We start from the raw sequence: 72,089 nt of genomic DNA on the forward strand, positions 1-72,089 counted from the left end.
TGGCTCTGGAGACCCAGTCAAGTTCTTTCTATTCATTTGCCATTCAGACCTGAAGATCTATTGCTTTGGCATCGCCTGTGTAGACAGCTGAGGCCAGAGGGGAGCTCGGGGGGTTACTGAAGGAGGGAACCAGTTCCACCTTGCAGCAGCCCACGGCTCAGGATAGGACAGAGGGGGAAGAGCCAGAAGTAGCCAGAGGAGGAGCCAGAGAGGGGAGAGAAGAACCAGCGAGTCACGGGAGCTGGGATTGCAGAGTTTCAAGAATAAAGGAGAATCTGCCCTGGCCGGTTTGGCTCAGCAGTTAGAGCATCGGACTGCGGTCCTGAGAGACTCGGGTTCGGTTCCCGCTAAGGGCATGTACCTTGGTTGCAGTCTGTCCCCGGCTCTGGTCAGTCATGCGGGTGGCAGCCACTCAATGTGTCCCTTTCACATCGATGTTTCTCTCTCTCTCTCTCTCTGTTCCTCTCTCTCCCTCCCACTCTACCTGAACAAAAAAAAAAATGGAAAAATGTCCTCGGGTGAGGATAAAAAAATAATAATAATAAAGAATAAAAGAGAATCTGAAGTGTGCTCTGTGCAGCCGAAAGGCTAAGGGAACGAAGACTGGGAGACACTCATTTCAGGTGACCGATTAGCGACCAGACTGAGGGAGGAGGTGTGTGGAGAGGGACGGATCAAGGATACGGAGCCGAGCAATGGGTGCTTTATAAAGACTCAGCAGTAGGGGTTGGGAGGGTACAGAATTCGTGGGCCTGAGTGGAAAGGTAGGCGGGCCTTAGAGAGGAGAGACACTTGTTCCCCGCAGACCAGAAAGAGGGAAAGAGCAAAGATGAAGAGATAGAGGGTGAAAGCAAGGCCAGACAGGCAACCCCACATTTGAATCCCAACTCTGCCGCTTACTTCCTGTATCATATTTGCCAAGTCACTCAAGCTCTCTGACCTTAGTTTCATCCCTTATAAGAGGGACATAATAACACCTTTCTCATATGGTGGTTATGAGAACCCACTGAGCAAACATATGTGCCCCCAGTGCCCCCTTGCCTGGCCAGTCTGAAGAACAGATGGGGTCATATAGATAAATTCCATTGGCCCTTGGCCCTATCTGCTCATACAGGATGATGGCCCTCTGCAAAGTACCCTTGAAAAAGTGCTCATAAGTGAGCCCACCTCCCTGAGCTCCAGTGGGTCAGACAGGCCTCTTCCGTCCCCAGGCTGCTACAGAAGAGTTTGCTGAGTTACAGAGTTCTGTTGAAGCAGCCTTTTCCACTTTAACTTCAAACCTTTCCCTGAACACCCTCCCTCCATCAGTCTCAGGCAGGGCCTGAATGGAAACCCAGGTGACAACACTGTGCTACACCTAGCATTAGCCTCCCCTGTCTCAGCCAGCTTGGAGTCAGGCTCTGGGTCTGCCTGTCCTTCGGATGAAGACATTTTGGTACACTCACCCCACTAATTTGCTAGACACCTCCTGATATGTATTGGTCCCAAACTGCAAGAGACCCTGGCACACAGCAGGGGCTCCATGAAAGTTACTTCCCTCTCTCCCTTCATCAAGCACCGTGGTTTAATTCACACTTCTGATTGGGGATGTCCCTTCTCTCATCCTCAGTCACATCTGGATTTGACCGAGATACACCAAGATTTGGTTATACTGTATGATGGTGATCTGGTTAAGTGTTCGGCAACCAGCTATCTAGGAAATAAAAGCCTGACTTTGCAGCGTTCGCCAATTCCCATGGTGTAAACACTCCCACCACGGCTGAATTTTAATCTACCAAACACGACTTCAACCACCTCATAAAATTCCTGAACATGTAACAATCAGTTCTCCCAAGCTGGTATAACCTGTTTCTGGCAACCATTCACAGGTTACCTAGAAGTCGTGGCCAGTAGAGTAACGACGCAGCTCTGAAGGGTATGCCCTTTTAATAAAACCCCATGCTCTCTGCCTCTGCTTTGTAGAGACAATACCCCCTCCCCCCAGCTGCACCGCCATGGGAATTGCGAAGGCATCAAGACTCAATTAGGGATCTTTACCATGTTCACGTGGTTTGGGAAAAGATTGTATGTAAATGGCGTTTTGGCATTTTGAGGGAAACAGACACACCCCGACTGGTGAAATCTCAGGGATGATCAGGGAACCGAAATACTGTCACCAAGTAAGTAAACAGTGACAAGTTTATAAGATGCTGTTGGCAGTAGCTGGGTGTCTCAGCGCTGAACGCTTGAGCTGGGCATGGTGGGAGCGGCTGGCTGGCCATTTGTCAGGCAAAGTCAAAACAGCCCTCTAGCTACAGCACAGGCGGCAGACTGCAGCTTGTCAGCATTTTATTTATGACTCTTAATTAGCAAGCAAAAAAAAAGGAGGGAAGACGGTCCCAGCTTGGGATATACATACTTATACATAGATATTTTGCCCAGAAATTATCTTTGTCAAAATAATTTAAATCCTCACAATCTCGAGGTGTAGATATTATCATTTATATTTCATAGACAGAAAACTCCATCCTGGAAGGTATGTATAATTATCCTAATTTTACCAGTGAAGTTTCAGAGGGGCCAAGTGGTTTTTCCAAGGTAATTCAGCTAGAATGTGGCAGAGCTGAGACTGACCATCTTCAGATGCTAATGCAAAGACTCTTTCTTTTTGTGGTTATTAACTCTCACCCAAGGATAATTTTTCCATTGATTTTTTTTTTTAGAGAGAGTGGAAGGGAGGGAGGGAGAGGAAAAGAGAGAGAGCGAGAGAAACATTCATATGAGAGAGACACATCAATTGGTTGCCTCCTGCATGCTCCCAGACCAGGGCCGGGGATCGAACCTGCAACCCAGGTATGTGCCCTTGACCGGGAATCAAATCAGTGACCGTTCAGTGCCTGGGCTGACTCTCTAACCACTGAACCACCCCTGGCAGGCTGCAAAGGCTCTTTCAATCACCCTATGGTCAGTTCTTGTCTGGCATGTCAGAGTAATCTTCCCTGACTTGGTTGAAAAGAGAGCTGCTACTGACTATTGAACTTACTACATTTGTGAACACATTTTTTGTTCTTATGGCTAGAATTGACTCTGGAGGAGGAGAGTTTCTGAGTGGGGAACACACAATGACTGACTGAGTGAGTGACAACCAATGCCCTGTGGGCTTTTGAAGACCCTGGGGTCTTACAATTAACAAAATGTACTCAGGCAGAGGGCAGGGAACAAAGAGTGACCCCATGGCCCGTGAGTCCCAAGTGACTCTGCTCCATGCAGGACTCTGAACTGCTGGGCCCTCGGAGTGACCGTGAGCTACCGGAAGCTTCGGAAGCATGAGCAGGCCTGGAACAAACACGTGGGGTTGCTCATATCAACCATCTGTTTGCAGGTGGCTCATACAAAGGGTTGCACTGATTACTTCTGATTACTAATTTGACCACAAAAGGAAAAAAACACACCAGATATTTACTTAATATAGGGGGAAAAAAACTTTTATGACATAAATCATCTTTATTACAGGCTATTTTGTTTCCCAATTCCCACAAAACACAAAGGACAAAGTGTGTCTATTTATTCTCAAGGGTTCCATGCTTCACTAAAGAATGAATAGGAGGGCAGCGACTTCCAAGCTCTCCGAGAGGGTGCGGTCCGCAGGGCAGAGGGCACCAGGATGTCTGCTCTCTTCTCCCACAGGGATGGGGGGGACTTCTCCGTCCACTCCAAGTTAAGCATGGCCATGCGACTTGCTTTGGCCAATGAAGTACAATCAGATGTATGTGTGCCCTTCTGCGTGGAGGCGCTGGTTAGAGTTAGTGCCAGGTTTTCCGTGCCCCTTCCCTGCACAGTGATCCCGGTTGTGCAGGCTGAGCTGACAGGCTGCCTGCCAGTTGGTCCCAGAGTCACTTGGTCAGGCAGAATCGCCAACGAGTTTTGGAAGCTGTTGTTACCACAGCGTGACTTCACCTATCCTACTAGGAGGGGAGGTGCATGAGGACATTAACTAAGAGGAAAAGTAGAGAGTAAAAAGTCAAAGGTTGAAGACTTTGGGCATTTGAATCCCGTTGGAAACCTGGGACTCTAAGTGCCAGAAAACTCAATGTCTAGGGGGCTACACTCTTCCTGAAGTGAGCAAGAGAAGGTGGACGTTGGAAAGTTGGTCAAGATGAATCTGTACCCTCAGATGTCCAAACAGATGACTAGAAAGACCTAGACCCCTTAACCCCAATAGGAAGTCCGAGCTGAACATGGCATTGGGATCGAGTCAGGTCAACGTCAACACCCACCGAGTGCCTGCTCCTTGCGTGACAGCGCTCAACGTCGCAGGAGGTGCGCAGGGGTGAGAAGACCTTTCTTTCAAGGAACTTGCGGTCTAATTAATGAGCACAAACTTAACACCAGGAAACGTCAAATAATAAATTTTTTTAAAAACTTCAGATATCAATGATAACTGTGATGCCACAAAGCCGTGCGATTAGTGACCAAATTCACCTCATGAGAGTTTCAGAGATCCCTGTAGATGTGCTGAAGGGGCTCAGTCACCAACTACGCTTCCTGTCAGCGCCTTGGGGCTGAGGCTGGCCACGTGGAAGAATGAAGGGGATGTGCAGGCTCTCAAGGACATAGGGTAAGAGAGAGCTCCTCAGGGCCTGGCTGCTCTACTGGAAGTAACCACGAGCAAATAAGCTGCCTCGTGGGGCCTTGCTTGGCCGCATGCGCCCCGTGTGACGGGGAAAGGACTAGAGGAAGCCAAGGCCAAGGCCCTGCAGCAGCTATCTGGCCATCACAGCCCACGTGCCCCTCCCCCTGCTCCAGATGGCTTGGCTCTGACACCCAGGGATGCTGCCAACTTACTGGGCAACAGGTAAGTTGCTGCATATGTTATGACACCTAGAGGTGGCACTTGAGACTGTCTTTGGATTCCAATAAGTCAGATCTTATAAAGGAAAACCTGATTATAACAAAGAGACTGGTTACCTAATCCAGCCTCTCCCCTCCCCGGCCTGGCCCAAACAAACCTGTGCTGTACAAAACTGTATGACATCATGGTTCAAGTAAAGGTTCTGTTCCCTTACCTCTAAGTCTCTGGAGTCATGGAAGGTTGAGTGTAAATTGCCACCTGTACGTGTGTTCTCCAAGCAGCATGACTGAACTCTTGCAAGGAAGAAAAAAGAGGAAGAGTTCGCCTCTCACTAGAGTCGGAGCAACCGACCTAAGCAGCAGTACCTTTACACCAGGACATGAAGCATCATCAAGCCTTTCCTTTGTACGAAGAAAGGGGGAATGTCAGTCAGCGCCTTCCAGATCCCCTGGCCTGCTGAAGGAAACAGCTGTGCCTAGGTCCCGGCTGGGCAGCAGACTGGACAGGCCTTTAGTAAAGGTGGCTCGGGACTGCCTGTCGTAGTCTGCTTCGTCTGCCGGGAGGTGGTGTAGCCTCCGAAGCGCGGTCGAGACATGGACTGTATGATTATGTGATTAACTACGCCCTCGAGAGTCTCTCTCTCTCTCCTTCTCCTTCTGGAAATGGAATGGGAAACTCGGAGAGGACAGTCACTGAGTTGTCCGTGGGGTCAGAAGCTGAGGAGTGCACAGAAAGCTCATGCCGTGTAGGACAGTGCCAGACGGCCGAGTCAGAACTAAGCAGGAGAAATGAGCTGACGAAAAGGTGCAGAGAGCTGAGAGTGGACCGAGCTGGTGGCAGCAGCTGTGGTGGGCACAGCCCAAGGCCCTGTGGCCCTGGTGGTGGCAGGAACTCCCGCGGCTGAGCTGCACTAGACACCCACCAGTTCCAGCTTCTTTGTTGGTCTCCTAAAGACTAGTTTCCCACAAGAGTCTTGCCTCCGTAGCCTGCCAATCAGCAAAGTTGCCTCGGTCCCAGCTCTTGCCCTCCAACTGGCGAACGCACATGCAGAGGGCCAGGTTCTACAGATTCCTGGACTGTGGCCGGCCTAGACCAGCCCTGATGCTCCCTCCGTCATCACCACCAGACGCTTTTCCCCCAGGGCATTCGATACTCCGCCTGTCAGGCAATATTGTACTTATTTGTGCAGGTTGGGATGCTGCTGTCTCCACAGCTATTTGTTCTGTGCAGTATTTCTAGCATGTGATGGTGGGGGAGGGGGGCTGAGGGCTGGGGGCTGGGGAATGACTGGGGAAGGAGATAATTGTTCTAGATGGGGATGGTGCCACATTCTTGGTGTGTTAAGTGCCTTGCACACATATATGCTCCAAAAAAAATGATTGCTGATGATACTGTCATAATCCACCTTCCTGTGTTTATAAAGACAAGTACAGGCAATTGAAAACGGGGTCTCAGGGGATCCCTGGCAATTGAAACTTCCTTCCTCAGAAAGCAAACCAGGCAGCATGTAAGTATACCCATGTGGTCTTCATCGAAAGAGACCACATAGGGCAGAAGATTTCAGGATTGAGAGAGAAACCTTTTCAAATACATTCAAAAGGCAAAAGATTTATTGGCTCCGAAGAGAAACCAGTGTTTAAACAATCCCTGCAGCTGTTTCCTGAACTCTCCAGAAGAACTGAGATGCAAAATGCCGAACCTCCCCCTCCTCCACTCCCACCCCCGCCCGGCAAACTGGCCTTCAGGTGACGCAATGATGAGACCTCTGCGGTGAGCCGTCTGGAAGGATGCAGCCAGCCAACAGAGCGTGGGGTGCTGCCACCTCTTGGATGTTCGTAGCCAAAGCAAGTCTCTGTCCCAGAAAGGAGGCATTTCAGTGATATCATAAAATGTTAACGGGCAATCTGTTCTGAAATAATTTCTTGGTGTGTTGGCCTCCTTTTCCGTTTTAGAATTTCAAAAGCTTTACAGGCCAAAAGTAATGCCAACCTATTAGTGGTACCTAGGCTGATTAAATCTAGCCCATCACAACCACAACTACACAAAAACGCTTTTTCACAATTAAAAAAAAATGCAATTAATGGTATCGCTGAAGAACTCCTGCCACTTTGATGTAGAGCTATTTAGAGTTTCACTTTAGAGTTGTGTGCAAATTCTGGGATGTGTATTTTTTTTCAGCTGAGATGATAAACAACACCTAATTTCTGGGATACGCCCAAATTTCTACAGGGAAAAGAGAATGTTGACCAGAAACATATGCAATTGCAATCATGTCAGCTTCCTGTTCTTTTCTTACCTACACACACACATACACACACACATGCAACCCAGTTCAGTTCCAATCATTCAGCGCCCACACTGTCTCCCTAGCCTGATCCCTCCGTGCTGGAAATATCTAGGGTACTCTGAAGTACGATACAAATTCTAAGGCCTTTATTGCGTGATGGTCCTTTTGAAATATTTATATTGATCGGCCCAGTTCCTGAGAGGAAATAGGTTGCTCCTCTTATTCTCCCAGGTATAGGTCATTTGAGCAGTTGGGTTGTCATTTTTTTAATCTACGTATCTCCCTAAGGATAGTGAGAGGATGATTTAAACGGCAACATTAGCTGCTTTAGGCTAGATTTTCAAAGCTACACCAGGGGAGTTAAAAGCGCAAATCCTGTTATTGTTACAGGATTAATGCACAGAAGTCCCAGAATGCCACTTTGGAAATGTAGCCCAGGAATATTATTTTAATGGACTGTAAGTTATTTTGAGACCCAGCTATAGCCCAATTATCAGCTGGTGCATCAAAAATGAGACGAGACAGATAGCTGTCTTTAATCCAAAATTCTAATGAGGTGTTTGGTATTTGTGTTTTCTCAGCACTTAGAAATCTGGATATTTGGAGGAAAACAGTAAAAGACAGAGACTACAGCAGCTACCTTCTACCTGCTCTGTTGATAGAGGTTGCTACTTAGAGTACTGGTTCTATAGAATATTTTAGCATCATTTATTTTTTTCCTAGGAGAGGCAGGTAGTACGAAAAAGAGGTATTGAATCATGGAGACCTCTTGACCACACCGTAAAAAGCTGCAAATCAACCATAGCATACTAATGATTTCAAGGCAGCAAGTCAGGCTTCCTGCCATCACTCATTTCTGTTTCTGTTTTTACACGTCTTAGATTGTTGTTCAAAACTAACTATCTGTAAAAGGCCTTCCAGTTGGCGTAACTTTGCTTCCAAGTTGCCTGTGGGCATCAACGGACGTTTATTGATTCTCTAGATCCCTGCTGCTGGGTTTTATTAAACTGGCCTTGTCTTTCCTTTTGGCTCTGAGTAATTGCGGAGATCAGAGATGACCACATCACTGTCTCTAGGCTACATCTAGTCTGATGGATGATGGCCCCTAGAAGAGCTCCTACCTTTCCATTAGTTCCTCTCACTAACTTTCAAATCCCAAAGTATCTCCTGTTATTTCAAATGGTATTGTATCTTTCTAAAAAGGACAAATATGCTTGCGTAGATCTGTTTCCATGAGGATCACAGGGGTTGGGCTAACCCTACTTCAGTAAACTCCGGGATTCCACTCGGTCAGTAAGAAGAGCTTCATTGGAACTCGCCCTCTCTTTGGCCACCGAGGACTCACAGACCCCAGAGCCAGCTCAGCAAATAGAACTGGGCCCCTTTGGCGCCACCAGTGACCACCAGCTCTGAGCTTGCTTTTCAGAGCAGCTGTGAGGAAGGTTAGTGAGTAACATTCTAAGAAAGCACCTAGCACAGTGCGTGGCACATGGCAGGCTCTCTGAGTTAAGGAAGCAGCAGCACCAATGTTTTCTAAATTCATCTCTTATATTTACATGCATTTTTCAATTTAAAAAATTATTTTTGTGTATTGTCACAGCAGCACTACAGTGATTGGGCTTGTTAATGCCTGTGGTGGGTGTTCGATGTGGGTTTAATGTGGACCTAACTCAAATTACATGACGGCTTTTCCCGTGTAGTTGGTGCATAGAGGTTGGGCTATAAATAGGACTGGAATGAAAGTCTCCATTTCAGTTTCTGGGGCATTGTTCATATCATAACCACTATTCATCTGTCTTCCTTCGTATCTGAAATGCAAGTAACTGGATCCTAGACACTCAAAAACCAGAAAAGTGTTCCCAGTTGTATATTTGAAATTTTTAAAAATAGATTAATTAATCATACTAGAAATATTTACTCTTGATATAACAATACATTAGGCACTACTTGAGCCATAGTTTCTCCTCTCAAGGAACACTCATTGAAGAACTACTAGGATTCTCATACACACATATTTTACCAAGAATAAAAACTTATCAGCACCTAACAGTAGCGCACCTAATATCTTATAATTCCACATGTTCACGGAATAAATATGTAAACAAATGAACACTATGAATCACTGAAGATGAATTCCAGTGTTGGTAGGTGTGAGCAGAAGAGTCTAGGAGCCCACTGCCCCGTCTGTGAAATGGGAGCAGTAGCACTGCACTGGAGAATTACTATGGGATAAAGTGAGATGATGTGTATGAAGGATGGTAGTGGGCAGCCTTCCAAAATAGCTCCCAATGATCCTTACCTCCTGGTTTTTATGTCCTGTGTCACCCCCTGCCCTTAAGTACAAACTGGTGATATGCTTCTAACTGACAGAATATGGCAGAGGTGATGGGACGTCACTTCTGTGAAGAGTCACAAAAGACTGTGACTTCCACTTTGCAGTACTCACTCTCCGGCCCTCTCGCCTGTGAGATACACGGCAAGGGACTGGGTAGACCTCTGACAAACAGCTCATGAGGAACGGGGGCCTTAGTCCAGGGGCCACAGGGAACCGAATCCTGCTCAGACCACATGGGTAAACGTCTCCGCAGAAGCCTCGAGCTGACCATAGCCCTGGGTAGCACCTTGATGGTGGCCTTGTGAGAGGTCTTGAAGCTGAGGGCCCAGCCAAGCCACACCACGACCCCCGACCCACAGAAACTGGGAGATGATATATGTTGTTTTAAAGCGATTTTGGCTTGGGGGTAATTTGTTCTACTGCAGCAATAGGTAACTAATGCAAGGACTGTCCCACCATGGCCATTTTAAAGCGTCCATTATACAGGGTAGACACAAAGTAGGTTTACAGTTATTCGTATGGGAAAAAAAACACAATAATCAATCAGGAACGATATAAGAATGAACTTTGTGTTTCATGTACTCACAACTGTAAACCCACTTTTGTCCCACCCTGTATAGAAGGCACTGTATTTTATAGTGGGGTTGCAAATTACAGTGGGCTTATCTACAAGACTAGGGTTTTTAAAGCTAGCAAAGAGAATGATAGGGTTGCCCTTACTACAGAGAAGAGTTAACGAGTCAGTCGGTGGAAGGGAATGAATGAGAGCCATTCTGCTGGTAATCTCCTCAGCAAATAGCAGGGGCTAATCCTTATGACAACTAGCATCAAACAGCAGCGATGAAGAAATGCCTTCCATTACACAAGTGGCGGGCAACGACGCAGCGAAGTCCATCACTGCTGAGCAGGGCCCGAAATGGCAGTGGTCTCCTGGAACACTTCCCTGGAACACGGGGGAACACGGGGGAACACGGGGGAACACGGGGAAACGGCACTCAGTGTGAACGCTGGTCCTTGCAGAGTTCAGCGATCCCCTCAGCAGTCCTATTTTGAGCTGTTCTTACCGCCTGCTGTAGACAGTTGGCTCTTAATCCATTTTATAGAAGCACTTTCTGTTCCTTGGATAAAAGGAAGTACATAAATTTCAAGTGCATATTATCATACATGCATGGTTCTGTTTGGGCACAAGCACGCTGTTCTTGTCATAAATTCTGACTCAGAATGGGAGCTGGGGATTTACCATCTCACTCTTTATAGTTACAAGATCGACTAAACTGATTACAAGAAGAAATATGTAAGCTTCGAAACTGTTCACACCAGCGATGTGGTTCAGTAGCTTATAAAAGTGGCGAATAACAGCAAGCCAAAAGAAGGGGATTTCAGGAAAGACAGCTCTAAACAACACAAGGTTGGTCATGTTCAAAACCCAGGAGCGGTTGTTTCTTTTTGGAGCCTGGGATACTCTCTCCACTGCCTATTGTTGGGCCGTGGTCCTTAGAAACACAGTTTACCACCCTGAAGTCCACCCTCTATGGCTCCAGAGCTTCTAGAACCCCACTCTGAAGGGAGGTATCCCCTCTCGAAAGGGCAGGTGCGCTAGGTATTAGAATTTTCTCAAATCCTTTTGAGCCATAGATATTGCGTGTGCGTGCGTGTGGTTTGGTTGTTTTAGCCAGTCAAGGGGGGTCTTGAATCCCACTGCAGGCTTCTCTCTGCCCTTACCCAGGATGTGAGGCAGGCCAGTTCAGTTACGAAAATGAAGGGCTGTGTACACAGACCACGGGGTACGAACCCCAGCCTCACTGTTTACTGACACGAGGCCTTGAACAGATTATTTACGTCCTCTAAGCCTCAGTTTCCTCACCCAAAAAATAGAAACGATATTCACCAAGTTGAGGTGAAGATGAAATGTGATCATCCATATAAAGCATTTAACATGACGTCGGACACATAGTAAGTACAATGTACATGTTTATAGTATTATTGTTTTTTATGTTGTTAATCCTTTTTTTCCTGTCAAACTGCAAGCTCCTTGAGGATAAAGAATGTTAGGATTTTAGACGTCGGTTTTTAGATACATGGCTATTTTGGAGTAATTTTCCAGTGAGTTTACCTAGGCTGAAAAATATCTCGGCCTAGCCATCCTGAGAAGGTCCTCTTTTCTGTTTAATCTACATTCTTTTCTTTGGTGATCTCACCGCCTTGTAATTTCTAAGTACCATCTGCTTGATGGCAACTCCCAGATTTATATTTCCAGCCCAGATCGCTCCTGGAATTCCAGATTCTGGTGTCTAGCTGCCTACATGACATCTTCCTGAGGGTGGCTAGGAAGTGTATTTCAAACTGGAATATCCAAAGTGGAACGCCCACTCTTCCCCCCAAATCCTGCTCCACCACAGTCTGTGTATCACTTGGTGGTAATTTTATTCATTTAGGTCCGGGTGGGGAACATCCGGTCCGTGGGCCGTAGAAGGCCCGAGAAATCAACACCAGCTCACATCTCACGCCTCGCCCAGGAGAAGCAGTGCCAGCCACCACATTAGGGGTGAGTGAATTAAACGTCTGACCAAACAGAGCAGGCGAATTTTTAAGCTGATACTTTTGTAAGGCCGCAAATGATATTATAAATATCCAAATGGCCCTTGGAAGAAAACAGGTTCCCCGCACCTGACGTAGGTGCTCGAACCAAAAACCCTGGAGTCATTCCTGCATTTTTTTTTTCTTTTTTCATAACCTAGGTCAAATTCATTAGAAAATCCTACTGGTTCTACCTTCAAAATATATCTAGATTCTGACCATTTCTCACCACCACTGTCACCTCCCTGCTCTGGGTCATCATCATCTCTCACCTCCAATAGCCTTTGTTCAGAAAGAAAACTATTTTGGAATTATTTTAATTATATCTTCTGAACCTTTCGAGAGTAAATCCTATCATCCTGAAGGGCTCTCTAATGTGTATTTCCTCAAAAAAAGAACATTCTCTTACACAACCACAAACAACTCTTCGAATTAGGAATTCAACATTGATGTAACACCATCATCCAATCTCATGTAAATGTTTCTGATTGTCCTAAGGATGTCTCTTTCTCCTCTGTGGTCCAGGATACTCTCAAGAACACATGTAGTGTTTAGCTATTGTGACTCCTGAGAGACCTTCAATCCAGAACAATTCATCAGTAGTTCCCATCTTACATTCTGTAGGATAACCTCTGTCTTAGTCTATTCAGGCTGCTATAACAAAACCCCAGGGGTTGGGTAACTTAAAACCACAAACACTCATTGCTCACCCTTCTGGAGGATGGGAAGTCCAAGATCAAGGTGCCAGTTGGTTCTCTTCCTGCCAGGGCCCTCCTTCTGGCTCATAGCTGCGGCCTTCTCACCGAGTCCTCACACAGAGGAAGCGGGTAGGGATCTCTCCAGAGCCCCTTTGATAAGGCACTAAGCCCATCACGAGGGCTTCACCCTCATGACTTAAACACCTTCCACAGGGCCCACCTTCTAACACCTGCATATTGGGTGTTAGGACCCCAGAGTTATTCCAGATGTCAAAATACCCGGTTCATGAAATCTTCACCCATCAACCTCGACTGAAAACTTCAACCAAAGTCAACCACCCCTGTGAAGTTTGCCAAATGTCAATTCTCTATTTCCATTATTCTTTATACATTTATTAGTTGGCATTCTAAGGTAAGATTTCCCTTTTCATTTGTTTATATCACTATGGACTGATGAATTCCTGTTGTACTTAATGGGCTGTAGTCCTTTATTATCATTTTGTGTGCTAAGAATGTCCCTGATTTGGCTAGTGGGAAGGCCTACGTCCTGTCGAAATGTCCGCATCATTCGCTGAGCATTTCCCTATTTTCCAGCACATGATGGTCCAAGTTCATCTTATATTTTCCAAGCCCCCTACTCTGGAGTCTGCCATTGGCCGTTTCTTCAAGGACCCCTGGCTTCTTTTAGTGCAGTCGGTATTAAGAAAGCGATATCTGGGTGCTCACTGTACTCATTGTTACTAGGGTGCCATTGCTCCCAAGCGCTCTCAGTGCACACGGCTAGGGTGTACGTATATGGATACGTGCACAGTTTCTGGGGCATTTTTCATATCACAACCACTATTCATCTGTTGGCTTGTTTTTGATTTTTCACTGAAATGGAAGTGATTAGATCCTAGACACTCAAAAACTGAATGAGTGACCCCAGTTAGACAACAAAAATTTTTTAAAATAGATTAATTAAATAATTCTTATGGATAGTTACTATTGATATAATATAATAAATTAGGCATTATGACATATATGTATACATACATACACTTTATGAATAGTTCCCCCCCTCAAGGAACACTCATTTAAGAACTACTAGGTTACCCGTGTAAACCTGCATTTTAAAAATAAAGTATAGATGAAATATAAATATTAAATAGAGAAATATAAGAATAAAAATTTACCAGCACCTAGCACAATAGCACGCCTAAAACCTTGTACAACCACACATCCATGGAAGAAATGAATGAATACGATGATTCACGAAAGATGAATTTCTGTGTCAGTAGGTCCAAGTAGAAGAGTCTGAGAAATTGTTGCCACTGAGATTTGATCGATCATCTACCCGAGACGAGATAGTAAAGGGCAATATGTTTACAAAACAAAATGAATTCCATTTCCTAAACCTTAAGAGTTATTGCAAATTATATCCGAATAGAATATAAGAGAAAATCAAATATAAAGAATTATCCAGCCAAAGATCAAAATTCAGCGGTATCTAAGCAAAAGCAGCAGAATCTGAAGTGTCTGCAACTCCCTTAGTTGAGAACTAGACAAGCTGGTGTCCTTGTGGCTCTAACAGCAGTTTGGAGGAATCCCCTCAACACCGAACTCTCGGTTTAGGCCCCGACTGCCTGAGAATTTTTATTTAAATGTCCCAGACAGAGCAGTAATTTTCCCTAAACCATGGCTGCTGCTATATAGTAAGAGCTCTGCAGTTATAAGCTCTAAAACCTCCTCACAATCACCCTGCAGAAACCCTAGCTGCCCCACCTCTCTTCCAATCCCCATCATAAATCATAAGGGGGGGAGGCTGGATAAAAAGAAAGAAATTAAAATATCAAGTAGTAAGGACTATAAAATGATAGAATGAGCAGCAGGCTGTTCATGGTCTGTGTGAGTGCTCCTGCCCAGCCCAGTCACTGGAAACCGAAGATAAAAACGGACCATCCGATGGAACCTGCTGGATGAGCCCGTGGCACCTGACACTCCAGTTCTGGGACTCATCCTTTGGCAGAGGACTGGTGTACAAGGAACATGATAGAAAGAACACTCCGACTGCAACAGAATGCAAAGAGGAAGAAAAGCTGAGGCTGGGAAGGAAGAGGAATACGAGCAGGGTGATCCCAGCTTGCCAAGGAACGTCCCGGTGTTCACACTGGAAGTTCCACATCCCAGAAACCCCAGCATCATGGGCAAACCAGAATGGCTGGTCACCCTCCTACTAGGATCTGACAAAGATTAGCTTCTTTGGGTTTCCATGCAAATTAGAAGTGTTAATTAACTAAACCTCATGAACCCTTTGACAAGGAGATAACTAATCACCTTACTTTCAACTAATGATGATGTCTGCCCCTTCCACCCAGCCCCCTTTAAGCACCGTCGATCACCCACTCCAGGGCCAGACTACGCAGGCCCTTCCCACCGGAGAGCAGAAGCAGCTCTGTGTGGTTAAATCCTGGGTCCTGCTGGAAATGTCTGAGAAAAAGGCTGATTCTTCCCTTTACTAAATATAAATGTCAAGTCCTCCAGGAGAAAGAGGCCCCTCTTTGGTGGGTTCTCTGACTATATAAAAACTATATTCCTGAAATCCTAAAAAAAAATCAGAAACCCAGACGGCTCCGTTTCTGATTAGTAGTACTCCCTTCACGGAGCACGATCAATAGCCCAAATTATTTAATAATCAATCCTATTATTTACTTGCTTCTTTTTTAAAGGCAATAAAGGGTGTCCAAACATATCACAACACTTTCCTCTTTGCCCAGATTTCTCTCATCTACTTCCTTCTGCTATCAGCCTCCACCACACTCTGTGGTCCTAGAAATGCTCCTACTCCGTCCCCAGCCTGTGTGGTTCTTTCCTTCTCCCTCGCCTCTCTGCGTAGCAGCCTATCTCCCAGAAAGACAGAGTGTCTTCTTTAGGAGGAGGGAGCAAAGGAAAAATTGGGTCAGTAATTACAGAACTTTCTTTGGCAGGCTGGAAAGACGGGAAGTTTGAAAACATTCTCAAATTTTAGTTCCAAGGCACCTTAATGTCGGTAAGTGCCTGGCACAGATACCAATGCGCTGTGGTGCTGAAAAGGACCAGAGGATCCAGGAGCCCCATCCTCTGACTTCAACAAATGAGAAAACAAATGAGACATTAAACAATGTGTCCAAGGTCCCCCAGTATCCTTTCCACTCATTGCTCTATGTTATTTGTGCTCGAAACCTGTGACTCATGGTTATCAAAAGGATTGATCATTGTCAATGCCCTCCAGCCAGAGACCACCAGAACCCCCATGTGGCTGCATAACTGGGACTATTACATGTGCAGCAAGGCAGAGCATGGGGAGTAAGGAACCGCAGTGTCTCGTAAGAAAATGTTAAAAAGGACTTTTTATAGATTGTGGGTTTCATTAGATCATTTGGGGGAGGATTTAGGAAGTGGGCTTTGCTCTAGATTGGATGCTACCAGGAGTATTTCTATGCCTGAGCATCTTGATAAATCTTACCCAGAAAGAGGGAAGACTAGAGCCAGGCTAAAGCTATAATCAATAAAGAATCAGCAGTCATGCCCTTGTCTGTTTGGCTCAGCAGTTAGAGCATCGACCCGTGGACCAGAGAGTCCCGGGTTCAATTCCCGCTAAAGCAGTGATTCTCAACCTTCCTAATGCTGCCACCCTTTATGTTGTGGTGACCCCCCCAACCATAAAATTATTTTTGTTGCTACTTCATAATTGTAATTTTGCTACTGTTATGTCTTAGGTGACCCCTGTGAATGGGTCATTCGACCCTCAAAGGGGTCACGACCCACAGGTTGAGAACCGCTGTGCTAAGGGCACCTACCTTGGTTGCAGTTTGTTTCCGGCCCTGGTTGAAGTCATGTGGGTGGCAACACTAGATGTGTCTCTCTCGCATTGATGTTTCTCTCTCTCTCTTCTCCCCTCTCTCCCTCCTGCTCTATCTGAAGATAAATGCAAAAATGTCCTCGGGTGAGGATAAAAAAAAAAAAAAAAAAGAATCAGCAGTCACTTACATTAGCCAGAATTAAAAAAATGTTTGTAAAAGAGAAACTAAGAAAACAATCACATTTACCATCACCGCAAAACAATTAAGATACCTAGGAATAAACTTAACCGAAGAAGTAAGGAACTACTTGCAGAAAACTACAGGACATTAAAAAAAGAAATAGAGGAAGATATAAAAAAGTAGAAGCACATTCCTTGTTCATGGATTGGAAGAATTAATATCATTAAAATGTCCATATTACCCAAAGCAATGTATAGATTCAATGCAATCCCCATCAAAATACCAATGACATATCTCACAGAACTAGAACAAATACTTCAAAAGTTTATATGAAACCAAAAAAGACCCCAAATAGCCACAGCAATCTTGAAAAAGAAGGACAAAGTAGGTGGGATCACAGTACCGAATATCAGATTATACTACAAAGCTACTGTAATCAAAACAGCCTGGTACTAGCATAAGAACAGGCATATAGATCAGTGGAACAGAAGAGAGAACCCAGAAATGAACCCAAGACATTATGCTCAATTAATATTTGACAAAGGAGGCAAGAGCATACAATGAAGTAAAGACAGCCTCTTTAATAAATGGTGTTGGGAAAATTGGACAGCTACATGCAAAAACATGAAACTAGACCATCAACTTACACCAGATACAAGAATAAACTCAAAATGGATAAAAGACTTAAATGTGACCTGTGAATCCATAAAAATCCTAGAAGAAAATGTAGGCAACAAAATTTCAGACATCATATGCAGCAGAATTTTTACTGATACATCACCTAAGGCAACAAAAACACAGGAGAAAAATGAACACATAGGTCTACATCAAACTCAAAAGCTTCTGCACAGCAAAAGAAACAACCACCAAAATGAAAAGGCAACCCACTGTATGGGAGAACATCACTGCCAATGATACATCAGATAAGGGGTTAATTTCCAAAATATATAGAGTACTCATACAAGTCAACAAAGGGAAGACAAAGAACCCAATTAAAAAATGGGCAGAGGAGCTAAATAGACACCTCTCCAAACAAGACATACAAATGGCCAAGAGACGTATGAAGAAATGCTCAACATCACTAATCATCAGAGAGATGCAAATTAAAACAACAATATCACACCTGTCAGAACGGCTGCCATCAACAAATCATCAAACAAGTGTTTGCGAGGGTATAGAGAAAAGGGAACTCTAGTACACTGCTGGTGGGAATGCAGACTGCTGCAGCCACTATGTTACCTCAAAAAATTAAAACTTGAACTTCCATTTGACCCAGTGATCCCACTTCTAGGAATATACACCAAGAAGCCTGAAACACCAATCAGAAAGAAAATATGTACCCCCGTGTTCATAGCAGCACTATTTACAATAGCTAAGATCTGGAAACAGCCCAAGTGTCCATCAGTAGACGAATGAATAAAAAAGCAGTGGTACATATACACAATGGAGTACTATGCAGCTGTAAAGAAGAAAGATCTCTTATCCTTTTAGATGACATGGAGGGACCTGGAGAGTATTATCCTAAGCGAAACAAGCCATGCAGAGAAAGACAAATATAACACAATCTCACTTATTTGTGGAATATAATGAACATAACAGTCTGAGGAATTGGGTAGACCCAGAAATGTGGAAGTAGGGTAAAGACTGACAACCCTCAGATGAGGGGGTGGTGGGGGGAGGGAAGAGATAAACTACAGAACTTATATGCATATTCATAACCGATGGACACGGACAACAAAGCCGGGTATAGGGTAGGGGGGATGGGGAGGAGGATGTCAATGGGGAAAAAAAGGAGAAACATTCTGTAACAAAAATAAATTAATAAAAAATTATAAAAATAAATAAATAAATGAATGTTTGTAGATGGGAAAATGTCCATATTTTGCATGTGTTCAAACATGGTACACAGTGGTCTTTTATTTTCTTCCTTCATCCTCCATGGTCACCGAGTAGTCTTGTCTGATGTTGATGTTTTATGCAAATGTTTGTTTAGTAGGAAAGCACCAAGACCTCTCTGTCAGCCCCCAGATGTTGCGGACTGTTGTTCTCTTTGTCATCATAATAGAACTACCATCTCCCAAGTTTGAACCTTTACCACCAACCCAGGAGGTAGGTACGACTGTAATTCTAACTTTCATTGGAAGAAACAAAGGCTCAGTGAGGCCTGCCTCAGTCACAGAGCTAGTAAGTGGCGGACTGGGCCGCAGACCCAGGCGGTGTTTTAGGGGGGGGGCCTGCACACTACACTCTGCGGTGCTGCAGGTGCAAACTGGGGAGGAGGTGGCCACTAACTGTGGAGGTGCGGGACATATTTGCGGTACATACAATGGGGAAAATAACGTGTCAGGAATTCAGGCTGCACTGAATGATTGGCTCATGAGACAGTCAGGATGGCAGAAAAGAAAATGTGGAAAAAAATAGCTGCGACATTTTGACCATAAAGCCTTCTTTGGGAATAGTCTAATAAAAGGAAGGCTGACTTATTGTTCCTTAACTGAAGAATGACTTTTATGATGTGGAATATTATTTTAAACTTTACTATCTGTTTTCAGTACGAATTTAAATCTACTGGCAGGAGAAGGAAAAATCAGCAGCAACACCTCTGACATAGTCAGTCAGCATGTTAGTGTAGTCAAATGGTAAAGCAAAATTGTTCCAGGCTGTGTGATGAAGCTGCAGGCACCTGGCAGTACCAACGACTTAATCATAACGATTAGGGGAGAAACATGGTTATTAATAGCCTTATAGATACATTCATCCTTCAGAATCACGTACGGAGTGAAATGACAGAAATGAAACTCTTATTAACAGACAAAGGCCCCCATTCCACTGTTCCCACACCCCCCCAGCCCCTCCTGACTTCAGTGGGTGTTCTGGGCACAGAGAAAGAACAGGAGCAGGACACTGATCTATTTCTAGTACTCGAAAGAAGTCTTCTCTCTGTAAACTTCAAGGCAGCCGGGATACTATCACTCCAGCAGCACCGCATTCTGTGCTCACCTTGGTAGATCCAAGTAATGGCACCGAGAGACCGTACACGCTCCCTTCCCAGAGCTCTTTCGGGGTGAGGCGGGGGTGCTGGGGAGGTGGTTTGATAAAAAGCAAGAAAAACAGGGATGGAAAAGGCTGCCCCCCAGCCATGGCAGCCTTTCACTACTCTGCTCTTATTACACGTGCACTTGTTCAGGTATCGCTCAGCAACCTGTGCGCCTCTGCTGTGTGACAAGCACTGTGCCAGGTTTTAAGAATGAAAAGTCAATTAAGACCCGGCCCCTGACCTCAAAACTTCTACGTACATTGTGTCTCTCATGTTTCTTTGCACTACTCCTTGCATAGTGCTTGCAAGATGCTTCCGGCTGGTGACAATTACATTGATGATATTGATGGTGATGACAATGAAAAGCATATCTGTCCACAAGTTTAAGTGGCAACTATGAACAGAGCCCTCCCAAAGAAACCTTTGTCCATCCCAAAAGCATTTATTTATTGAGCAACTATTTGGTGGCGATGGCATGGGCCTGGGCTCGGGGAGAGGTGCACAAAAGGTTTCCACTCCCATGAGGCCCCGGGGCTCCTGTAAGGACTGGAATGGGTAGAGATGCTCACCCAGGTCAGCCTTCAGTTTCTCCAGACCTCGGAATGATTGATGGACAGTTGAGTCTTGGTCTTGTCTCCTCAGTGTCCATCATACTTCTAAGGTGGGTTGAAAACTGGCCCAAGGAAGTAACATACGGGACAAATAACAACTAAGTTAGGTAAAGTCGACTCATTCTGACATTCAGCTCATTCTCTAGGCGACGGTACCAGGGGAAGCACTGTACACCCCACACCTTCAAGCCTCTACCTTCGAGGCAATGCTATTCCTGTGCCCACAGCAGGACAGCAGCAGGTAAAAGCACGTGAGTTCACGCCTACAACCTTTCTCCTCCAGCACGAGGCCTTAAGAAAGATGTGTCTGTATGGGAAGTCACTGGTTTATGCCATTAATCGAAACAACCAGTTTCATTTCGGAGTGTCAGTGAGCATTGTGTGGGCACAGAGCTGCAAGGATAAGTGACAAGAACGTGGATCATTTCCCAGATATTTTCTAGGAGCAAACAGTGATCAGTGGCGGTGGAGGGATTCTTTGCAGATGCACATGGCTGTCGGTGCCCCGGTAAGAAGGACCACACCCTGCCTGCCTCTTCACCGCATCCCTCCATTCCCTACCACCACATTCTTGCAAAAGGCACCTGCTTCTCTGGTTTCCCGGGTGGTCCACCTCATGCAAACTTGCCGGCACCCTTAGCCAAGCCCTGGATTCTACGTGTGCTCCCCTTTTCTCCATCCCAGATGAGCACCGTGTCTCCACATTTGCCATGTGGATCACTACTGAACCCCAAAGATGAGGATGGATGAAGATAAAAATACGCTTCTCTGCACAGCATGCAGAAGGGATGGTTCTGGATTAAACTGGGGGTTCTTAACCCAAATCATTAAAAAGGCAGATAAATCTCTGCTGATTTGTATGTGGACCTCAAGAATATCCTTAGCAAACCTCTCCCATCAATCAAAAGCAGGCAACAAGAAAAGAAATGATTACTTGCCCTGGCCCGTTTGGCTCAGTGGTTAGAGCGTCAGCCTGCGGTCCGGAGAGACCCGGGTTCGGTTCCCACTAAGGGCACATACCTCGGTTGCAGTTTGTCCCCAGCCCTGGTTGGTCGTGCGGGTGGCAGCCACTCGATGTGTCCCTTTCACGTCAATGTTTCTCTCTCTGTTCCTCTCTCTCCCTCCCACTCTATCTGTACAAAAGATGGGAAAATGTCCTCGGGTGAGGATTTAAAAAAAAAAGAAAAAGAAATGAATACTTACTGAGTACTTATTATTTGTCTGGGCCTCTGTTGGGTGCTTAATATTATCTGTTTATTGTCATATCAGTCTGAAAAGTTAGATATTATTATGCTACATACATTCCATAAAACATTTCAGAGGCTAAAAGAAGGTAAAGAACGTGCCCAAGGTCACCCAGCTATTAAGTACAAGAACTGAGCTCAGAGCCCAAGTTTGTCTGATGCCACATTTTTCACTGCATCCCTTAGCTGTTTATTCTGAAAACATACAGTGGGAGTCATGGAGGTGACCCTCCCTCAGGATCACAGCCCGTAAGGTCAGCAAGCCATAACCACCTCTCCTGTACACCTGACACAGGAGCAAATGGATTCTGACCTCTTAGATCATCTAAATGCACTTGTGATTTTTATTAAAGCAAAATAACAATTATGTACTTAAAATATTTATAAAATAAGTCAACTACGTTTGAGAGAAGATGTAAAAGCATTGCAATTAAACAGATCTGCACACTACAGGGTGTTTTTCTAACAAAAGGAGTAAGGAATAATGCTGCTAATAAAAACAATGATGAGCTTGTTTAAATGTTCTAATAACTCATTTAGCGCTGTTCTGAGTGGAATTGTATATTAGTAATTTCAAATAAAGTGTTTGATGAAAGATTAATATATCTTTTGCTTATTCTCCTCTGCAAAGCTAGTGATTCAAGTGGGCTAATTTGTTCCCTTTCTTCTAGTGAAATGTTTTAAGTGATCTATAAATGTTTTTCTCCTTCTATTCATATTGTAAGAGGAACCAAGTGAATAATAATGAATAAGAATATAGAGTTATACTGATGCATTGGAAAGTAATGGGTGCCCCCACCATCACCACCAACACACACACACACACACACACACACACACACACTCACACTTTGATTTCTCATTTGGGCTTCTAATAAGAAACAGGCAGATCTCACATCTCTTTTATTTTTTCTAAATTTTTTCCTTTATTGATATAATAGAGAGAGAGAGAGGGAGGGAGAGGGAGAGAGAGATGGAAACATTGATGAGCGAGAACATCAACTGGCAACCTCCTGCATGTCCCCCCACTGGGAATCAGCCCACAACCTGGGCATGTGCCCTGACCGGGAACCGAACTGGCGACCTCTTAGTGCATGGGTGGATGCTCAACCACTGAGCCACACTGGCCAGGCAGATCTCACATCTCAAAATAAAAATTTATTCAGAAAATGACATTAAATAAGAACTAATCTAAAACAATTCCCTGGTCGCCTATGAAAAAGATGATCAAGCTAATTAATAAAGAATGGAATTTTGTTTTGTCTTCAGAAAGTGAGGGAATCTAAAAGTGTACAACATAATATATATTTAGCTCTTCCGGCAGAAATAAAGATGGGTTGATTAAATTCTAAAATAAAATATTTCTCTTTGACATTTAAAACTTAACAATTACAGTACCTGCAGGACTTATTAGTCTGTGTGGGAAACATGGCCGATCCATTTTAGTCCCTTTTGGGATGTAAGACACATAGCGATAGATCAAAACAATCACATACCGTGGAATGTTTTCCCTAAATGAACAAACCTACACTAAGCCAATATACCAGATTGATCATTTTTTAAAAACTTCCTATTTAGAGGACAGTATTAGATCCACAGACCGTTGGCTACAGGGCCATACTATTGTTTTCCAGTGCAAAGCAGAATGCCACAGTACTCCTCACTCTGTCTACAGGTAATTCTCTGCCTCAACAGCTATTATAGGCCTCTTGGTGCAAGACACCTTATTCTTTTTTATTATTTCAGTTTCTGGTATTGGGCATTCAATAAATACTGGTTGTATGGAATGAATGAATCCATCAATTAACATTCAGTCTAAAGTAATTTCTACATGGGTATGCACACTGCAAATGTTTTCTTCATCAGATAAGATCTGAAAAACCTCCTAATTTTGAAAAAGTCCTGCTTCTGAAACCCACAAAGCCAGTAATGTCCTAAAACATGTCGATTCAGCCCCCCCCCCCCCCTCCAATGAGCATCAAGGCAGATCACATGGTCCTCTGTGGAGAACATTCAAGCTTGTCCAAGGCAAGCCCCAGGGCTCTGCCCAGTGCTGCTGCAGCCCAGGGCCACCAAGTCCAAGAGGAAGAAAGTTGTGATGAAGAGAAGCACAGGGATCCAGGTAGCCGACGTGCTCCAAGGTACGGTGAACTGAAAACCTGAACTACTCAGACAGCTCAAACCCGTTTGTGCCAAGTACTGCCTGTGAACAAGGGGTCGGGCACATACGCATGGAAGAGCCATGCTACTTTCTGAATAACCAAACCAGCTAAAGACCCCAGCCCCTCAGAGCAAAAAGGGTCTTCTTTGGGGTGACACTAGAGGCATAAATTTAGGCTTTCTCCTGATAAAAGGGACTGGTTTCTTTCACTCAGGTTTTGGAACTATGAGATCAGGACTTTCCTCCTACCCTCGGCTTCCAAGCCTACCTGTCTCAGGACGTGCTTTAGTCTCTGTCTGCCAGCCCCTTCTCCTGTAACCACTTAGCCTGAGTCCTGACCACAGCTAAGATACTAACTCCCATACCTCATCTAAGTCAGGGCAGAGTCCCAGGCCATTTCAGATCACAGACCTGGTCCTCAGAGTTCAACCCAAGAAGACAGGATTGAGAGAAGGTGCTGTATGGTTGCTACAAGAACAGAAATAGAAATTGATTTGAGCCCTGGCTGGTTTGGGTCAGCAGTTAGCGTGTCAGCCTTTGGACCAAAGGGTCGCAAGTTCGATTCCCGGTCCAGGGCACGTACCTGGGATGTAGGTCTTATCTCAGGCCCAGGCTGGGGTCCTGCAGGAGGCAACCAATCAATGTGTCTCTCTCACATATATGTTTCTCTCTCTTTCTCTCTCTCCCTCCCTCCCTTCCACTCTATCTAAAAATCAATAAAAAAATATCCTCGGGGTGAGGATTAACAACAACAAAAAAAGAAAGTGGTTTGATATTTCCTCCAGTTTATGATACCTGTAAACACCTGTAGATTTTCAGTTTTACATCCTTCACTATAGTTTTATATGGCAAGAAGGGTGGGACTATCAATATCTTCATCTTATATAATGAGTAGTCAAGAGATTAAGTCAATAGTTGATTGAGCAAGAAAGAGAAAGTTAAAAGTAACCCTTAGAAGAACCAAAATCATGTAATAAGGATATTACAAAAATAGGGGTGATGAATGAGCTAAATTCTCACTCACCATAGCAGGAGATCAATGTAAAGCATCTACAGTGGATGAATCAGGAATTCACAGTAGGTATATTTTTAGAGGTACGGGGTAAGCACCAAAGGAAGAAATGGTTAGACTTGGGGACTTCTGAGAAGAAAGGAACGGGACAAAGTAATGATACTTTTCACTATTAGCTCTTCCACTACTATTTAATTTTTGAAACCATGTTCATAGATTACTTACATTTTTATTTTTATTTTTTTTTTATTTTCTTTATTGATTTTAGAGAGAGAGGAAGGGAGAGGGAGAGAGATAGAAACATCAATGAGAGAGAACATTGACTAGCCACCTCCTGCACACCTCCTGCTGGGAATCTGGCCCACAACCTGGGCATGTGCCCTGACCAGGAATTGAACAGGAGACTTCTTGGCGCATGGGTCGACACTCAACCACTGAGCCACACCGGCTGGGCAGATTACTTACATTTTTTTAAAAATTGTTCTTACAATAATACATGAACAGTTTAGAAAAGGCTGCTCTTAATCTCTAGGATCTCCTATAAACTCACCAAGAACAACTTATCACACACTAGCCTGTATAGGACAGGAGGTGGGTGGAAATCAATCTCACTTATTCCTTTCCACCTCACACAATACCCAGAATATGATATGCATTCAAAAACTATCTCTTGAAGGAAGGAGGGAAGGAAGGAAGGAAGGAAGGAAGGAAGGAAGGAAGGAAGGAAGGAAGGAAGGAAGGAAGGAAGGAGGGAGGGAGGGAGGGAGGGAGGGAGGGAGGGAGGGAGGGAGGGAGGGAGGGAGACATCTTGGTTTTAGCTGTTAAGTCTCCATTGAAGTCTTTGTGTGCAAACGAAGGAACATGGGTGGAGGGCACAGAATGGATGTTTGTTTGATTGGATGTGGCTGGATCTTTCCAGTCCAAGAGCTCTGACGTCACGCATGGCTTCCAGATCTCTTCCAGTGATCACCAGCAGCCTCCGAATCACTGTTACCAAAACCTTCCAGCAACTATGCTCCGCACTGGCCAGGGGGACTTCATCCTTCCTGCACCCGGATAACACTCTAGCTCCACAAAAGAACATCCAAGCACCTAGGGAAAATGGTCCCCTCTGTACCTGTTAAGTGTTATTTTGCAGCCACCAACTTCCAAAAGGAGGTTTGGAATGAGTTTTTAAGTGGCATGAAAACATTACTTTATGTTGAGCTTGCTGTTAAATACTATGACTCGCTGTTTAATGATTAATCAGGTTTTGAGTTTCTTTGCTGCCAAAAAACTTCTAAGGTAGGCCTGCATAGCTGAAATGGACCACTCAGACAGCAAAGCCGAGAGATAAAACCACGCATCCGAATTCAGAGCAGAGTGAATTAATTTTCTAGGTCTAGCTGGCTCTTGAATACATAACGTTGCTTAAGAAAATTCCCTAACACCTATTTTTTTTGTTTTTCCTTCCGAGTAAGGACAAGCACAGGAGGAAGAAAGTATGCCATCTGTCCTGAAAGTAACTAATTCATTTCCCTTAATGCTAGGTGGAAACCACCATTTCACAAGTCACAGGAGAACGCTTTAGAAATAATCGATGAAATAACCCTAACTAGACCTTTGCTTGACACCGGACAACGCGTTCACTTTCACCTCGACGCTTTCTTACTCCTCTATCTAACACCTTAGTTTGGATTTAATATGCTTGAAAGGAAACGGAAGACCTGAGTTTCCATAGAGGAAGTCACTTTTCAAACGGATTTTGAGAGATGGGCACGATTTCACCAGGTAGAGTCTGGAATAAAAAATCATTTCAAGAAAAGAATAATGTGGAGCCTTAACAAAATAAATATAAAGTAATTTCTGACAGCTATGTCAGAATGTCACTTCTGAAGCAAAATTAAGTCGCCGCAACGACTCTGCTCAAATAGCGGTTCCCTCTCCTGCAGGCTCCCCCACCACGCACACTTCCCACCCCGTGCTCTCCCTGCTGCACCCCCACCCACAGGCACTCATGCCACCCTGAACTGCAGACTGGGACTCCAAGACGGGAGCCCAGCTTGACAGGAGCAGAGCTGGCTCTCTAGAAGCCAGACTCAGAAACTCTGCCATGTGAGCCTTTATGTCACTTAATGAAAAATGATCCTCCCCGCCACGGTTTGCCACTGTTGTTAAACAGGGGTCTTAACAGGGCCCTCCCATCTGCACTCTCCTTTGTAATGAGTCCATCTGGTCTCTGTGCATATATTTCATGGGTGACTCACATATAAGCTAAGTGATAGGTAACCAAATTACAAGGCTATAAATACAGCAAGTGTTGCCTGGAAAAAAAAAGCCCGAGTGGTTTATGAAGTCAGCAATATTCTGACAACTGATCCTTACAACAGGGCTGAGTTTTCTTTCTCTCCCTCCCCCTCCTCCTCCCCACTTAGGTAATTTGATATTATATATGTCTCCAAGTATAAATCACAAGTAAGTTATTGGGAAAAAGGTAACTTGGGCCTGAAAGATTTTAATTATAGCAACATTTTTTATTCATAAGAAGTCTTAGCTGGACTGTCTCCAAATAATGTACATCTACCCAGACCATTTGGAAATAGGCAAGAGCTCTTGGTATGCACAGCAAATCTGGCCATGCACCAACTGACTTCTTCTCTTGGTATCATCATTTTGTTTTTTCTGTCCAGGTGGGGGTTAGCTACTGAATCCTGGAAACAAATCCATCCAGTGGGTAGGATTTCTCCAAATAAAAGTATTGCAGGTTTCATGTGTCAAAGGACCAAAATTGATGGGGCTCATCATAAAAATGAAGACAACCAACCCTGAGTAGAAATTGATAGTTAACACTTGGCCAGTTTCTACTCTCTATTTTACCCTCCATACTACTATCAAAACTATTTTTATCTGAAAATTTTAACATTGTCCATCTCCTGCCTAAACTCTTCTGTTAGTATGAAAACTAAGCATTTAATCTGAGCTCCACCTATATCATTATTTCTCACGATGAGTTAGTACTGGCTCCTCCTTGAAAGCGAGAAGCACGTTTTACCCATTTTTGTACTCCAAGCATCTACTGCAGAGCTTCAGAGAAAATTGGTGCTTATCAAACTAACCCTTATTAAACAAGAGGATGGAATCTGTGTGTGTGTGTGTGTGTGTGTGTGTGTGTGTGTGTGTGTGTGTGAGATATGTATAAAGCTTTTGTGAGCTTCCTGTTATTTCCAGCTTACAACCTAATCTCCTCAATGTGACATGGACTTTTCTCAGTCTGACATCACCTGTCCCTCCACCTCAGCACCATATCTGGGCTCACCTTCTCTAATGTCAGCCGAAAATGTGCTCTCCTCCTAGGCACATTGCCGAGCGCTTTGTGGGATGGTGATCTCACCTAATGAAAGTTGAGTCTTGAGGCATCCCATAAAGGTCAGAAGCAGAGACGAGAGGGAGTCTCGGCATGCAGGGAAGGAAAGCCAGGAAACAAAGGCATTGCAACAGGGTGAGAGCAGATATGTAGGCCTCACTGTTTATTGTCTAAAGACTGTGGGTAATGTTTACCTATTCATAGGAAAAGAAGAAAAGGGATAGACTCTACTTTGAGGCATAAGGAATTAGAAAGTTGGTCTCAAGTGTACTGTAACATTAAGAACTAATTTCATAAATACAGGGCAAAAGTAGGTTTATAGTTGTAATATAAATAAATAATAACACTAATAAATAAATCATAATACAAGAACCCTGAAAAGCTACTTTTGCCCACCCCTATATATGCATAGTCCCTCCCACAGAATCTCACAAAGTAAGTTGTTTTAGTGCTGATGAATCAGCCACAGTCAACACCGTTGTCCCATCCTCCATGTTGCTATCACCATTGTCAAAGAGTCAGTCTCAGTTGAGTTTATCATCAGACAGGACAAGAACCATGGGAGGTATGTGCTGCTCAGGTCAACAGCAGCCTTCCCACCAGGAGCAGACTCTCTGCGCACCCAGAGCCCAGCGCTGCTGGAAGTGGCTCAGACCACAAACTGGGTCAGAAATAAGGCTCAACCAACAGGGGTCAGGGCCACAGGACCCCTGGCAGACTTGCAGACAGATGAGATGCCAAGAAACCTCATTTTCCTAAGGTTGAACAAGATCATCAGAAGTCAATATTTACAGGGAGTTGTACCAGTGATTCTTCTAATCCAACCATAGCAATGGCCCCAAAGGAAAAAAGAGTCTAAAATGTCCACATGACTTGCTGGGAACATGTGGCAAATCAGTAGGAAAAAAGACATTTCCCTCATCTAATTTAGCGCATCGTCTTCCAAACCACACGTCTCTCCTTTTAAACGTGCCCTTGCTCTATAGCTTAAAACATGGAATGGTACACTTCTTAACTGAAGAATGTCTTCATTTCTCTGGATTGCCCTCTCTTACATCTTTTCTTGTGAAAGTTATAACAAACTCCTCTTTATCACTAAGTTGGTTTGGTCCAATGAGATTGGCTGCCACAAAGGAATTCTCTCTGCTGATGACAGAGACCCAGTTGCAGGACAGCGATTCTCCCCTGCAGAGGAAGCAGAATCAAGACCAAGTGACAAGCCCGTCAGGTGTGGCTCAGTGGTTGAGTGTCGAACCCTGCACCAAGAGGTCGCCGGTTCAATTCCCGGTCAGGGCACATGCCCAGGTTTTCCCCCAGTGGGGGGCATGCAGGAGGCGGCCAATTGATGTTCTCTCTCATTGATGTTTCCATCTCTCTCTTCCTCTCCCTTCCTCTCTCTCTAAAATCAGAAAGAAAGAAAGAAAGAAAGAAAGAAAGAAAGAAAGAAGGAAGGAAGGAAGGAAGGAAGGAAGGAAGGAAGGAAGGAAGGAAGGAAGGAAGGAAGGAAGGAAGGAAGGAGCCAAATGAAGAGCTAGATGCAAAACCTAGTCTGGATTTCCTTGGAGGAAACTGCATTTTTCTCTCTAGCTGCATCTAAAAGTTGCAGGGGTGGGAAGGGGAATGGCATAATGTTATCTATAGGATCACAGAAGTTTTTAGCCAAAGGAAAGTGAGGCCCCGAGTAGTGACATGAGTGACTGAGATAACACAGAAATTTATTAGCAGAGCTCTGAGTGGAACTCAGTCTATCGCCCGACTTATTGCAGAAGGGGGCAGAGCAGAGGGTGGTGTCTGCAGCCAGACTCTTGGCCTGAATGCTCCTTCCATGGCTGACCAGCTGTGTGACCTTGGGTAGGTCTCCAAGTCTGCACTATCTCCACATCTGTAAACTAGGGGTGATTGATCTCCCCATGAGGTTTTTGAGAGGTTTAAATTAGTGACTATGTGATTAGTGCTTAGAACAGCATTTGTTGGAACTTAGAAAGCAATTATTGTTAGCCTCATGTTACCTTAGGATCCTTTCCAGGCTTTTCAAACCAAAACACCGAATGCAGACGGGAGAGGCAGGGAGCTGGAAAGTGAGTTCTGCATAGAAGCCCTGGTGCTCCAGTCTCCTTCACGGCCCCGGCCCCTAGGGCAGGCCACTGCATCTCTCCCTTTGTCTAGCTCTCTGCCAGCTACAGCTAGACACTTCTTCTTTTAACTTTTTAAAATTATGAGCCTAGGATGCATTCTCTCAGCAATAGTATTATTGGTCACGCCAGTCTGCACGGAATTATCTTTTAGCCAGTGTAGTGAGGAATTATCCATGAACTCGTATGGTTCTTCTCCGTCATTTCACCAAGCCTGTCTACCTCAGTGGTGAGCAAACATGGGGTCAGTTGTGTGCCCCGGTCTGACTTTGGGCTAGAAAAGGAAACAGACAGCCACCCCCTGAGTGACTGTGAGCAAAGGAGGGTGAGGAACGTTCCCTCTCTGACAGCCCCTCGTCACAGCCCAGGAGCCCTGCAAAAGCACACATGTGAGCAACGAGGTCTTAGAAGGAGACGCGAGTTCCTGCAGCGACCTCAGGAAGGAAGTGTCTGGGCATTGCTAGCATTGTACATTAGGGAGTCGGGGTGGTACTTGTATAAATTTGAGAAATGCTAAAGAGTAAATGAAAGAAATAGGAGAAGAGGAGGCAAAATGAACAAAATGCCAGATATGACCACATGCCAACAAGGAAGACGTGAGAAGGTGAGGTGTGAGGAGAAGTCTGTCACAGTGGCCAATAAACCATGAGGGCCAAATGTTTGGCTTGAATAACTTAAAATCTGCTCTCTGCTTGCAGCAGGGTTTGGCAGTGAGTCAGCAAATCTAGCAACAGAATTTCTTTTTCAGGAGCCACAGACAGTCCATTTACACACACACACACACGCACGCACGCACACACGCCCACACACTCTCATGGAGATCTACCCTTTATTAGCAAGCAGAAAAATACAGCATTTCTTACTATGTTTCCAAAACCATATATATATATCTTCAAAAATTATCAGGACCCATTTGCTAAGAAATCAAAAGATTTATTTAAGCATCACTTTGAATATTCTACTAAGATTACGCCGCTTGTCTTATGGCAATTTCTTCTATACCCTCCTTTTGGAAAGAGCAAAACCAAAACATGAGGAATAACCAAAATGTTAACAGTGGCTATATCTGAGTTGTGAGATTACAAGGTAATTTTTCCTTTCTTTGTTGTTTATTTGTACTTTTTTTTCTAATCTGTCTTCAATAAACATGTGTTTTTTAATATTTAAAAGACGCATCAAAGATAACAGAGTGAGCAAAAGCAAAGCGCTTCCAATGAGCAGCCTTGCTGGCTTCAGATGCCCTTTGAAAGGATGCCTCGTTGAACCAGCTGGAAGTAACTGCAAAGTTCTCTAGAAAGGGCGGGAGCACGGGGGCAGGACAAAGGGGACTCAGATCCCAGGGAGAGTCACAGAGATGGTGTCAGAGTCTCGCAGGAACCCTGAGGCCTGCGTAGGGACTCTTACAGATACACTTTAATGCCCCGAGGAGGCTTGGGGGACATCAGTACCTGCCAGGCTTGTGAGCAGTGGAAGCTTCCAGACTGTTCCTGGTCCCAGGGAGGCCCTTTGCAACTCAACCTGGAACTGTCCCCTCGGCAAGGTGCTCACGGTGTTCACATTGCACCGAGTTTCACTGCTAATTAACCGGGTATGAGCAGAGAAGTCCATGTAATTGAAGTGAGAGCTCTCTAATGATGTTTTCTAAACAAAGGCCATGTGGTTCTAGGTATCAGGCAGACTCCTACACAACCGTGCGCTCCAAAATCCCTTCTGCCCCATCAGTGGGAAAATATCCTCCGAGGCCCACTGGAGAGGCTCATTTTGATTTCAATCAGAACCTTCCTCACCTCCACCGGGTACCCTATATTGAGGGACCCACAACATCAGAAGCCCTGACCCTTCCTTTAAAAAGTGCGGTTGTTACCGAACAAACCTTCTCAGGCTTGGCTCTAGCTACTGGTATTCGATTCAGAATGATCAGTTCCCACGCACTGTACTTTACACAAACCTGAGGTCACACTATCTTCAGGTCACATTACAGGGTCGTCAGTGTGCCAGAGGTGACCGGCAACCTTATGCTGCCCAGTCCGTCCAACAGACTCGTCCCCAGCTCAAGGCAGCTGGAGGAAGCAGACGGAAGAAGTGGCACTCAGGCAGAGAAGGGCTGCTCTTAGGAAAGGAGTGGAGGTTGGGCTGCGAGGCCACAGAAAGATGGACAGGATATCAAACAAACAAGGCACATCTGGGTTCACATTGGGTGTCATCGTTGGGGTCAGGGGTCACGAACAGATAGGGATAAGAGGTAGAAGTTTACCTGTGACAAATCTCCAACCTGCATCTCAGTTCCTGTAGCTGGATCTGTGTCTGAATAATCTACCTGGTATTCAAGTTCCTTTAAGCCCCTAAGTCTCTTCCCAGGCTTATGGTTCTACTCCTGGACCCCAGCACCGAGTGGAGGCCCGGCCTCCTGCTGGCAGCCCCTTATGCTATACGCCAGCTTCCGTCCCGCACGTCAGCTCTCCTCACAGCCTCCCTTACATGTGGCAACGGGGTGAGGAAGAGGCATCTACGCCTCTGCTTGAGCCTCAACCACCAGGTGTATAACCTTGGGCAAGTTACCTTTGTAAACTCCAGTTTTCTTATGCATAAAATGGGGACAATAGAGGTTTCTTCATCATAGGATTGTTGTGTGGATTAAATGAGATAATAGGAGCAAAACAGACCACCTGCCACATGGTAAGTGCTTGATAAGTCCTAGCAATAATGAGGATAATGATTTTTTTTAAAAAGGATGAGGAAAACATGGAGAATGGACCCTCTTAACACTGGCCACATGCCTCGGCCTCAAACTAACCACAGTGGTTCTCAACAGGAGTTATTTTGCCCCCAGAGGACAGATGGCAATGTCCACCGACTTGGTTGGTTGTATTAGTGGTGGGGGTAGGAGGGGGACCAAAGTGGAAGCACTGGAGGTGTGCTACTGACATCTAGTGAGTAGAAGCCAGGGTTGCTAAGACGCCTACAACACCAAGCACACTCCCTCCCACAACAAAAATGACCTATTATCTAACTGATCCAAAATGTCAGTTAGTGCCAGGATTGAGAAACCCTGCGTGCCAGTACCAGCGTCTCCCGGCCTCCTGCAGGCCCTGCTGTCAATGTGCCCAGCTGGAGGCTGGGGCTGATCTCCAAGACTTGACCCCTCCCGAGACTGGCCCATCCCACGGCCTCCGAGCTCCTGAGTCCCCACTCTGTGAGATCCTTGCCAAATGGCCGCCAGGCTTCATTGGCCTGACCTGAGCCCCTGACAGCAGGGATGGGGAGAACTACCAGGCCTTCCCTTTGACCAGCAACAGGCGAGAAACTGCTTCCCGCGGGGCCGCGGCAGAGAGCCACGTGAAAACAAGCGCGGCAGCCAGCCGAGCGTTCCACCCAGACTGGCTCCACACCAGGCCTCGGCCGTGAGTCACTACCACATGCTGCCGCCTCGCGCCGTGACCTTTCTTTATCCCTTCATTAGCTGTAAATCTCCAGGAGTGAAACGGCAGAGAACAGACTGGGAAGGCCCTGGCAGAATATTGGACCTGGAAAATGCCCAAATGAAAATTCAGAGTTAAGTACCCAGGCCCTGAATGAAGGCCAGTCGTGGCGAACCAAGACTCCCCAGAACCATCCCTGTGAACCAGAGAAGTGGACAAACGGAAGTCTCTCTCTTGACATCATTTAAATCCTGTGGCAGCATTGGAGCATCCTCTCCAGGAGAAGAAGCAGATGTGTTTAGCAGTACCCAGATGGCTGGGGACAAACTGAAGGACCTGTGTAACATTGCCCATAATTCATGCTTGCATCAAACCACACGGCACCCCTAAAAAAATCTTCCCTGTGTCCCTGATTATTCCTCTTCTCCCTCTCCTTTTTCCTCTTCCTCTTCTTCTTTTTTGTTACTCCCCACCCAAGGATATTTTTTCCATCGATTTTTAGAGATAGTGGAAGGGAGGGAAAGGATGGTGGGGGAGAGAGAGAAAGAGAAACATCAATGTGAGAGAGACACGTCGATTGGTTGCCTCCCGCATGTGCCCCAACTGGGGCCAGAGATTGAACCTGCAACCCAGGAACGTACCCTTGACCTGGAATCGAACCCTCGACCCTTCAGTCACTCTAACCACTGAGCCGCACTGGCCAGGGCTTTGATTCTTCTTGAGTCAAATGGAATTCATACTGCCTTCCGTGCGGTGTTGTGAGGAACAACTAGCCCCGGTTATTAAGTGCTTTGGCTCAAATTAAGCAAAACGGGCTTTTTTGTTTCTGCCTTTTTGTAAGCAAACCATCATGCTGGGGAAAGGGCCAGGGGACGGGCAGCTGCCCCCTGCGGGGTAATTCACTCTGCCCAGTCTCACGAGTGTCTTCAAACTGCACCCAGAAAGCCAGGAAAGAAGCAGATTCCTGGGCACGTATCAACAACCTACTGAACTGGAGTGTTTTTGGAAGGTGTTCATTCAACAAGTTCCCCACTTGAGTTTTACACCCACTGATGTCTGAGAATCTTGTAACAGTGGATGAACCCCGGGCAGCGCAGCCACCATCACTATGTCCAGCAGTAAGAAGTAGCCTGGATCCTTCACTTTCTGCCGCCGCCCCCCACCTTACACAAGTGGAATTGCTCGCAAGTCAGAACATGTCTGGAACGACTCATCTCAACTGAACTGTCCACCCTCACACGTGTGTTTATTAGACGGTCAGCCACAGATTGCCATTTGCCCTTCTTCGTTTTGTAATTGGTCAACATTCTTGAAGTTTAGAAAAACTGAGTGTTTCCCCTTTGCTCTTGGAGGCCTACTGAGCCCTGAGCAAAGTCCCATCTCCACCACTTGTTACTGGGGAAATCATCATAAAAATATCTGACCTGGCGCTGGCCAGTTTGGCTCAGCGGTTAGAGTGTCGGCCTGCGGTCCGGAGAGACCCGGGTTCGGTTCCCGCTAAGGGCACGTACTTCGGTTGCAGTTTGTCCCCGGCCCTGGTTGGTCGTGCGGGTGGCAGCCACTCGATGTGTCCCTTTCACATCGATGTTTCTCTCTCTCTCCCTTCCTCTCTCTCCCTCCCGCTCTATCTGTACAAAAAATGTCCTCAGGTGAGGATAAAAAAAAAAAAAATCTGACCTGTAATCGGTCAATCCCTCCTCCCCTCCTCCCCACAGCTGCCTTGGGTATTTGGTATGTGTTCCAAACATTCACATCCCTTGTCCTTATAATCATCTTGTGAGGAATCAACTCCATGTTACAGATGAGGGAACCAAACCACCAAGAGGCTATATAAATAACAGAACTGGGATTTGACTGCTCTCTGACTCCAAACTCAATGCTCTTAACAGCTCAAACTGAACAACCCCAATGCTCTAAGCTACTCTGCCTCCTACTGTCTCTAGGAAATTACAATTCTGAGTAGCTGCCAACTGAGAATAGTTGTTCAGAGTTTAAAATCCTCTAACCAGCCCGGCCGGTGTGGCTCCGTGGTTGAGTATCAACCCATGCACCAAGAGGTCACTGGTTTGATTCCCGGTCAGGGCACATGCCCAGGTTGTGGGCCTGATCCCCAGTGAGGGGCATGCAGGAGGCAGCCAGTTGATGTTCTCTCTCACCGATGTTTCTCTCTCTCTCCTTCTCCCTTCCCCTCTCTCTAAAAATCAATACAGAAAAAGAAAAAAAAATCCTCTAACCATATCATTAACAAGCACATACACGCAGACCAGCCAAAGTGGAATTATTTGATGACTACTGGACCACTTGGTTTCATCCATTACATTACGTAACTTCACGAACTTCTAAGCCAATAGCAACAGCTATCATTTGCTAAGCTTGCACCACTGCAATGAACTGTTCTGAATGCTTTAAGTCTTCTTATTCACTGAATCCTCCCAGCCACCCTTTGAGATTGGTACTACCACTGTTCCCTCTTCACAGCTCAGAAAAACGCAGCACAGAAATGTTTAGTACGGTGCCTAAGGTCACATAGCTGGTAAATGGCAAGGCTGGGAACTATATCCAGTTAATAAGGCTCCAGAATTGATACCTTAGCTAGCCCACTTTGCTGGGTATTCCAGCATTAACACGACGAGTGCCACAACAGTGCCGCCCACGCTTCTCCTATAGATCTTTCTAAAATCCTCAAGAATTCACAGTGCTTTGAACCATGGCTTCGGAAACGCTCTTAGGAAACAGGGACCCATAAAACGTAGAGCAACATGGAAGATGAAAGCTCTAAATGGTGTGGGCGTCTGTCATAAATAAGGTTCCAGGGAGATTCCAGGTCTGCAATGTGCCTTCAGCTAAGGGCAGGGAGGAGTTTTGTTATGATTATTACAATCTAATTTAAAGCTGAAGCCAGGCTGGAGGGGAAAACATTGAAAATAAACTCTCTACTAAAGCTGTCAGCCTGGCTGTGGCCTCCAACTGTTTTAGTCACTAAAACCTGTATTTAATGGTCACTTTTATAACAAACACTAAGAAAGAAATATAAAGCTCTAAGTCAGCATTTATTTCTAGAGAATAGAAAGTAACGTGTCGAGTGCCCACAAGGGCCTCGGAGACATGGTGCTACCATGCTGCCCTTCATAGTGGCGATGCTGACGTAAGTGTCAAGCAGGACCTCCCATGTCAGGCTAGAACCCACAACCCTACTCCTGCTAGACGGGAACCACCATTGTGTGTGCAGAGTCCAAGTCATTCCCAACACGCCCAGCCCCAGCGACTTCCAGCCACGGCCTGGACCTGGAGCTTCTACATTCACACTGCAGAGTGATCATCCTTCTCAGGACATATTTCACATGGTGTTATTGCCACAGGACATAAATACCGGGTGGCCCAAGTACAAGTCTCCCGTAAAGCTCATCAGCAAAGTACCAGAGCATTTATCTGCTGAGCCCCAGGGACGTGGTTCGTCTCTGACTACGTATGACTTCTTCAAAATGCTTCAGCTCAGAAGGACATTCCAGGGATGCTACTATGGTCTGTCACTAAAGGCAGGACCAAAAGACCAAAATGCTAAGACCATATTTGGCCAGATGTTTTCTAATATTTTTGAGGTAGTATGATCAAACTAAAATCTGGTAAATAGGACCCCAGCAAACGAGCAGATGCCTCCTTGTCCTTACATCTCAGCTCCAGTGTCCTCCTCCCTGACTCCCTTAGTTAGTCTGGCCCCCTTCTGGGTCCTCATGACATTCTATTCATACTTCAGTTATGGCACTGAACATGTTGTTCTCCAATTTTCCTTTTTACACCCATCTCTTTTACTATCTCTATGCTACAGTTCCTATAGCGCAGGGGCCAGTGACTTATCATCTTAATGTTCTCAGCACTTAGAAGAATTGGCAAGTAGGCACTCGATTAATATTCATTGAAGAAAAGAATGTGGTCTAAAATGAGGTGGGAAACCCCATCACTTCAATTCAAAATGATCATATTAATTAATTAACTCCATGGTACCAGGTCAATATTTCTGTGGCTCAGTTTTCTGACTTGGCTTAGCTCTTGCTGCTTCTCTTCCACTGTGTTGCTGACATCAGAGTTTGGACCAGGAACCTAAAGATGATGTAATGATACAGATGCACATAGGCTTGCAACAAACTGACATACTATTTACTGGATTTCTCGGGGCGGGAAAACGGCTAGCGTATGGATGCCTCTGCTTTCCGTGAGCAAATTGGGTATAATGGATCTGAGACAGTGTCCTTCCCCTTCCTCTACCCTGAGGTTGGACAAGCCTGGGTGGCCATTGCCACATAGTCCACAGAAAACCCAGAGTAAGATGGATCATTCACTTCCGGTCATTATCCCCCAACTCTGAGCCAATACCTTCAGCCCCACCCAACACCAGCACATTGTGACTCTACTTCCAGGCTACAGATGCCAGGAGTCCCCTTTGCTGGGTAGAGGCGGGAGCAGGAGACCAAAGCTCTGGCCTTTGCCCAAACGTGCCTTGAGCGTATGCCCGAGGCAGAGCCATATTCCAGGATCCTCTCCTCTTCCACCATACAACATAAGTCACCCTTTATTTCCCGGGCGACAGAGAAGATTTATTAACATGTGAGAATTCCCCAACCCACCCACAAGTGAAGAATTGTCTTTGTCAGCCTACTTCATAAATCTTCTATGACACAGAGTCAGTGAATAAGCAACGGGAAAGAAGTCTGGAGGTGTGAGGAAGCAGGGGTACTACCCAGAGAAGCTTGGTCACTCGACCTGATGAAGAGCTGGGAGGTGGGGGCCAAGGGGGTAGATCTGGCTGCCGGTGGACGCACTGGAAGGCTACGAGCAAAAGAGAGTTGGAAAGGAAGAGCAAGATTTTATGATGTGTTGCTGACAGATAAGAACAAGTTGTCCTGCGATGTGCTCTGAGAGACTCGAGTAAAGAATGAAATCGCTTTGAAATTAATTTTGGTCTAGGCTGGGCTTATTACTAGGGAATTCCATGCCGAGATTGGATAATTTGGGCTCTCAGCTTGTTTTGAAATTATACATACTACTATCTAGTACAGTCCTACCTTTCCAGTTTGGGAAATTTGTCTGTGGTAAGAATCACTTCACTACCCTCTTTCCAATATAAGCTAGAAGGGACCAACTTAGATCCACAAAGGATGATTAGACCTACTTACAAGGAAGATATAAATCTTCTATGTTATAAACCTACCATTGGCCAGGCACTGTGAAAACTGCTTTCAATTAAATATGCTTGCTCTTTAATTTAGGAATTTTTTTTAATCCTGTCTTGTTCAGAAAGTCTAAGAGGCAGCTTAGAGGAACACAACACCACAACATAAATGAAAAGTAAAAGCAAATTTAAAGAAAAGCAGCAAGTGTGTAAATGGACCATGTATGAGGCCAAAACTGCATGCCCTCATGATGTGTACGCACTTGATTCTGACGGACTACACACCTGGCTTTTGGCTTTCTAGCAAGTAGTTCAAAGAAGGAAAAGCCATCAGTTATACAAATCACCAAGTCCATAAGATTAAAGCGTGGCAAGAGAGGGGAAACTATTCTTGGTATGAAGACCAAATAGGAATTTCTCCAATGGAAAGGAACATGGCATGATGGGCAAAACAACTTCCCTCTACAACATCTTTAAAATAGAAATTTAAATATAAGTTTCAAACACTATTTCTTTTATTGACATTGAATGTGAACTGACAACTTTATAACGAACTAAAGTGAGTCTGTGCAGAGTAGGGTTATTTGATAACCCTGTGAAGTACTTTTTTAGGGAGAGAGAAACATCGATGTGAGAAGGAAACATTGCTGGGTTGCCTTCCGTAGATGCCTGAACCAGGGATTGAACCAGCAACCTGGGTATGTGCCCTGACCAGGAATCCGCCACCTTTTGGTGTACGGGATGATGCTCCAACCAGGTAAGCCACACTGGCCAGAGCCTCTGTGAATTACTATTCTCCAGCCTTGTAGATAAGAACATTAAGACTCAAAGGGGGTAAATCATTTGCCCACAGACACACCCAATGAGGTGCACACCCTGATTTCAGGGTTTTGTACAGGGCCACCTGATCCAAGGCCCAAGCTCTTTGTACCACCTCTACTACTCCAGCAATGCCAAACCGTATAACAAAGGACCCCTCTTTATCAAGTTATTCTCCTCCAAAGTCATCATGACATACATGTGTTTCCTTCTCAAAAACACGGAAAACAAGTTTTCTCAGGAGGCAGTACTATTATTATAAGCCTCTGTTGCAAGAGAAAGACCCTCCTCAAATTTGGGACAGTCTCTATTCCATCATCAGTGAATATTTAAGTATTTAAGAGTGACTGAAGTAGGTGGCACCCATCAGTGATGTCCTAGCCTGCAGAAGAGTCTGACCCCTTTGGGTGGTAACCAAGATCTTGTTATGTTGCAGGGGTCTTCCCAGGGGTCCTCCCAGGACCAGCAGGTGAAGGCATCTCTGGGTACGCTTCCTCCTCCTTTAAGATAGGATGACAGGAAGAGATGCTCATGAAAAGAGGAAGAGGAGGCACATGGAAGGGGTCTCAGCGGCAGGCTCTTGTTGTCCACGCAGCTGAGGACCCACAGGCCCGAGCTGCGTGCAGAGCTGGGACAGCTGGACAGCTGGACAGCAGGACTCAAATCCAGATAACACAAGAGCTCTTCAGAATCACATTCCCAGACCCGCCCCAGATACTGAGAATCCCAGGGCCGCTGACCCCGGTGATGCCGATGGGCAGAAAAATTGAATGAGGTTAGGACTTGAGTGACAATCAGTTCTTTAAATTCACAAACATTTACTATGGGTTTTGTATGTGCCAACCTAAGCCAGATAAAACCTGGCCCTCAGAGCTTACAGTTCAGTGGAGGAAACAGATAGGATATAAGTAAACGCACACTTACAAATCAACACCTTTCTCGCCCCTAGAATCAAGTCTGTTGGCCCACAGCTGAATCAACGGAATTTCGCTGGGCCCGGAAACCTGGATCTAAAACAGATGAGGAGCTGCATTGCAAACAAGCGATAACCTAAGGAGGAAAGCACCCTCTTGTGGCCCTCTGGGTCGTGGCACCTGAAGGACCTCCAGCTCTCAGAGATGGGGGCTGCCCTGGCAGGCAGCCCTAACGCAGCCAGGAGTGTCTGCAGAGTCCTGGCTTTGCTTCAGCCATCAATCTCTCTTTCCAGTGTTGAATCTGCCACTTTGTGAGAAGAAATTTTCCCTTGTGTCGATTGCTAAGTGGTTTTACTTCTGGACATCTGGGCTCTTTGGTGTGGAGTCAAGGGACACATTCTACAGTCAAAGCATCGATCCAATCCATTCCCACTCTCCCCACAAGCCTAACACTCAGCAGGGACTGGAATAGGGGGGCATTCAATGAGTATGCAGAGAATAAATAAATGAACTGCACTATCCCGTCCAGCTCGACATGGCCTGCTCTGTGGGATCTTGGGAAGACTGGAAAAATAATCACAGTGGTTGAGTCCCTGGATGCTCTGAAAATAAATGACTTCTTAAAATGTAAAATACAAGCAATGTCCCTCCTAAGAGTCTCTATGAAAAGGATAATATTCACAAGGGATACACTCTGTACTTAGAGCTCAGCCTGGTGTGGCTTCATCTGCAATAGAGTAACATGTAAATGTATTGTGATCAATTATATTATTTAAATGAAATTATAAACATAAGAGTGGCTCACTCATATTCAACTTGCATGAATGCTGACACCTCCTGAAGAATATGAACGTCTGATCTGTCTTCAGCCCTGAATACCAGCGTGAACCACAACAGCCCAGGACTGCTGGTTTCAAGGAGGCAGACCAGAAGCCTCCTCAAACACCAGCACGCATACTTAGCATTTCCAGCACGTCTCCGTTCCAGAAGCCACGAGGAAATCAGCACGGCCCAGGGTCCTGGGTTATGAGATGGCGCTGACAAGATCACTCAACACATTTCTCAGAGGTCACTGGGAAAGAAGGCCAGGACAGGGAGGGGGAGAAGGGAGGATATTAGAGGGGATGATGAAACCACTAGAAGGGCAAAGAGAAGCACAGAATGAAAAAAAAAAAAAAAAATCAAGGAACTATTTGCTACAATACTTAATCCACAGAATCCAAAGGTAAACACACCAGTCTGAAGCCTCGGAAGGAGGGAACTGATTTTGAGACATGTTGATCACGCCTCTATCTCTGAAGCTTGGGAAATACTCCACTGAATTAAGAAATACCAGAGACTGAGAAGTACGTCTGGCCAAAGATTTAGTCCACCTGAGCTGAAAAGACCACAGCATGAAGAGACGATGGCACACAAGAGTGACAGCTAAATAGTCCATCACTGCACCATCGCCCCTCAACCTCTCACTGACTACCTCTGGAGCTGAGTCCTCTCCATCCACCACATCTGGCTGAGCTCAAGGCATCAGTCTGAACACCTGTTACCTAGGGGATGTTTGCAAGGGAGCTAACACTGAGCAGAGAAACAGCTTTAGTCATCGGCAAATAAGTCACATCAAATCCTCATTAGCAATGATACTTTCGGAGTTGCCGCATGCAGAAATCCCACATCACTCCCAACCACCATCCTCGTACAATACATGGGAGGAGTGGACAAAGGTATTAGCTCTGGAGTCAGAGAGACTCAAGGGTTTGAACTCCGGGTTTGTTGATTAGTAGCTGAACGAACTTGAGCAAGTTTATTTACTTCTCTGAGCTTTCATTTCCTCAAGATTAAATGAGGAAACATTTCAACCTCTTTGGAGAGATAGTTATTAATCGTCATCCTCTGTTCAAAACCATCCAGTTAGGCTCACATCCAAATGTCAAGTGTTCAGACCTGCAAACACTGAAATACTTTTGTCAGTAAAACTTCATGAGTTTCTTCATAAAATGTTTCAATTAACTCAATTTGCTAGATGTGACCTAAATCCTTTTTTTCTTTTCCCTTTATTGATTTTAGAGAGAGAGAAGAAGTAAGACTGAGAGTGAGATAGAAACATTGATGAGAAAGAACACTGATTGGCCACCTCCTGCACGCCTCCCACTGGGGATTGGACCCAAAACCTGAGCATGTGCCCTAATGGGGAATCGAACCAGCGACCTCCTGGTGCTTGGGTCGACACTCAACCACTGAGCCACACCAGCTGGACGTGATCTAAATCCTTAAAGCAGCAGTTAATCTTAGCTAGTGGTGTTTTGGTTTCCTCTTTAATCAAAATTAAAATATCCTTGAGGACAGGAGTGTGGCTTCCACGCCCTTCATATTCCATCCAATATTTGGTAGGGTGGAAAGCCAAAGTAGATGTTTAATATCTGTCCGATCAGGTATGTCTATGGTATCATTAAACACAATATGATAACCTCTAGGTCCAGAAAAGGAAACAAACTGAGTCTATGTTTCAAACTAAAGTCCAGGACTATGCAAGACCATAAGATATTTTTAAGGCCATTGTCTCAATCAAGTCAACTACTCTGAGGCCACGGTGACAACCACAGAGTGAGCTGGACTCCTTGAGTTCCCAGATACATGATTCTCACTGGTGTGGATAGTGAGGAGACAACCTTCATGCTGGCAGGAACAATGGGAATAATAAAAACTATGTAACTGAAATTTCATCAGCCTGTGGGTACACATGAGATATCCCTGACAGCAGTATCTCTTTCATTCACGGGCTTCGAATAGTGAAGGACCTCAACCCCACCCCCCTTCCCCAGACTTTCTAATTACAGGGTAACCACCACATGTGTGATCATGGACAGTCCTTCCACCACCTGCACTCTGCCCACCCTTCACACTTCACTTAAAGTCATAGGATGCAGCCCCTTGCCAGTCTATGAAAATCCTAATTCATTGCCTAATGTTCACGAACCTATCCACCCATCAGATGCCAGAATGGTACCCTGTTTCCTTCAGTGCTCACGTGACCACAGCTTACAGTGGTCCTCACAGTGCAGGGACAGAATGCCACGGTTCTGGGAGTACTCACTTACCAAGTCGGCATATGTCATAACATTGTGGCTAGATACATGCGCTCCAGAGTCGAACCACCTTGGAGGGCTCTGATACTCATTAACTCTGACCTAGGGTAAATCACTGAACCTGTCTGAGCCTCAGTTGCATTACCTATCCATAAAACATGGATAATGCTATTACCCCAAAGGCTTATTATATGGAGTGAATGAGATAACATGTGCAAAGGAGCTAGGATAATCTGGCACATAGTAAACACTCAATAAAGGTTCACTATTGTTATACCCTGAGAATGAATCACTGGAGAATTATTTAATGACTGGCTGCCATATCAATCAGGGAAACTCAAAAAGCAAATCCTTTTTTTTTTGCCAGGCATTATTCTGGATCATATCACATAATTTATTATTCATAATAACCACCAAGGTAAATAGTGTTCTCATGGTTTTTATAGGCTCATAGAAGTTATTTACCCCAAGCCCCTGTTTTCTCCACTAAGTCATGGTGCCTCTCATGTTTCAGAAGACTTGAGACCTTTTCAGTGGTGCCATAGTTACACTGAACTCAACAACCTACTCATAGGTTTAATCTGCAGTCCAGAAAGTTGCCTGACTCCTTCCTGTTTCAGCTCCCATCCACAGTTCATATGGACACGGCCATCTATACCACTGCTGGATTATCACCTTGGAAGTTTTATTTATTTTGAAGTCAACAAGGATGTGTTTTTTTCAAAAGTAACTGTATATGACACTCAGGCACTGGTGAGGTCCCAGTAGGAGCCCAGTGGTTGGTTCATCTCAAAGACTCTGAACCATGTCTTTTCCAAGCCTCTCTACAGGGGAAGGCTCTCAATCAATTATCCTTTCTGAGACACTGACTTCCTTAACTGGGGTTGAGCCCCCCCCACACACACCCTGACCCCTTGTTTGGAGAACAGAATGAAGGGCCTGGGACAAGGTCTGAGCAGCTTCTTCCAGTCTCTGAGACTCTCACTAGGGCAGGGAATGTGAAGAATTCAGGCCCATCACTCAAGGCTCCACCTACTCTCAGCTCTGTGCTCAGTTGCCACCCTCCTCTGTGCCATCTTTGGAGTCCTCACCCATCAGGAAGTGCCATCTCTGATACAGGAGGATAAACTCCAGCAAGGCCTTCTCTAAATCTTTACATGCCTCTCAATAGAAAGGCACATTGGAACGCGGCTCTGAGCGATTCCTTCAGAAACCTGTCTTCCAAAGTCTGCATTGTCTTAAGGGCAAGGTACTAAGTTTTGGGCCATTCTCACTTCTGAAGTCAGTAGATGACTGCATTTGAAGTGGAAGCATCCCCCACCCCCCCATCAAAAAATTGTTTTTACTACAGTGATGCATCAACATTTGCAAACTTATTCGAATTCAGTAAAAATCAAATGAAGATAATACGTTCCTTGGAGTTCCCTTGGTAATGTATGTTCCCTATTGTTATTCTTTGAACTATCTGTTTTCATATCTGTCTCCCCTACTAGTCACTGAATGCCTTAAGGGATGGAACTTGGTTTTGTTCATCTCTGTAGCCTCAGCAAAATTCGTAGTTCCTGAAATATAGTATGTGATCAGTAAATGCTTTTGGATGGATGGACAGATGGAATCCTCACAGACCTTGTGAAGAAGCAGGTGTCTGAGCAAATCTAACCTGAATGTTTCTCTTTTATGGTTTCATCTTTTCACTGAACTACAAGTGTCGGACTATAGAGATGACAATCCCATCAACCACCTTCTCCCGCTCCCTTTCTGTTCTGTGGTTCTCCATGCCACTCAAAGGACATGAAAGAGTCCCAGGCTTTCCATCCAGTGATTTTCTTTTCAGGTAAGCAAGTTTCTTCTAAAGGATATGCTTAGCTACAAGTTTAGTGGCTTTTAAAATGCCATCCCATTTCCTTCTTGGAGACTCCAACCTTTAGACCATTGTAATCCTTATATTAACAAATAAAAATAGCTGACACTTATTGAGGAGTACTCCATGCCAGGCACCATGTTATGGCTTTATATATACTCTCATTTAATCCTCATGACTGTCCTATGACACTCAGAGAGGTAAAGTAGCCTGCCCGAAAAGGCACAACTATTAAGTGGCTGAGGTAGGATTTGAACTCAGACCATCCAAGTTCAGAGCTCTACTTGCTTAATCTAATCTCTCTTATGAAATTACCCACGTTTTTCTTGTGTAGCTATTTTGAAGGTTTTATTCTTAATGACCAAGTGCTTTCATTCTATCACAGATATGAAATATTTCAAATATGCTGATTCAAATGATTAACCAGGACATATTTGGGAAATAATTTTACTCCTAAATATGAAATGGGATAGACCTGTCTTATGAAGAGTCTTTGAAATGAGAGCCAGATGGGAAATGGAACAGGAACATGAAATCCCAAGGCTCTGTCTTGCTGGCCAAATTGGTCAGCAGTTGCCCCTCAGAGAGAGCAGTGAAGTTGCAGGAGATCATCCACTCTGTGTAAGGTAACACGTCTTGATTAAAATTTTAAAAGGAAAGTGTAGCCTGTGTACTGCCTACTTGAAGCTTACAACATGTGCAAGAGGCTGACGTTTTCTCTTACTGGCTGATGAAACATATCATATAACTTGTGCCTACTGAGGAATCAAGTTTGGGGAGGGACTTCCTATCTGTGAATTCCTGCTAGCTGGCTTTATTAACATCTTGGGACATTAATGTTGCCTCTAACCTAATTATTCATGCTATTTTCAACCCCAGATTGTGTCATCAGCAACTCAGTCCAAAGACTAAAATAAAACAATCCTAGGAAAATTCTAGTGGTGTGCTCATCAAAGAGGGATATGCCCTTCAGAAGGCTCACCAACATGCTTGCTTGGAGTGCAGGCATTCTCTGCTCCTCACATGCACAGCTGGGTGCTCAACTCAGACTATATTTGTAATCTCAAATTCTTTACTTACCCCACCTGCCTGGCAGAAGACTCGCCTCACTGGAAGGTGCCACAGCTTGCAGAACGAACTCCAGTTAATTAGAAACACCGCTTTGACAGTGGTCGTGAATACGCTGTGCCAGGTGTTCACATGTCATGAATACCAGTCATGTTCGGTTATTTATAACACAAAGTCAGGTCAGTGCAATACTGACTCTTACGGGCTGCTTCTCTGGTCTCAACATTGCATTTTAATTTACATCACAGACTAACTAAACTCACTAAAAAGTATAACATTGAGCTCAAATTTTCAAGAGGGACAGAAAGAAGAAGGAACAGAAAATGTACTGAATACCTACAAAGGCCAGGCCTTGTGCTGGGAGCTTTACTTATGTTACCTCTTAATTCCCACCACAATCATACAAAGGAGGTATTATTGTCCCCATCTTACAGATAAGGAAACATAACCTCTGAAGGATTGAATATCCTGCCCAGGTAAGTGGTAAAGCCAGGATGGGAAGCAGGACTGTGGGAATCCAAATTCCATGTTTGTTTTCACTACCAGATTAAAATGTCCCCCCACATTGCCTAGTTCAGGACCAGAAGCATGAGAATAATGTTGTGTGAAAAGTTTTACCTACACCTAACCTGTTGTCCTCAGGTGCGTCCCATGAAGCAGTCAGTCATTCCTTCCCCTCCATGCCCACGTGACTCTAAACATACTTTGGTTACAGAAGATGGCATGCTGTTTTGTAACTGCTTCTGTGTATAGCTCTTCAATTAGTGGATGTATGTCCACAAAAGTAAGCCTTTTTAAAATACATTTTTGATTGACTTTTAAGGAGAGAGAAAAGCAGAAGGAGAGAGAGAAACATTTATCAGCTGCCTCCTGCATGCCCCCTACTGGGGATTGAACCCACAACTCAGGCATGTGCCCTGACCAGGAATCAAACCGAAGACCTTTTGGTGCATGGAACAATGCTCAACCAACTGAGCCACGCCAGCCAGGGTAAAATTAAGCCTTTTAATCTTCCTCATTTTCATGACATCAGTGCTGGCACATGGCAGAAATTCAATTCATTGTGGTTGAAATCTTTTAACATCTGAGCATATGAAGAGTTAGGGCAATCAAAGTTGGTAGCAATTCATGGGAAGAAGAAACCATGTCCACACAGATTCATTCCAGCAAGAGGGAAAAATTCTTTCCCAATCAGAGAAACCCACATAAGGGCCAAGAGCTAGGGAGTGGACATGAGTATAGGGTATGTGGAGGGAGGAAACTGATCTCACTGGTGCAGAAGAGTGGGAATTGGATAGGAGAGAAAGTTGGGTAGGTTGCATGGGATAGGATTGTAGAGGGTATGAATGAGACTTGGTATCTTAGTTTCCTATTGCTACTGTAATAAATTACAACAAACTTGGTGGCTTCAATCAACACAAATCTATTATCATAATAGTTCTAGACACCAGAAGTCAGAGATGGGTCTTCCTAGGCTAAAACCAAGGCTGCATTCCTTTCTGGAGGCTTTAATGGAAGAAGCCACTTCCTGCTTTTCCCAGCTTCTAGAGGTTGCTCACATTCTTCGGCTCATGACACTCTTCCAAATTCAAAGCCAGCAATGGTTGGGTTTTTTTTTCCCTACCAATATACTCTGACACTTTCTTCTGCCCCCCTCTTTCATTTTAAGGACACTGATTACCTTGGGCCCTCAGATAGTCCAGGATCATCTTCCCATTGTAAGGTCAGCTAGTTAGCTATATTAATTTCATGTGAACCTGAATTCCCCTTCGCCATGTAATCTAACACATTCACAGGTTCCACAGATTAGAGCATGAACCTTTGGGGGCCATTATTCTGCCTCTCACACTCAGTATGAAATAGAAAGTCTCTCTCTTAAACTGTAAATGCCGTGACAAAAGCATAGAGCTCCAGACTGGGCGGCTTTAAACTGCCCTCTCCAAAACCTTGCACAATTGAGTCATGATGAGGATGTATTTTGTTGTCTTTGTACACAAAACAATGTTTTTAAAACATAGCAGCTATGTACATCAGGTGCTTTGTTCACACCCATACAGACAGATAACAAAAACATTTGAATCATTCTCTGTATATAGCAGGCCCTAAGAAACAGCGCAGTTGTCATATGGTGGGATGCCCACATGCATAATATTTTAAATTATTTTCATTCATTTAATGGAATCTGAGTTCCTATTAAGCTGGTGGGTGGTGGAATTCCCATGACACTGATAGGACTGTGTGAGTCTTTCTCCTTTGCATAACACTAATTAACAATGACAATACAATTATCATGAATGTAGTTATCATCCTTCTTAGAGCTCAGAGTTTCTTAGAATTTATCCTTTCTCTTTCAAAAATATGCCTATGGGGTTAGCTGCTGCAGTATCACTATTTGAGATTAAAATGAGAAATAGTTTTTCAACATCAGTTAAAGATATGAAGAAATTTATAAATACAATGGTCTGATTTGAAAAAGAGTCAAACTGTTGGTTTTCATATATGCAAATTGTAAATTCAAAGATGCTTAAGTGAAGTTTGCTGAAGTTGACTATTTGTATCTTCAAAGTACAGGTGACCACGTCTGCATTCATTAATTCACTCCTTTAACAGTTTCATGTGAACTTCCACATGCCAGATACCATTCTAGCATAAAGATTTAACAAAAACAAGACAGTCATTGTCCTCAAAGAGTTTACGGTTAGTAAGAGAAGGCCATAAACTTTTAACAAATATCTTAACAAACAAGTCATCTTTCAGGTAGTGAGAAGTAATCTGAATTAAAAAAAAAAAAAATAGCACAGGATAGAAAGAAAAAGAGAAGAAATGTTATTTTAGTTAGGGTAATCATGGAAGGTCTAACCAGATATATTGGAAAGGAACAAGCCATGTGAAAAAAATGAGAAAAGGGTGAGCATGCCAATTTGATTCAGTGAATAAATATTCATTAAGCATAGACATTGGGCCACGAATTATTTCTGGTGTTGGGGATAAAACAAGTATAAAGACCCTACTAGAGGCAGGACAAAGCTGAAGAGATTAAGAAACGATAACAACAAAAAGTAATCCCACTTCTAGGAATATATCCTAAAGAATCCCGAAACACCAATCAGAAAGAATATATGCACCCCTATGTTCATAGCAGCATTATTTACAATAGCTAAGATCTGGAAACAACCCAAGTGCCCATCAGTAGACTAGTGGATAAAAAAATCTGTGCTACATTTACACAATGGAACACTATGCAGCTGTATAAAAGAAGGATCTTTTACCCTCTGAGACAGCATAGATGGACCCGAAGATTATTATGCTAAGTGAAATAGCCCAGTCAGAGAAAGATAAAGATCATATGATTTCAGTTATATGTGCAATCTAAGGAACAAAATAAACTGATGAACAAAATAGATCCACAGACATGGAAGCATGGAACAGACTGATAGATCTCAGAGGGAAGGTGGGAAGGCAGGAAGAGATTAATCAAAGAATTTATATGCATATAATGATAGCCCATGGACACAGACAATAGGTGAACGATGGGTGAGGTGAGGGATGGGTGGAGAGGAGCAAATTAGAGAAAATCTGTAAGACTCTCAACAATAAAATAAAATTGTAAATAAGTATATATACCACAAAACATGAGTTATATTAAGAAGTGCCTTTACCAAACACATTTACCCTCAATTTGGCAAGTACAGTGATTACCAAAAGCACAAAATCCTAGCAGTAGAAGTCAGTCTAACTACCCATCTTCCTAGATCTATGGTTTTTAAATTCCTTGCAACGGAATCATTTGTTTAAATAAAGTCCCATGTGGAATTCCAATAAATCAAACAAATAAAATCTCTCAGTTGAAGGATTTGTGGCCGTCCATAGCCCTCCCTATTCTGCCTTCCCCCAAAAGTCCCCACCCCTGTTTTAAAGTGACGTTAATTTCTTAGTTTTGATGATTGTTCCATGGTTGGGTAAAATGTTAACATTAGGAAAAGCTGGATGAAAGCTATATGAGCACTCTATGTAGAGTCATCCCTCTGTACCCACAGGTAACACATTTGAGGATTCAATCAAACATGAGTGGAAAATATTTGGAGGGGAAAGTTGCATTGCTGCTGATGTGTACTACGTAGTTAGGCCTGTGATGGGTGCGTCTGTACATATGTACAGACTTAATTTTCCTTGCCATTATATCCTACACAATACAGCATAACAACTACTTACATAGCATTTATACTGCATTAGGCATTATAAGTAATATAGAGATGATTTAAAGTATATAGGAGGATGTGCATTAGTTCGATGCAAATACTAACTATTTATATTAGGAACTTAAGCATCCATGGATTTGGGTATCTGTGGGGGTGGGGGTGGGGGTCCTAGAATCAGTCCTCTGAGGATATCAAGGGATGACTGTAATAGTTTTGCAACCCTTCTGTAAGTCTAAAATTATTTCAACTTGCAACGTTGAAAGAAAAAAATTCCATGTGCTTTTCTACCAACTTTCTTTCTACAACTCAATAGCAATGCCTTGCCCTTTCTCCCAGGTCTCTTCCATATTTCAATCATTCAGGGGACTCTCCACTTTAAGTTACTTCTGACCTTCTTAAACTATGGTGTCCACAGCTTATCATTGGACTTCAAAAAGTAAATCAATTAGCCCTGGCTGGTTTGGCTCGCAGTTAGAGCACCGGCCCACAGACTGGAGAGTCCCGGGTTCAGTTCCCGCTAAGGGCACGTACTTTGGTTGCAGTTTGTCCCTGGCCCTGGTTGGGGTCATGTGGGTGGCAGCCACTTGATGTGTCTTTCTCACATGATGTTTCTCTCTCTCTCTCTTCCTCCCTCTCTCCCTCCTGCTCTATCTGAAGATAAATGCAAAAAAAAAATGTCCTCGGGTGAGGATAAAAAAAAAAAAGCTAAATTAATTAAACAAATTATTAAAATTAAAGAGAAGCCAGTCAGTATCAAATACCTTGGGTGAGATGGGTATATTATCACTCTGACTTTATATACAACATTCCTACTTAGATATTCTTGCTGTAACAAACTTACTACATTACGGTATTTTGTTTTGACTTACACATTTTTCCGCATTGCCTATGGCAGTCGTTAAGCCAAGTGCCCCAGGCATTTGCTCCTAACCAATAACAGCCAGACTGGGAACCTTAAGTCTTCCAGCCAGTCACAACCACCAAAAAGGCTCTCTCCCCAAGAGACATACTCCCTGAATTACATACGGTAGAAATTTATTCTGGAAACATTCATCTGATAGCGCGAAACAATAAGTAAACCGACTGAGTGTGTGACCTTGCTTGTTGGGCTCTGCATGCTTCAGCTGCCTGCCTGGAAAAGTGAGGGTGAGTGTGTTTACCAGCTTTGCGCGGGTGTTGCAAGAGCTGATTAATGCTCATAAGGCACCATCTGATTAGAGGCTCTGTGGCTGCACCACCCAAGTCATCGCAGGCTGTGGAATGCCTGGGTTCTTCAAGGGCACTCCCTTGGAGCTCGGCAGTGTGACTGTGGGTGACTTGCTATGGCCCATCACTACTGTGTGGCACAACTATACTTTCAGACATGCAAACCGAGCGCCAGTAAGGCTATCGCCAAAGCTGAAAAGCAGTTCTTCTAATGCTGCAGGCTCATGCACAAGGCACCAAAATAGCACTAGAAATACTACACCCATATTGCTTTATCCTAGACATCTGACACTTGTAAAGCTGATGCCAAATTTCTTGTCACATATGTGTCTGGAAGCCTTCGTACAGAGAGGCATTTCTTATCTTCTGACATTTCAGAGAGCTGCAGGGAGCTAGACAAGCACAGACCCTCCTTCAGAAATGGACGAGGCAAATGCAAGCATTCTTCCTAGGTGACCTCCACGGCCCTCACTGGAGAGGATCCAAGACACCCTTCAGCACATCTGTAATTCTTAGGATGCTCCAAATGTTTGAGTGTGCTTCTTCCAGTGAGTAAGAGCCGAACAGCCTGGCTCTCCAAGGTCATCTGGAAATGATATGCCCATTAGTCAAATGAGGAAATGCTACTGCAGGCAAACCACCCATAAGATCAAACGCTCCTCCGTGGTGCAGGGGCCCAGGCACACTGTCTCTGGTGACACAGGACACACTCATCTTTTAAAACCAGGCTTCAGCTGACTCTAAATACTATTGTGACACACTCCCCCAAGCAAAACCTACACTAGGGTTTTTGCACATGATACAACAGTAGATCACGTCTAGTGATTCCTTTCTTTTCTGATCTTGCCTACACAGCCTACCTGACAGAGTAGGTGCCTCAGAGACCCCAACCCAGCCACCAAGCACAGGGGTTTCTAGCGGGAGAGTCCGGAAAGCAGCATGTGTCAGAATAACCCGGTTTCACATGCAAATTCCTGCGCCCTATTCCAGACCTTTCCATCAGAACCTTGGGCAAATGAGTCCAAGAATCTGCATTTTAAACAAATTCCTCAGATGACCTTTTTTTGGCTTTTTATTTTCCCACATAACTTAAATGCTTTTATTTTTATTTATTTATTTTTACACTAAATATCTGCTGAACAGAATGTTTATTCATGGCTCTACCTTCAAATTGGTGTGTGGTTTCAAGTGAATGACATTTCTTCTCTTAGTTCTTAGGGTTCTTAGATTTTTCATCAGTCTCGATGTGGCTTCTTCTTGAATTTCGTAGTTGTAGGACTTCCATTCAGCTCAATTTCAGGCAGTCCTGAAGGATGTTTGTTCTGTAGCTTAATTGTAATTTTGATGTGGTTGTGGGAGGAGGTGATACCGCGTTTACCTACACCGCCATCTTGACCAGAAGTCAACTTAAATGTTTTTAAAGCCTGACAGAATTTTCAAGTAAATTAAAACATAAACCCTCCACTTGTTGGGAGAGTTTCTGGCCACAGGCCTGTACCTAGTGGTCACTGAGTCATCTACTCTAAGCTCACTCACTCCACTGCACGCGAGAGGAGGGGACCTCTGCGGGCATCATTGTTCATGTTCCTCGTTTGGAACAATGAACACTGCCATATGATGCCTCTGGCATCAGTTCCCTTATATTATTTAATTTTTCGTATTAGTTTTCCATTGCTGCTGTAATACATTACCAGAAACTTGGCACAAATTTATTATAATTCTGCAGGTTATAACTCCAATAGAGGTCTTATGGGGCTAAAACCAAGGTGTGAGCATGGCTGGTTCCCTTCTGGAGGTGCTAAGGGAGAATCCATTCCTTTGCCTTTCCCAGCTTCCGGAGGCCGCCCACAATCCTCAGCGTGTGGCCCCTTCCTCCATCTTCAAAGCCAGTAACACTGCAGCTCCGACTACTCTTCACGTTTCCTCCCGACACTCCTCTTCTGCCTCCTCCTCTCTCTTATAATTCAGTGAGGCCACTCCGTTTAATGCAAGATGATCTTCCCATCTCAAGGTTCTTAATCTGTGATTAAATCTGAAAAACCCCTTTTGCCTTATAAGGTAACATTTCACAGGTTCCAGGGAGTAGGACGTGGACATCTTTGGGGGGACCATTATTCTGCACACCACGCTTTTCATCTGTAATATGAAGGATGCCTTCATTGGGGTTGTTCCAAAAGCAAACCCCAAACTAAAATTTGAGTACAAGTCCCAGAAAGCCAAGTATAGGAGTGGGGAAGTCATGCAGCAGGAGAGGAAAGCAAATCAATGAGTTACCAAGCAGGATACCACAATAAGCAACAGACTGAATTCTTCCAAGCACTGGGGCATTTACCTACTGATTCCTGTCCTTTATTAGTTAGGGCTCACATGAAGTCCCCGGCACTTCCAGCCTTCCTGTCTCTCTGAGTGTGGAAGAGATCCACACTAGGAATGACCTTGGCTGAGACACACAGGAGACCATAAGTTTGTTCCGGGGAAGGCCAAGGGGATAACAGCATTTGAATCAAGGGACATGGTTTTTGAGGGAAATATGGCGTCATGTATCAAAAGCTTAAATGCTCATATCCTTTAACCCACCTCCAGGGAATTCTACCTCCAGGGAATTTCTGGTAAGGGCATAATTGAACACATACAAAATGAATGTGTTATGATAAAGAATTGAAAATAATTTAAATTTCCATTAATAGGGGATTAGTTAAATAAAGTACAGTGATACAATTGAATACTCTGCTGTAATTAAATATAATGATTCCCATCGACATTTACTGATAAGCCAGTTTCTGACATACTTCGGAATGAAAAAAAACAGGTTATAACTAGTGAGTATAATATAAATCCATTTATGTAAAATTATGTATGTATAATATATGTGTATGTATATGCACAGCAAGATGCCTAGAAGGGTGTTCATCAAAACTCTAGCAGCTTCTTGCCAAGGCCGGTGTGGCTCGGCTGTTTGGGTGTCATCCTGTGCATTGAAAGGTTGCCGGGTTCGATTCCCGGTCAGGGCACATTCCCAGGTTACAGATCATCGATGCTTCATTCTTGCATTAGTATTCCTCTCTCTCTCTAAAAATCAATAAAAATATTTTTTAAATAATAAAACAAATATATCTTTAAAATAAAAATCTCTAAAGGTTTTTAGGAAGCATTACTCCTTTATACTTTCTCCTTCATATTTCCATGTATTACAAAATAATTTTTACAATAAAAAACATTATTTATTCCTTACCCAGTATCAATCTCTTATAAAAATATTTTTCCACTAAAAAAAAAAAAGAACTCCATTTTGTCATAAAAGCTAAGCTTCTTTTTGGGTCAACTATGATAATGTTTAATGTGCATCTATATACTTCTCCATTTTAAAACCACATGAGGTTAAGGAGCACGCATTACACAGAATACTTAGGGCACAGTTTGAACACAGCAGGTGCTCAATAAATATTTATTCTTTAATTGATTTTTATCAGAACGAAATTCAGTAAAACAACACAGAGAACAAACTGGGTCACAGGGAAATTTTCACCCTGGATGGAGAGGACTTCCCGGGAGCAGAGAGGCCTAGTGCGGCCTTATCAGGCGAGGGCCTGCTGCAGCAGACAAGGGCAGGCCTGTCCCTGCACGGACACACCCACACCGTCCCAGAGATGCTATCAAGAGGTCTACTCCCCTTAGGTAGAAGTGAAAAACAATGGAAGTACAGCCTTACAATTTCACAGCACAAACAGGATAAGTGGAATCTGCGTCAGTCTGTGAGAAAGCAATTGAACAGTTTTTCCCCTGAACCCCTGGGCCTCCCTGTGCTTTCCAGGCATGCGTGGTGGCAAACCTCCTGGGAGCACAGAGAGGAACAGGTGGGAGGGGAACCGCGGTGTGCCCACAGGGAAACAGCAATGGCAGTTACGTGGGAGACTTCACAACCCTCCCTCCAGGCCCTAGGTCCCCCTTTTATGTCACAGTGAAAACTATTCTCCCCTGTCCAGGTTGCTCTTGCTCTCTCTTTTGTTGCTGAGGATCTAATTAATGAGCAGATAGAGAGAAACCGGAAAAATGAACAAGTCCCAGTTTGTTACATGTTGAAGAGTGTGAGAGGTGGCAAGAGAAGGAAGGAGAATCGTGTGAAATGGATGCCAGGGAGGTTTTGAGGACTGGAAGGTGCCAGTCAGCTATTCAGAGCTTTGGGGAGCAGCTGACGTCCATGTGAAAAGGGACGAGGATGACAGTGAAGTATGGAAATTTTAAGACGCTTTTTCTATATTAAGAATGTATACCCCGGCCTGGCCAGTGTGGCTAGGGGACTGAGCACCCTCCCATGGACAGAAAGGTCCCAGTTTGATTCCTGGTCAGGGCACATTCCCAGGTTGCAGGCTCAGTCCCCGGTGTAGCATGCAGGAGGCAGCTGATCTATGTATCTCTCTCACACTGATGTTTCTCTCTCTCTCTTCCTTCCTCTCTCTCTAAAATAAAAATCAAGCCCTGGCCGGTTTGGCTCAGCGATTAGAGCATCGGCCTGCGGTCCAGAGACCGGGGTTCGGTTCCCGCTAAGGGCACGTACCTCGGTTGCAGTTTGTCCCCCGCCCTGGTTGGGTCGTGCGGGAGGCAGCCACTTGATGTGTCCCTTTCACGTCAATGTTCCTCCCTCTCTCTCTTCCTTTCTCTCCCTCCCACTCTATCTGAACAAAAAAAAAAAAAAAAGGAAAAATCCCTCCCACTCTATCTGAACAAAAAATAAATAAATAAATGAAAAATCAATAAAAATATAATAAAGAAAAAAAGAATGCATACCCCATACTAAAATGAATTGAATTGTAGGCTTTTAAATGGGTTGATTATCTGGTATGTGATGTATCTCAATAAAGGTGTTTTTCTTTTTTAAAAGAATACCCTCTAGAAAAAAAGCAAATCCCAGTTTGGCAGTTTATTGGGAAGCTAAAATAACACTTAAGAACTCTAATTACTTCTTTGGTACCATAACTTTTATTCTTACACAGAGACTGAGCCATGTGAAATTTAAATTGATTGGGTTATAATAGATTAGAGAAGGGATTTTTAAGGATCCTTTAGTACAAGCTCTCATTTCAAAGGTGAAGAACTGAAGCTGGGAAGGTAAAGTCAGTTTTCCCTGGGAACTACGGAGGCTTGGATCCAGGTCTTTTGAAAACTACCACCCAACTCCCATTCAACGCTCTTCCAGCTATTATTCACATAAAGAAACAGTCTGAGGATAAATATAATTAGAACATATAGTTATTATGCTCAGTCCAGTTTTTCTGGTCTTTACAACAAATCAGTTCAACTGGCACCAGTCCAATCAGTTGCACACCATTGCACAGCCTAGGCCGTGGAGAGTCAGCCTTTCTGAGCCTGAGAATAATCAGTCCTCACACTGACAATGTCACCCTCACCCCCTTTTAAAGAGTGACAGGAAAATAACAATAGCTACCACTTATTGGGCACTTATTCATGCAGGGCAGTCAGAGCCCTGTGACACTGGAAAATAGAGAGTTCAATTTTTAAATAAGAATTTAAAAACTGCTAGATGTCACTAATGTAAATAATACCCATCTGTGAATCGCATCAGAAATGTACAAAGTTAATTATGGGATCACATCTCCAATGCTCTCCAGAATGGCTCTGGCACCTGTTATGTGCTAGGCGCTGGTCTAGACAGTTTACATATGGCATCTCTTTTAATCCCCACAATAATTCTATTACATGGGTATTAATCACCCTAGTATGTAAATCAAAAACAATAAAAACATGATGGGAGCAGAACCAAACAAGAAAGAGACAAGTTATAATGTCAATACAATATCCTTAGGGCTCATAGAGAGTAGTCTTCATGATATGACTTAAGACTGTACCAAGAGTCCCCTTTTATCCCATTAACTTCATTCATTTGTGTCTTAAATGACTTAATAGTGCCAGGTGACTATTAAGCATTGATCAGGGTAGACAATGCTCTGCTACAGAATAGAGTGGAGTCTCAGTGACCTGGCGTAACAAAAGTATGCCTTGCTCATGCAAAGTCTGATGCAGAGGTTTGGAGTCCTTTAAGGGGACCAGGGATGAGGTCAGGAAAGCATGAAAGATGGTGCAGGATGTTGTAGATTCCCAGCATGCAGATCACGCAGGACTCCAAGTGGAGTACAGCCTTGCCATCCACAGTCTGCTGGCCAACCTGCCCATAAAGGAACTGGGAGATGCAGGGAAGCCGAGGGCTGGGGGAAGACTACCACCCCCACCACACCACTAACTGCAGCATTGGTTCTTATCAGTTAGCACATCAGTTAACGAGAGTGGGCAACAACAGACACAGTAGTATGCAAGGGAGTCCTTTCTTCGGGACAAGACTAGAGAAGAAGAGGGACACTAACAGAGAAAAATGTGTGTTCTTGACCGTTTTGCTGGGTTTTGCCTGACTTCAAAGATCTGCCTACTAAACCTCACTGTCTCTCCAGCTCATTGCTCATGCTTCTGAAGACTTTGGTTGTCTGATGAATTAGACCTTACAGAAATATCAGAAATAAAGCTGTTTGTTCATTTAATTCATAGAAGCAAATAGGTGCTTTGGGAAATACAACTAAATAAATAAACATTTTCCTGACAAGTTGACTGTAACAGAGCTCAATGAATTGACATGCTTTTTCCGTTTATTTCTACTATAAAACTCAACAACAACAAAACAATGAATTGGCCCCCAAAGGAAACAATAAATCAAATTTAGGGATGCACAAAATTTTAAATCATATATTTAAAGAAAAATATATAATTTATTAAAACATTAATTACTATTGGTACGTGACCCAATTAAGCCAGAAACTTGGCTTACACCCCTCTTTCACTTAGTCTAATTACCAACTGCATTTGATTTTATCTCCAAATTGTCTTTATCAAGTTCATCATCTTCCCTTCATCCTTCTATCCCTATTGTCCCTGCCTCAACCTTTCTCACCTGGAAAATCACATCACCTGGCAGATGATCTCCCTCAAGCCTACCCCAGGCAGCAGTGAGCTTCAAACTTCAGGGTGCAAGGCAATCGGTTGGGAGCTAGTTGAATGTGCTGATTCCCAAAGTTTCCTCTGGCTACCCAGAATTTCCTTGTGTTGCCTTCCCAATAAGCCAGCATTTACCTCCAAAACTGAGCTCAGTGAGCCATTTCCTTCGTTAATTTTTTCCGCTATGCCACCATTGACAGTGTTCCTCCTCTCTCTTCCCCGCCTGCTCCTGACCTGTGCACATACTTCTATGACTGCACATCTTTGTTTACATTCTTTCCATTCCCTGTCTACTCTCCATCTCATTGCCTTGTTTCATCTCTGCCTGGCATGTGGAAGGCACTAAATAGAATTTTTGAACTGTACAGGTAAACAGAAATATCGAGCTACTTTGGGGATAGCAACAGTAAAGATTCCCTTTTGGATTATCTGGTCCTTTCAGTTAAATATTTTAGTTTCATTTAGTTTATAACATTTTTTTCCTTCCTACGTTACTCAAATTAATTCTAAAGACACTTTAAAAAAAGCCTACTATGCTTGTCATTGTCCTATGTTTATATGCTAAAAACTATAGATATTGACTTGACTTTGGCTTTTATTCTATTATTTAACTCATAGTTTCTGTCCCAGTTAGGTTAGCTATTAGCACTTGGAAGACTATCTGATATCACTTGAGATGCTTTATACTAGTAATAAATGTTTCCCTTCCACCAGAGCTAATTTTTCTTTCCAAATAATATAGTATAAAATAGTGTTAAAATGATTCCCATACATTTGTGTTTCTACCTAATGGGTTTCTTTAGGGAAGTGCATGAGAACGTCAATAGCAGCCTAATACTTAACCCACATCCCTTATCAATCAATAAGGTGTGTGTGTGTGTGTGTGTGTGTGTGTTTAATTGCATGACCTGAGAACCTAACTTACCTCTTAAGGCAAACTGTCAATTAATGTGAAGAACAGACCATTGTCTCTCTATTTATCTCTGAATCTTTGTACTTAACTCAGAGACCTCCTCTGAATTCTTAAAGCAACCTGTAACAATTGAAAATGTGGCATAAATAATGTTGTCCTACTCTGCCCCTAGGTGAACTAAAAAACCTCTTTTGTACACCTATTCAACAGTTTAAGTCATGCGAGTCAAGCCTGTACATAACAAGGTATTTAAATATTGCTGCTTTCCACAATTCCTTATATATCTTATTATGTAAATTTCTCTCAAAGGAGAAAATGCTGTAATAAAACAGACAGTAAAACTCTTAAACTTGCCAAAATACTGCAATCTAAAATAACTTTCTAACAGAGAAAGACACTGCTTCTTTTTTTAGCAGAAGAATGGAGTTATTACAAATGTACTCTTTCTGACATCAAAACAGTAAGAATGATTACTCGTCCTGTATGTGTTGGCTTAGAGTTATTTGGATGTGGTAAAAATATCTTCACTCTAGCCATAAACCTATAAATCTTCCCTACAAAGATGAAAACTGTCCATAGCAATCAACAGTAACACCCCGAGTCTGACACTCCCAGACACCCAGACAACACAGTTGTGGGCGGTTGGAAGGCACTGAGAGTATTAACCAGAAAATTGCCCAGAGCACCACACTCCCTCTGCCCAACGAACAAGTGTCCTTAATGCAGCACTGGACCGAAACTCAGAACTGTCCCATGCAAGTTATAAACACACTCCATGGATGGATAATAATTTATAATAAAGTTTTAAATAATTTGTAGAGTAGCTATAATTTTTAAAATGTAAGTAACAATGGAGAAATTGGAACTTTCATACATTGCTAGTGGGAATGCAAAAAGGTGATGATATTTTGCAGTTCCTCAGTAAGTCAGACATAGAATTACCACATGACCCTGCGATTTCACTCCCAGGTATATATCCCAAAGAATAAAATGGATACTTATACATGAATCTTCATAGCAGTACTATTCACAACAAAGGATGGGAAAAATGCAAATGTCTGTCGACAGATGAATGAATAAACAAAATATAGTATATATACACAATGGAATATGATTCAGCCTTTATAAAGGAACAACACTGATGAACCTAGAAAACATAATTCTAAGTAAAAGAAGCCAGACACAAAGGCTACATACTATCTTATTCCACTAATATGAACTATTCAGAATAGGGAAATTTACAGAGACAGAAAACAGAGTAGGGTTGCAGGGGGCAGAGGGGAGGGGAGAATGGGAGTGACTGCTCAGTATGTCCTATTTCCTTCTGGAAAGATGAAAACATGTGGAGCTGGACAGTGGTAACAGCTTCATGACATTATGAATGTCCTAAATGGCACCGAATTGTACACTTTAAAATGGTTACAATGGTGACTTACAGTAAGTGAATTTTACCTCTATAAAAAAAAAATCACTTGTGCCCAGCAGGTGTGGTTCAGTGGTTGAACATCGACCCATGTACCAAGAGGTCGCTGGTTTGATCCCCATTCAGAGCACATGCCCAAGTCATGGGCCAAATCCCTAGTGTGGGGTGTGCAGGTGGCAGCCAATTGATATTCTCTCTCATCGATGTTTCTATCTCGCTCTCTCTCTCCCTTCCTCTCTCTCTAAAATCAATAAAGAAAAAAATTAAAAATAAATCACTTGCAACTAAGTAATTTGCAGGGGGTTTAATCCTCATTGGAAGATATTTTTCCATTAATTTTCAGATAGAGTGGAAGGGAGGGAGGGAGAGAGAGAAAACATCTATGTGAGCAAGATATATAGATTGGTTGCCTCCTGCATGACCCTGACCAGGGCCAGGGATCAAATCTGCAACCCAGGTATGTGCCCTTGACTGAATATTGAGCCCTCTACCCTTTGGTCTGTGGGCCAATGGTCTAATCGCTGAGCCAAACCAGCCAGGGCACAACTACGTAATTTTTAAAGATACGATATAATTCTGAGATATCCCACAGTATAAATATTTTTGATTAAAAAATACTTATCAATATAAGCATCTGTAGTTTGCTTGAATGATCGAATGATCAAATATCAGCCTTAACTGTTCTATTTCTAAATAAATTTATCACTGCAGTAGAATTTCAAAGACTCTTGAAGATAGAAGATGTTTAGTGAATATGTTACATTGAATTGAAAAGTCAGAATGCTGCAAAGTCAAATAACATAAACCTCAAATTTATAACTTTGGTAATGTAAGATGATTACAGATATCTATAGTAAAATACCTAGAAGACCACACACTCTACAAAGTCTGAGAAAAAATAATGTTTTATTTTGAAAACCAATAAGCTCTCAGCATTCCAAAAAAGTATTGGCCTATATCATTATTCAGCATTATATATAAATACGAAGATTCATCAACTTATGCTGAGTGCTTATTATATGCCAGGAATGATTCTAGACATTGGAAATATGAAAGTTATTAAGGCAAGGTTCTTGCCCTGAAGGATCTTATGAATAAAATGGAAGCCATGCATATTTTACATATTGCAATTTTATGCATGCCAATAATGTCACCCAGGAATAGTAGAGGGATGAATAGCCAATCAGAGTCAATAGTAAGTACAGATAAATAACTTACTGCTTTTGTCTTCCTAAGTGGTATTTAAAGCAAAGCACCAATAAATCAGTATCATCATGTCATCCAGACAACAGCTAAGAAACATCATGCTGGATATTTGAGTTGGTAATCACATTTTCCTAAACTCCTAAGCTCTATTTTATTCATGTTCTGTCTCCTCTATCAATCAAAAGAGTAAGTAAATATCTCATTGTAGGCTGTTATCACTAAGAAAGAAATGTCTGATATATAGAACCCGGTACCTGGCACTATGAATGACTCAGAGTTTATGAATGGCATGCCTACCTTTGTGTAGTTTGCCATCTGACTGGGTAGGCAAAATTCCCATCAGAACTATTTAAGAGCAATTAGAAGAGTGACATAAGATCTAAGCACATATGAGTCAATATAGTATGAGCCAAGCTTCCAAGTGCTGTGAGAATATGAAGTATAAACTGCTTCCCTGTTGCCCACGGCCCTTCTGATATAACACAGGCTGTGGTTTACATGTTCCAAGACAGAATTTAATCTTGATTTATTTTCTTCATATCACATGTAGGGACTGAGGGGAGAAAATCTAAGACTTACTATGTTTCCAGGCACTGTAGTAGGCATTTTTATATTTAACCTCACAATAACCCAAGCTAGTTTTTTATCATCATCATCATCATCATCATCATCATCATCAATTCCATTTAATACTCGCCCAAGATCACAGAGCAATTAAAAGTGATGGTTGGAGAGGAGTCATTGGACCCAGGTTTAATTTCAAAAGTTTATTTTTCCACAAAATTTTGCTCCATGAATGCCACACTTCTTTTTTTTTTGTCCTCACCCGAGGACATTTTTCCATTTTTTTGTTCAGATAGAGAGGGAGGGAGGGAGGGAGGAAGGAAGGGAGAGAGAGAGAGAGAGAAACATCAACGTGAAAGGGACACATCGAGTGGCTGCCACCCACACGACCAACCAGGGCCGGGGACAAACTCCAACCGAGGTACATGCCTTTAGCGGGAACTGAACCCAAGTCTCTCTGGACCACAGGCCGATGCTCTAACTGCTGAGCCAAACTGGCCAGGGCAATGCCACACTTCTTAAATCATATACTCTAAAAGTTGCTCAAATAATAGCTCTTACTCAGAATTATCCCAAGAACCTTTTCAAAATACACATACTAAGAGCCATACTCCAGATATATCATTGAGAAACTCTATGGCTGAGACCTGGGCATGTACATCTTAAAAATGCTCCCAAGAAAATTTATACATTCATCTAGTTAAGAAGCTCTGCCTTCAAGTATGCTGCTGCAGGAAAATGATTATGTAACTCAAGAATACCTCACACTGAAGAACATGAATTTCCAGATTAAAAGGGCTCAACAAATGCCTAGCCTAATTGATATAAGATCCACACCAAAGGACATCATTATGAAATATCACAACACAGAAAATGAACTCTGAAGAGATTTTATTTTAAGTCACATGTGAGGAATATGGAATGAGAATAGCTTTGGACATCTTACAACAATACTGGAAGCTAGAAGTTAAAGAAGCAATGGGCTCAAAATCAAAAGAAAATTATCTCCAATCTAGAATTTCACTCCCAGCCAAACTATTAGTCATATATGAAGGTAAGATAAAAAACATCTTCAGACATGCAAGGTCTCAAGAAAATGACTTCTCCCACACCCTTTTTCAGGAAGACATGCGATTGTGTTCCACTATAATGAAAGAGTAACAAGAGTATTTTCTTGAAAAATGAGACATGAAATATTTTCTTAACAAAGGATCCAACATAGAAGAGGGTGAAGCGAATCCCCAGACAGATGAAAAAGGGGGACACCAGATTAACAGCTGTGTTAACTCTGCTGTTGCAGGTTGAAAGCAGATATAAACAATATGTAAACAAATGGATGTGCATTTGTTTTGATGAAATTTATTTATAAAAACAGCAGGCTGCATTTGGCCCATGAGCTATAGTCTGATGACTCCTCCTATAAGCACAGAAAAAGCTTGACAAATTTATAAACATGAAAATCATACATTCCAAAGAAAACAAAAAGTTGTGTAGGAAAGAAAATGTTACCATGGCTCAGAGAAATGGGAATACCATTTACATAATCATAATAATGTAACTACTGGACACTGATACTACTGAACCATATGTCTATATTAGGAGAATGGGGAAAAGGGAAATATGCAAATATGTGATAGGTGCAGGGGAGAGGAGTGAAAGACAGTGACGCCCTCATCCTTCATAGTAGGAAATAACATCGATAATGAAAACTATTCAGAAGTAGCCAGGACGAAGAACTTGTCAGCCCCAACTGAAACCGAACCTTGCAGAGTAAATAAAATGGGAGAGTGGAAATGAAGTGATGAAACACTAATGTGCCAAGCTGTTGTGGCCCAAGAGATGTTTAAAGTTGTTACTCAAGATGTCATTTGGCACTGCCCACATGGGTAACTCCAAGAAAGAAGAGACTGACACCCAGAAAAGCTCTAAAACTTCTAAAAAAAATCTGATCCCTAAAAATGAATTCATCTGGTAAGGAGGACAGAGACACGAAGACCAAGCCACTAGAAAGAGAACGCCAGTGGTGCACATCCCTTGCCGGTTCTGGCGGAATATTACAAAGAGCGGCAAAACATCCCATAGACACCAGCTGATAAAGGCTCAGTGCTAAGACAAGACTTAGAGCAAATGCACAAGTAAAGACCTAACTCAATAAAGGACTCAAGCCACATGGAGCAAGAAGAATAGGATCCTGACCAGAATTCTTCTCTACACCATACAAGTTGTGGCTTCTTACCACCTTCTTATTGATGTCAGAATCCCTGGGGACCCTCTCTTGACAATCTAAGTTCAGTTACTCCAACAATTACTTTTGAAATTTTCATAAAATCTCAAGGTAAGCAATCCTACCAGGTATTGTTATATTGGAATATGTAATAAAATTGTACCTTCAAATATCAACCTTTGTGGCTTCTTTTTATAGTTTGCACTTACCTGGACCCTATCCTAGTCAATCTGAGGCATAGACATTGCCTCACAAAGAATTAGGACAGTTACAGCAAAAATGAAGAAGTCATGGAGTTTATGTCACAATAATAGATTGGAGAAAGAATAGAGAAAGGCAAATTATTCTCTCTCCCTCTACCAGGTTAACTGAGGATCCCTTAGGCTGGGATTGAGAAGAAAATGGTCGGGGGAGGGGGGGTGACTCTTTCGAATAAACAAGAGGAATGAATCTGGAAAAATCACATGATAAGTAATACCAGGGAAGCTGAGCCAATACTCATCACCAACGTAATACCATGCTAATGAAAACTACGTATTGGCCAAGGTAAGGAGCTATACAGTAAGAGTACCATTGACAAAGGCCTACACATTATCCTTGAAGCATCTAACAGATGAACACCGACTCATGCCCCAAAACTTGCTGAATCACATTTGAACTGCCCCTAGAGGACATTCCAGGATAGTCGTAAGTCCACGACACCCTTCAGAACAGAAGTGGGTCATGAAAGGGGAGCCTTTGGCAGCATGTGAATTTTATTAGGACTAGACAGTAGTGAAATATACCCCAATCACAGACACTTGGACTGGGTGGGCTCTATTTGACTACAGCATTACCCAAGTAGGCACTCTTTAAGGAATTCAGTCTTAATGAGACTTATTTTCATCTATATATTAAAAAAGTTCATGCCATATGTGTGAAAATGTGCACTCTCCAAGTTTCCACTTCCCTATGTGAAATATATCAAGAGGTAAATGAGTCCCTTGAGAAACAAGCTGTGAATTTTGAAGTCTTGGTTATTCTCTTATTTAAATGAAGGGTTATTTAAATGAAGGGTTCCACTGGAACTCCATAAATGCCCAGATCAGATAGTTATGAATTCCAGACAGTGACCCAAGCATCTAGACCACCACCAACAAAAAAAAGAGTAATACTTCACTTCAGGTACTTGATACTTCTAAATATTATGTGTTTTTAAAAGTGTCTTTTTCTTTGAGGGAGTTAACACCATTGCATTTACAAGCAAAGGTTAAAAGTTTTACTCAGGCTCTGCATCTCTGTTCAATCTTTACCTATAATTTATAACCAGTATTTGCATTGTCAACTTAAAGCGATGACCTTCTTGTTAAATCCCACCATCCAAATTTAATAAATACACAGAAATCTGAGGTCAACAATCCTATATGTATTTATTTAGGAATTTTCTCAGACAGGAAAAATGACGTTAAGAGCCTTTAAAAAACAGGCAAAGACCTGTCAATAAATCTATTGAATCAGGAATATGAGAGCTCAGATATTTTCTAACAGCAAGTGGGAGATACCACCTAATAAGACACTTGCTTACTCTTTAAGGCTTATAATAGGACTATGTGTCCATGTGGCATTAGTCAAGAAAGACGGTTCCAGGTGATGGACTAGAATTGCAAGGGCCAACATAGCCACTGAGTCCTGAAATGTTGTGGTTCAGGGGGAAATACAGTGGGAGTGTAATATGTGGGTTATAGACACTAACTATAGTGTAGACAGGCTGATTTGTGTCTGAGACAGCTCCTAATAAATTTCTGGATACCTTTTACAACCTCACCAAATTAGTTGTTTCAAACACAGCTGCTGAGTTATTCTGACTTACATAGAATAAGTTATTAAGTGTTAACAAAATGAGGAGGTGTTGCTGCCATGATAACAAGCTATAGAACACAGTCAAAATGTTGGTAAGGGTTTAAAGCATGTGGTGGGAGGACACTGGAACACAGGGTAAGTACTCAGAAGGAAATTGAATGGGAGCCATAATGAAGAGGAGATAATATTTTCATTAGTGCCTTGAAAGTCCATAAAGGAATTACAGACTTTAGGGATGAAAAGGATCCTAGGGATTACCTAATCAAAGTCTCTCCATTTTTTTTTTTTTATTATTTATTTTTGTTACAGATGTTTCTCCTTTTCCCCCCACTGATGACCCCTCCCTCTCCCTCCCAGTCTTGTCCCCAGCTTTGTTGCCCGTGTCCATTGTTCATGCATACATGCATATAAGTTCTGTGGTTTATCTCTCCCCCCACCCTCTCTTCAGGGGATTGTCAGTCTGAACCCCACTTCCACGTCTCTGGGACTACCCCGTTCCTCAAACTATTTTGTTCATTATATTCCACAAATAAGTGAGGTCATGTGATATTTGTCTTCCTCTGCTTGGCTTGTTTCACTTAGAATAATACTCTCCAGGTCCCTCCATGTTGTCTCAAAGGATAAGAGATCTTTCTTTCTTACAGTTGCATAGTACTCCATTGTGTATGTACCACTGCTTTTTTAATCCATTCATCTACTGATGGACACTTGGGCTGTTTCCAGATCTTAGCTATTGTAAATAGTGCTGCTACAAACATGGGGGTACATATATTCTTTCTGATTGGTGTTTCAGGCTTCTTAGGGTATATTCCTAGAAGTGGGATCATTAGGTCAAATGGAAGTTCAATTTTTAATTTTTTGAGGTAACACCATATTGTTTTCCATAGTGGCTGCACCAGTCTGCATTCCCACCAGCAGTGTACTAGATTCTCCTTTTCTTCACACCCTCACCAACACTTGTTTGATGATTTGTTGATGGCGGCCATTCTGACAGGTTGAGGTGATACCTCATTATTGTTTTAATTTGCATCTCTCTGATGATTAGTGATGTTGAGCATTTCTATATATGTCCCTTAGCCATTTGTATGTCCTGTTTAGAGAGGTGTCTATTTAGTTCCTCTGCCTGTTTTTTAATTGGGTTCTTTGTCTTCCTTTTGTTGAGCTGTATGAGCACTCTATATATATGGGAAATTAACCCCTTATCTGATGTATCATTGGCAATTATGCTTTCCCATACAGTGGGTTGCCTTTCCATTTTGGTGGTTGTTTCTTTTGCCGTACAGATTATGAGTTTGATATAGTCCCATGTGTTCATTTTCTCCTTTGTTTCTGTTGCCTTAAGTGATGTATCAGTGAAAATTCTGCTGCATATGTCTGAAATTTTGCTGCCTACATTTTATTCTAGGATTTTTATGGATTCATGAGTCACATTTAAGTCTTTTATCCATTTTGAGTTTATTCTTGTGTATGGTGTAAGTTGATGGCCTAGTTTCATTTTTTTGCATGTAGCTGTCAATTTTCCCAACACCATTTATTAAAGAGGCTGTCTTTACTCCACTGTATGCTCTTGCCCCCTTTGTCAAATATTAATTGAGCATATTGTCTTGGGTCCATTTCTGGGTTCTGTATTCTGTTCCATTCATCTATCTGCCTGTTCTTGTGCCAGTACCAGGCTGTTTTGATTACAGTGGCTTTGTAGTATAACCTGAAATCTGGTAATGTGATCTCTCCAACTTTGTTCTTCTTTTTCGATTGCTGTGGCTATTCGGGGTAAAGTCTCTCCTTTTTAACAGATGAAAAAAATAAGATCCATGAAAGTTGTTAGTTGCCCACTGTTACTGAGTTCTAGTTATTTATTTATTTATTTATTTATTTATTTATTTATTTATTTATTTATTGGGTGGGGGGGCAGAGAGAAAAAAAGAGAAACATGGATTTGTTGTTTCACTTATTTATGCATTCATTGGTTGATTCTTGCATGTGCCCTGGCCAGGGAGCAAACCAACAACCTTGGCGTTTTGGGACAACACTCTAACCAACTGAACCACACGGGCAGGGCCTCATTGGAGGTTTTATTTCAATCCTGTTTAGGCTCTTTCCACCATACTATTTTATTTTATTTATTTTTTTATCTTATTGTTGAATGTATTACAGATGTTCCTCATTTTTTCCCCATTGACCCCCTCGTCCCCATTCCCGCCCCCCTCCTGCCTTTTCCCACACTGTTGTCTGTGTCCATTGGTTATGCATATATGCATGTAACTTCTTTGGTTTATTTCTTCCCACTCCCCAACCTCCCTTCCCTTTGAGATTTGTCAGTTTAACAACCAATTTGTACTTCTTAATCCCTTCACCTTTTTCACCCATTCCCCCAATCCCTCTTCCATCTGGCAACCAACAAAATGTTCTCTGTATCTATGAGAATGTTTCTGTTCTGCCTGTTCATTTTGTTTGTAGATTCAATTGTTGATAGATATGTATTCATTGTCATTTTGTTTGTTCATATTTTTTATCCTTTTCCTCAAAAAGACCCTTCAACATTTCATATAATGATTTGGTGGTGAGGAACTCCTTTAGCTTTTCCTTGTCTGGTAAAGTCTTTATATGGCCATCGATTCTAAATGACAGCTTTGCAGGATAGAGTAATCTTGGTTGTAGGTTCTTGCTTTTCATCACTCTGAATATTTCTTGCCACTCCCTTCTGGCCTGCAAAGTTTCTTTTGAGAAATCAGCTGACAGTCTTATGGGAACTCCCCTGTAGGTAACTAACTGCTTTTCTATTGCTGCTTGTAAGATTTTCTCTGTCTTGAACCTTTTGCATTTTGATGATGATGTGTCTTGGTGTGGGCCTCTTGGGGTTCATCTTGTTTGGGACTCTCTGTGCTTCCTGTAATTGTATGTCTCTTTCCTTCACCAAGTTAGGGAAGTTTTCTGCCATTATTGTTTCAAATAGGTTTTCGATTTCTTGTTCTCTCTCTTCTCCTTCTGGCACCCCCAAGATGCAAATGTTGGCACGCTTGAAGTTGTCCAGAGGCTCCTTACACTATCCTCATTTTTTTTTTTTTTATTCTTTTTTCTTTTTGCTGTTCTGACTGGGTATTTTTTGCTTCCTTTTACTCCAAATCGATGGTTTGCTTCTTGGTTTTACCTATTCAACTACTGAATCTGTGTATATTATTCTTTATTTAAGTTAGTGCCTCCTTCATTTCTGACTGTGCATCCTTCATTTCTGACTGGTCCTTTTTTATGCTCTTGATGCCCTCACTAAGTTCGTTGAGGTTATCACTAAGGTCATTGAGCATCCTTATAAACAGTATTTTGAACTCAGCGTCTGTTAGGTTGCTTATCTCCATTTCACTTAGTTCTTTTCCTGGGGTTTTGTTCTGTTCTTTCATTTGGGACCTGTTTCTTTGTCTCCTCATTTTGGCTGCCTCCCTGTATTTGTTTCTATGTATTGCTTAACGAGAGATATGGGGTTAGCTGAGACCAGATGCTGCTTGTTTGAAAGATTTAGGAAAACCTGAAGCAGGATCCAAGACAGGCCAATCCCATGGTTAAGCAACTGGCAACATCTTGGGTGGGCCTAAAAGTTGGCTGGGGCGGGGCCTCAGGGAATCACCAGGGTAGGGCAGTGTGAGCCAGGTTGCTGGAGGCCCAGATATGGCAGCTGTCTGCCACCCCAGGGAAAGGCTTACCAAAGGAACAAAGGCCTCTGATAGCACGTTTGTCCTGGAGAAAGCCCCCTCTCCAGCCCTCCCTCCAATGCCAAACAGCTCAGTTCTTCCCTGTATGTCTCTGGCGCCCTTTGAGCTGCCTCCCCTCCAAGCTTAGAGGTAGAAAGTCCGATAAGTCTGTGCACGGGCCCTTTAAGAGGAGCTGCCTGGAGCTCCAGTTACCTCAGCCTCCCTGAGCCTCAGTTCCAGCTGGTTTTTCCAGCCAGAAATTATGGGGATTCCTTTCCTGGCACTGGAACCCTGAGCAGGGCGCCTGTTGTGGGATGGGGACCCCTCAGTCCTCAGGGAGGACCTTCCCAGCCGAGGTGTCCTCCTGATTTTTATCCGCCACATGTGGGTGTGGGAACAGCCCGTTGTGCCTCTGCCCCTCCTACCAGTCTGGATGTGGCTGCTGCTTTAATTCCGTAGTTGTAGGACTTCCATTCAGCTTGATTTTAGGCAGTTTTGAATGATGGTTGTTCTGTAGTTTAGTTGTAACTTTGATGTGGTTGTGGGAGGACGCAATACCGTGCTTACCTATGCTGCCATTTTGACCAGAAGTCCTGGCTGAAGCCCCACCATACTATTTTAGATTCCTCTACTTGAGTTCCTCAAAGACAGAGACTTTAAACCATCCCTGAATTCCATAACACTTCCTAATGAGGGATTTTGTAGGGTATATACTCTGGTCCCTTAGACTTCCTCCCTGCAGCCAACCCTTTCCTTCCAGTTTCCACACATCACATAAAGCAAGTAAATACTAATGTAACATGCTTCTCTTCGTAACTTCATGGAGGAAATAAATTGGTAGCCAGGTCCACCAGCAAATCATTTGTCGCTCTAAAGATGACAGAAGAGTAATAGGAGCATCACACTTCGGGAAGGCTAAAATTCACTCCTGGAGGAAGATGAAGGGCTAACATGATGGACATGCTACCAAACAAATCTGCCAAATCAGGTCTGCCAGCGGGAGAAAAAGTCCACAGTATATGGTTGGTAAATATTTGCACTGAGTCTCAGGTGAGTGATTCACAAATATCAAGTGAGGAATTAATTTGAGAAAGTCATATGGGTAACTTCATTTCCTCTGGGGTGATTTATATGCCCTTCATTCTTCCAGCAAATATTTACTGAACATCTACTCTGTACTAAGCACTGAGTTAGACACTGAAGATACAGTGCTGGGAAAGCCATTACTTGTAGTCA

The sequence above is a fragment of the Molossus molossus genome, unplaced genomic scaffold, assembly GCF_014108415.1.
Source record: "Molossus molossus isolate mMolMol1 unplaced genomic scaffold, mMolMol1.p scaffold_m16_p_4, whole genome shotgun sequence".
Lineage (NCBI taxonomy): Eukaryota > Metazoa > Chordata > Mammalia > Chiroptera > Molossidae > Molossus > Molossus molossus.